Raw genomic sequence first — 60,948 nt, 5'->3', positions numbered from 1 at the left:
GTACTTAAATTAAGGAAAGGTTGGGCTAACAACTTCTTCATTTCAGATATGCACTTGCATAAAATTCTCAATCTTTTGGCAATGTAATAGACATTTTATAGTGAGATTATGGAAATTAGGTAACAATTTAGTTATTGATTACGAATTATAGAGAGTTATGCCTCTTGGAATGTAACTGAAATAAAAAAAAATGCATTGTTAGCCAAAGGGCTCTCATGTGTTCAAAACTAACTAGATATTTATGAAACTTGAATCATAGGTTTAAATCATCAATGGCACCGACAAGATAATAAAAACCAGTGCTAATCAGTTATATTTTCAGAGAGTGATGCCCTATGAAAATATAAAGTATATTAAAAACAGCATTGAAAGCATTTTAAAGTGTACAATTTTTGCCATACTATTATCAAACTTATATGAAAGGTTTATTTCATTATCGTCTTAGAAAATTTTAAAAGCAGTGTTGATTAAATACTTGAAAAGTTATGCCCCTTGGAAATAAGAAATACTTGTTTAGATAATTTTAATGTTTTCAATTCCTGTAGATTATTCCTTGACATGGACACACGAAAAAGTTTTGCTTAGCATTTGTTGCTGTAATACATATTTATTCGTTCATCATTTTGTCCATTAATAAGGTCATTAGTTTTCTCGTTTGAATCGTTTAAGATTTGTCATTTCCGGGCCTTTCATAGCTGACTGTGCTTTAGACTTTGTTCAATGCTGATTGTCAAACTGTGACCTATATGTGTTAGTTTATGTGTCATTTAGTATCTTGTGTAGAGTTGTATCACTGGCAATACATCGCATTTCCTTATTTTTATATCAGAACACAATCATAAAAAAACAAAAAAAAGGAAAAATCAAGCACAAGAAATTCTGGCTTTGTTTGTACATCTGGTGATTTAACAAAGATTGCCGCCATAGCTTAAAAACATGGGATAAATGCAGTTTTTGGCTAATATTTCAAAACCCTACTGCAGTAAAATCAAAACTGACATGGGTAAATAAAGGCAACATTAGTATACCGCTCTTCAAAATTCATAAATCGATAGAGAATTAACAAATCCAGGTTACAAACTTAAACTGTGGTAAACGTATCAAATATAAGAGAACTACGACACAATAGAAATACAACATTAAAATGTAACACACACAAAAACGAACTTTAATAAAACAATGGCTATTTTCCTGACTTGGTACAGGGCATATTATGAAAAAATGGTGGATTGACCCTGGTTTTGTGGCATGCCAAACCTCCTGCTTTAATGGCAATGTTATTTAAAACATTAAAATTACAACATTACATGACAGGAATGTAATACAAATAAATGGGAGAAAATATAGGACAGAGAAACAAAAGAATTATAGCCAACAAAAGTTACCAGGTTAAAAAATTAACGACTTATGGGTGAAATAATAAAAAGTACAAATTTTTTAACGAATATTTCAACAGCGGTATACTACTGTTGCCTTTATATATAACATACTTTGTAAACATTTTTTTTATCAGAACACATATAACTTTTAAATTGGCAATATTTTAATACCTGTGTAATAAAAACTAAGTTGTAGAAAATGTGTATTTTATTTTTTGAATTGAAGTACATGCGTATGACTAACAATGTAATGCATCCCTTACCTTGCTTATCAATTGATAGATCGCGTCATCGGTTTTACCAGAACATCAATCGTATCATAAATGTATACGAACATTGACGAAATATAACAAGAATTTTCAAGTATTTTAGCTAAGTAAGTTTATTTATTTTACTAAAAAGCATATAAATTTATATTGTAAACTTTACTACTAAGTTAAATGTTAATACAAAAAATTTTGAGATATAGGCGTTGAGCCATTTTTATCAGATATAATTATGTCGGAGGCTATTTATAACCTGCAGTTATATAACCTAATACACTGTACATTATCAACTTACACCAACCACTATTCTATTTTAATGTTATATAAACATGATAAATGGCCATTTATGTATACTGATTTACAACCCAATCGCAGTATATACCAGTGTTACATCTTGCCGAACACACAGAATGTCTAGCCAATTCCAAAGACAATGCATGTTCTACGTGCGTTTCATCTATCATGTCCATCATTTTGTGGGCATGACAAGCCGTTTTTAAAATTATTTAATTTCAAGAAATCTTAGATACAAAATAAGATATCTAATAAATAAAATAAAATATTTTGTTTTCAAGATGGGATACATTATTTAATTGAAGATGATAATATATCTTATTAACCTTACAAGATCTCTTATTCTTATTCACTCAAATATATAAATATTTTTAAAACTTAATAAGATATCTTATACAGTTTATTAGATATCTTTGATTTTTAAAGATATCTTTTAAAGTATATAAGATATCTTATTTACAATATTAGATATCCGATAAGCTTCTTTAAGATATCTCATTATTTGGTTATTCGATATATACGATATATATTTTGATATATGATTATAGATTATTACTTACATGGCATTTTCCATATGGCCCTGGTATTAGCCATAGACTCCCATATCAAGCCAGAGGGCTTTAGCCCGAGGGCTTGATATGGGTCGTGGGCTGATACCATGGACCATATGAAAAATGACATGTAATAATCTATTTATCATATATTTTTAAGCAAAAGAAAATAGATAGCTTACATCAAATTATGTTTGATTTTTTCTTCAAAAATCAAAAAGATGTTTAACGAAAAAAAAATAATGTATCACTGTGAGTTAAAAAAAAGTTCGTATCACAGTACAGTAGATAAACAACGTTTTGTGAAAAGTTTCAGAAATAATTAACAATAAATATATTAATTCTAAGAATTGCAAACATTAAAAAACTTTAAAGTGTTACATTACAAATGTTAAAAATGCTTAAGAAGAATCCTATATCGCTACTCATTCCAGTGTGGCTTCATATATTTTCTAAATTCTTTATGACGTCAAAATTTTACGAACACTTTTGTCCATGGATTTATGAGTTTTGAACAGCGGTATACTACTGTTGCCTTTATTTTTTGTGATTTCCTCTTTGATTTCTACCTTTTTCTCCTACAGCAGATTCGTAACTTTCTCAATTTCTTTTCATTGTGTTCAACTTGTTTACAAATAGTCTTTGATTAACAGGTAACCGGAAGTTAAACTCGGGGGCTTGATATCGATTTCGAGGGCTGATATCGATATCGGCCCCGAGGGCTGATAACCAACATTGACTTCCGGCTATTATTGGCCATGCAAAAACGTACATATCAGTACAAAATATGTGATAATATATCTTATCACATGTTTGTTACGAATACGTCGGGTTTTGCATATGTAATAACCTCAAAATTGCCCGGGGCAAACAGCAGGTTATTGGTTATTGTGTCCTGATTCCAAATAACGTGACGTCATTGCATCCTCAATGACACGTTTGTGATATAATGTTTAAGATTTTATCTTTTACGTTTCAGTAAATTGTTTTAGTTGACTCTTTTTTCTTTTTTCTTCAGAACTTAAGTATGTGATAAAAAGATTATCACATGTCTTTTCCATATTAGCCCGGGTATCATCCCTCGACCCATATCGACCCTCGGCTTAAGCCTCGAGGCCGATATGGGTCTCGGGATGATACCAGGGCAAAGATGGTAAAGGGAATGTTATGAACTATACTTATTTGATTTATAGACATCTTATAAAGTTTGAAAGATAGTTCTTTGAGATTACTTATTTGATTTAAAAAAAATCCCAAACAGATATCTTATTTACTATTTAAACTATCTGAATAATGATATAATTTATATGTAAGATATTTTTTTAAAATATATAGTTATCTTATAAAACAAGATATATATCTTATTTAGTATATTTGATATCTTTTTCAATAAAAACATATCTTATTAAGTTTTTAAGATATCGTTAAAAAGATATTAGGTTTAGTTTATAAAAAAAACCCAGAATATCTGTTTTACTAAAATAAATATATAACTTATTTAAGGAAGCACAATACAAAGATTTGTTTTACTTACAATCACTAACCTTTGTTATTTATGAATGTCGAACAGCGGTATACTACAGTTGCCTTTATTTACAACTTTAATTTTGAGTATACTTTGCAATGTTTTTGCAAACGTGTTTGTAACAGTTATTCTTCTATAGCTAGAAAAAGTAAAATCACAAAAATACTGATCTTAGGAATATTATAACATTCAAATATGTTTAAATTATAGTATGCACATGTACAACATGTACAATAAAGGAAGTAAACTCGTCCATCCTATACATTTAAGTGTTCAGTTGACATTCCATTTCCATCTGGTGCCTTTTCTGCTTTATGTTTTATATGTTTGTAATGCTCTAACACAATCAATACAACCTTCTTAACCAACGTTGACAATGACTCTTCAGATGATAATATTCATTTAATTAAGGACAAACTGGGCAAAATAAAACGTCTTGCACTTTTACTCACTAACGAAAATAGAGTTTCAGGAATAGACATAGAAACGACGTAGACGCAAAATCTCAGTACAATTTGATACCAGCAGTCGCATGTAGATAAAATGGTGACCATCGCATTCACTAAAACGAGTTAAAAAGATAAAAAGGTTTAGAAATTGCAACAAAGTAATGAACATAGATAACATTCACCCCAGAGTGCTGGATAAAATGGCAATTAAATAATTATATTCTACTATTGTCAACGGTTAACCGTTCGAACGACCGAATACTGAATATCAAAAACGCTAACCGGTTGACCAGATTTGTTTTTGAATTCTAATAGATTTGATATACATTTGTATTGAAATCTTTAAGTAGTTGTGTTTTCTTTAAAAATTGTCGTCGTGGTAATTAATTTGACTGATCAATTGTCCAGTATATTGATTGGTATTGTTAATGATTCAAAAATATGAAATTAATTAGAACGTGTCTCTCAGATCGGGACAAGATCTTAAGGAAACATAATTAGTTTTTTTACAGTAATTTTTAATCAGTTATACGATTAAATTTTACGATTTACTTCATTATTTCATTATTTCATTTTTGTTTTTATATTGTATAGACCTACATCCGAATGTGCAATCCCCTTCGTGCAAGTACTTTAAGCTAAATGCTAACTCAAAAACTGTAAAAAGCAAACCAACGTGGATGTAATCAATGTAGACTTGATGGTACGAATATCAGGATTAATCAATTTTAATTGAAACACCTCACATTATTTTTGGAGACAACAAGACAAAATGGAAGAATCATCGGTTTTAGACATATTCAATTCTACGAGATCAAGAGTTTTTTTTTTCAATTTGAAGCTAGTACAAACGCCATAGTTGTTACCGTGTATTTGATTATTAAAAGTCAAACTTCGACATGAATCTTCACAGACAAGCCTTGTAAAACCAACGGTCAAACTTCAATTCATCGTATTATAAAAAACGTAATTGTATGACTTAAGGTCAAGTTACAGTAAATGGGCTATGTCACAGATTTCAGTAACATTTGGCATACAACTCTGACTCGATGAACTTCAATTGAAAATCGAACAAAATATTGCGTTTATCTCAATTATCATTTGAAATATTACTGATTGAATTCTTACAAAATGGGTGAACATTTGTATAGAAAGCACATAAAATCGGCGAAAACCCTTCTAAAATTTGTCTTAAAATCGCCAAATCTCTAATTCTACTCCATAGATTTTTCTTAAAAAACTATATGTTGTTGATACATAAATTTCCGTTATAATGATGCAACATAAAGATAGGGTCACCAACTTCGTTCTTACGGTATACATCATTCAAAGTTGCGTTCTTTGTGAAAAAGTCCAATAAAACGTCGAAATTATCGTAACGTTATCGCGTTGCAGGCCGAAAAACGTTGATTTTTGACGTTTTTCACTACCAACGAGGTAACAAATTAAAAACGAAGTCGGTGACCCTATGATTATTTTATATCATTAAAACAGAAATTTATGTGTCAACAATATATAGTTTTTTAAGAAAAATCTATGGAGTCGAATTAGAGATTTGACGATTTTAAGACAAATTTTAGAGATTTTTCGACGATTTTATGTGCTTTCTATACAAATATTCACCCATATTAAAAGAAATCAATCTGCAATTTTTCAGATAATAAAAGAGATAAATGTATTATTTTTTCGATTTTCAATTGTAGTTCAACGAGCCAAGGTTGTATACAAATTGTTAGCAAAATCTGCGACATAGCCCATTTACTGTTCCTTGACCTTAAATGGAATGTAGTCACATTGACACTCATACCAGATCTTCTTATATCGATGTGTAGGGTACTAATGATAAGGCCTTCAAACTTTAATTCAAACTATCGGCTAACCGGTTAATCGGTCGAACGATTATATGAGTAACCGGTTAGGCAAACGTGTACGATTTGACAACACTAGTTCTACTGAAAAGAGAAAGATAATTAACATCGCTTTTCGCTCGAGATTCCAAGTGTTGATTTGGGAATAGAAATATGGTCACCCCTTGACTTCTCCCGTTTGTACAGTAAAACTCTATTCAATTCTACAGTCCATACTCTGCACGGAACGTATTAATACATAACTATGTCCATTCAGAATAGACAAGTTAACGCTGATGTCCCGATGAAGGAAGGGTGTCATGCACGCTACACGTAAAATAACTCTTTTACCGGTTCGTTGGTGGCATGATTTAATTCAGCATTTCTGCCCCAATCCAATATACTCTCATTTTCCAAAAGTTATCTCCCTGAATATTAGCATGCTCTTTTATTTACGTTAAGCAACATATTAAACCAAAACATTAATCAATCTATTAATCAAATAATCACTCAAGACCTTCATTAAAAACAGTTGTCATGATTTTTTTATTATTTTTTTGATTGTCCGTTTATCTAATACAGTATGAGTATACTGATCATGACCGTCATTGAAAGATCAATATGAGTCTTCATTTTACTGAAAATTATTTTTTTACTTTCAAGATTTCAAGATTCAAGATTCTTTATTTCTTAAACACCATAAAGATACAATGGTACAAAGAAGTTCATCAAAAGTCATATAACATAACACAAACACACATGACAAGATGAGATGAAAATATCAAATAATACATGATAAACAGTATAGTAAAGAAGAGTGGTGATTAACCAGGAAGACTCACTTGAAAAGTTATAACCCTGATAAATTTGCACAGCTTTTTCAACTTATTTTTAATTTTTAACTGAAATAGTTTTTCAAATTTTAGTATGTTACATCTGTGCAAGAAAAAAGTATCCAAATATTGTGCTCGAAAATTTGCCAAAGAACTACACTGCAAAGTGTAATGAAATTCATCACCAATCTCGTTACAATGACATAAGTTACAATATCTAAGGTTTCGCTCAATCTTATTCCATCTACCAGTTTCAATGGGTAACTTATGGTTACCCGTACGAAATCTACAATATGTTATTCTATCTTTATCATTTAAAATATTCAGATATTCCTCAAATTCAAAATTTTGTTTATACAATTTGTAGGCCAAACCTTTTGGCGAACAGTCAATATCAGCTCTCCATTTCTGTTGAAACTGATCAAATAACTTTTGTTTTAAACTAATACCCAACCACTTAGAATTAAAATTTCCTTGTGACAACCATATATTGCTGTATCCACATTTATCTAATATATCTTTAATGCATTTCAACCAATCTGACCTAAATTGGTTGTCCGAATTTTTCAAGAACACGTATTTGTATAGTATTTTAGCAATCCTGTTATCATCCCCATTAACCATTTTTGACCAAAAATTAACCATACGCAGCTGTATATATAAAGACATGGGATAAATACCAAGTTCACCATAAATCATAAAATTGGGTGTCGACTTCTTAAGGTTTAATAATAATTTACAAAATTTTAGGTGCACTTTTTCTATAATATCAGTATTACTGAAACCCCAAATCTCACACCCATACAGGAGAATTGGCTTCACAATTTTATCAAAAAGATCATATTGTGATTTCACTGACAAGTTGTGCAACCTCCCCTTTTTCAATACTTCATACATTGCTTTATTTGCTTTTCTAACTAAAATCTTCTTAGCACTCATAAAGCTACCTGTTCTTGAAAAATTCAACCCAAGATATGTCAATTCATTGACTATCTCCAATGCATTTCCGTCATATATAAAGTTAATATTTTGGGGTAATCTACCACCAGAAAAAATTATAATCTTAGTTTTACTTGTGTTAACTTTTAATTTCCAGGTACTGCAATATTCAAAGAACATATCTAATTGCAACTGTAGATCGGATGCATTATCCGAAAATAACACTGTATCATCTGCGTATAATAACACAAACAGTTTTAAGTAGATATCAAACTCATTCTCTATTTCATCAGTAATGCAATTTAAACCACATACATTTTTTTCTTCAATAAACTGTTGAAGGTCGTTCAAATACAATGAAAATAAAAAAGGAGACATATTTTCACCCTGTCTTACACCGATATTGCATGAAAAGTATTCTGACATTTCACCATTATACATAATACGAGATTTAATACCAGTGTACATATTAAAAATTACATTATACATTTTACCGTTAATATCATTCACAAGTAATTTATGCCAAAGACCCTTTCTCCAAACAGTATCAAAGGCTTTAGCAAAATCTACGAATGCACAGAATAGTTTCTTTTTCTTATTTTTCATGATACTAATAAGCATGTAGATAACAAATAAATTATCTGTAGTAGAATAACCTTCTCTGAAACCAGCTTGATTCTGACATAGTAAACAAAAATCATCAGAAAATTTATTCAAACGTGAATTCAAAATAGAAGTAAATAATTTCCCAAAGCAGCTTATAACTGTTATAGGTCTAAAATTGCTAGGATCATGTTTGTTACCTTTATTTTTAAATAAAGGTATAATATTTCCAGAAAGCCAATTTTCAGGGATAGTTCCACTGTCAAATATAATATTAAAAAGTTTCACAAACACCTGTGACATAACACTAAAAGAGTGTTTTAAATATTCATTTACAATCATATCATCACCAGAGGATTTATTATTTTTTAACTTTCTCAAAGATTTTTCAATTTCCTCTTCTGTAATAGGTGAATTTAATGTAACATTTAAATCTTTTACATTGTTCAAATTTTCTAAAACAATCTCTTCATCTTCAGAATTTCCTAAATTTAAGTTCTTAAAATAATCAAACAAAATATTAATAGGTACACATGGATTGTTTCCCCTTTTACCACCGTTCAAAATCTTCCAGTATTCTTTCGGGTTAATCGATCTTAAGTTTTCTATCTTGTGTCTAATTTTCTTTCTATGTTTACGAATGCTCTTATCCATTACTCGCTTATAACTCTTTTCTAGTTTCTTTGTTTCATTCACTCTGTCGTCAGTATTGTTTCGCTTAAGTTTTCGTCTACTAGACCGAAACTTTTTTCTAGCTTCCTTACATTCGCTATCGAACCATGGTTTTGATTTTTTTATATTTTGTGTATGCTTACGTCTTTTAGTAAATGTGCCGAAAGTAGACTTTGCGGTGACTTTACTTTGAGGTGGCACATGCTGCAGAAAATCGAAAAACGAGCATCTGCTTACTTCTTTCATGCTAATCAAGTATACTAATGGCAATGTTTTCACAAGAAGAGGAAAACTATGTACGAATAAATTGTTTGCTGACGGGAATTTCACCAAATGCAGTGCGTACATATTTTGACAAAGAATTTCACCCTTCCTGCCTTTACGCTTCAATTAAACAGGAATACACCAAGCTGAATGATCTGAAAAAGCAAAGAGTTATAAATGTAGCTCAGTGGAATCTTCTTTATCCCAGAGGAGGCAGTAAGTTTTGTTTTTTAAATATCTATGATAAAACCAAGAAGTAGTTTATATTTGACTCTATATATCTATACGGAGCTTATTATTTGTCGAAACGATAGTTCTTTTCTTTTGAGGAAGGTACCCTGGCGAAAGCAAGTTTCACTTATCTAAAAATCATTTAAGCTTACTTTTGAAAGTTTGCTGTTTTCTTGACATATTTCCACATATTTGATTAACATTGCAAAAATGCTTTTTATTGGAATACACAATTTAAAAACATCATTCAAACGAAATAACAAAATGTAGTTGTAACATTGTGTATTTCAGGTAGCATCATTTACCAATTTATTCCGAATTATTTTTTTCCTACGATCAAACTAGATTTGATTTCTTTTCTATCACTTTTTTTTCAAAGATACTCCAAGTTCCAAACAGTTTGATGTAACATTAATGATTACCTTAATCAGACATCTTACCAAAATTAGTCATCCAGGACGTGGATATGAAGTGCTTCCTCAACCAACGGATACAACAACTGGTGATGATTTGGCAAGAATTAAATATTACAGAAATCATATAGCACACTTAGACAATGCTACATTGGACAGCTCATTTTTTAACCAGGCATGGGACGACATTTCTAACGTATGTGTATCTATTTAACAAACTATAAAGGAAACAAAAACTATAACAAATCTTAAAAGAAGTTTATTCAATTAAAATATTTATGTACATCCAAATGTTGATTATGTACTTTTTTACCCTTCATGTGTCTGTACCATTACTGCTACAATACTATTAGAACGTTATTACTATCCTATATTGTTTTACAGGCTGTAGGCAGATTGGGAGGTAAAGTATTGCTTGATGAGTGCAAAAGTTTAAGAACTAAAACTCTTGATCAATCGAACCACGAGATAATTAAGGAAATCAACCAGGCAAGAAAGGAGATGCAAGAAACAAAACGTGACGTTGTCACTTTGAAAATGTCCTTCGATTCGCTGAAGATAAACTATACCGATCTCAATCATGACCATAATGAACTAATTGAGGACTATGGTACTTTACGAAACGACCACGAGAGAACGAATAATACAGTTGTTGAATTAAGACAGACATATGCTGATACACTGCCACGGGGTTTAAGAGGTAATTCTGTTTGCAAATCTTGCACACTGATAGCATATATTTTTCTAAAAATATGAAATCGATCCAATGCACACAACTCATGCTTCGAGTACAACTCTAATTATGTAAAACCAAAGACTTTAAATTGATACAATTCATTTATAGAAATTGAAACTCATTAAACATAACCATGATGACGTAGCTATTACTTTTCGAAATGTAAACAGATATATTGTATAAGCAACTATATGCCTTCATGGTAATGTCATATGTTCTTAGATACAATTCATTTATAGAAATTGAAACTCATTAAACATAACCATGATGACGTAGCTATTACTTTTCGAAATGTAAACAGATATATTGTATAAGCAACTATATGCCTTCATGGTAATGTCATATGTTCTTAGATACTATACTCAATAGGTCAGTTAAATTTTGTGTAAGGAATGATTGTAAGATGTCCATGTCTATGTCGCATGATTGTTATTGTCTGGACCTTAGATTTGTATGATTTATTTTTCAAATCAATTTTTCATGGTGATGTCGCTTTCTAATATACATTGAATAACAAGTCACATGTATTTGGTAAAAGGATAAAAGAAAGATGTACCATAGTTTAAAAAAAAAATCAACCACCAAATGTTCTTACGAATTTCATCGTTCTTAGAAATGGCCTAGGAGCAGATATTATTGTTTACAATTATAGGCCTGGTACCTTTGATAACTATTTTTAGTTCTATACATTAACGTTCAGAAATTGTATAGCCGACTATTCTATATAAATCCGTTATACAGGTACTAAAATGGGTAGATTGACAAATCAGTGGTCGGGTATTTCTTTTTATTTTACAAGTGGTTATGAACCTTTTTGAAGCATATCTTCTGTAAATTCGAAGACTCACCACGATATTTTATATGTTGTTTTAGCGCTGTCCGTTCGGACCAAAAATTTTGTTGAATCTTCCAAGAACTTATATACTATAGTTTTGTATGTTAAGTGCATACGATATAGTTTCAGGGGAATTAATAACGTTGCAAACATAAAATGTTATTTTCGCGACGTCAAACTGTGACATATCGGGAAAAGATGAATTTTTCGACTGATTTTTATCATTCAAACTGATTTAATTTGAAAACGAGTGCATGGACCCCTTTTTTTTAAAACGACATTTTGTTGCATTTTGCAGGGAGATTATGTGGACCAAATTTTATTAAACTGTAAATAGTGCAATTTTTAAAATTTTGATAAATGTACAGCAAAAAATGACGGTTGTATTTCTCAATTCATGACCATTTGATAAATATGAGTTATTTCTGAATAAAAAATGCATACAGTTTTAGGATACTTATAAAATACAGAAATTACAAATTATTTAAGGAATAACAATTTATTTTTATCTTTTAAAACAAAAACAGTCCTAATTTTTTTTCGAAAGGGAAAATACGACCACAAATCAGAATTTTGAGCAAATATACAAAATTTCGACCTTATTTAAATCAAAAAGTAGCGCATGCAGGTATATTATTTTTATTACATATTTGATTTAATCAGGTAAAACATAGCCTGCATGCAAATATTCATCCAACTTTAAATACGGGACTAACTCTGTATCGCATGCCCTTAACATAACAGTTATGCAGACGTCTCTCTAAACGACTTCATATAATGTGCTCAATTTTAGTAGGATAGTCCACCATGGTAATATACAGACTTTGTTTACGTTTGGTTCTGCTCCTCTGATTTTTGCAGAAATTACTAGCTTTGAAAATGTCATGTTATAATAGTTAAACGGAATATCATTCTCAAATTTACCCACTTCTAAAACACTTTTAAAATGGCTTTAATCATTATTTGCGAGTGCGGTCATTCGTTGTTTACTAACTTTATTTTATTTTTCAGCAAAAACAAAGCGTACGTTAGAAAATTGGGTGGAAGATGCTAAGATGCACGTAGAAACGCAGAAGGACAAACACATTTTCGAATGTATAACAAGACATCAGTGTGTTCTAGTAACGGGTAGTTTTGGTATAGGAAAGACTTCAACCATAAAAAACGTAGCTCTTCGAATGAATGAAAGTGGTTACGACGTTATTCCGGTCATAGATGATCCGAGAGATATCTTGAATTTTTACAATCCTAATCAAGGAACATTATTTGTAATTGACGATTTTTGTGGTAAATATACATTGAAATCTAGTCAGTTCGAAAGATGGAAAAATTTTACAGATGATATATTATCCATAATAGAGGGCGGAAATTGCAAGATTATTGTATCATGCAGATTACAAGTGTACAATGATTCAAAGTTCAAAACATTATCTGTTTTTAAAAATTGTATATGTAACCTCATGTCGGACAATCTGTCCTTGACACACACGGAGAAAAGTGAAATTACTTTCTTATTTTTGAGATCTGATTCGTCTAAGATTTGTAAATTGCAGAACATTTTCAATTGTTTCCCACTTTTGTGTAAACAATTTCATGATAATCCAACATCGGACATCACACAGGTCTTCACGAATCCTTCGCCGATCCTTGAAACCGAAATTAATCAATTACAGAAAGGACGAATATATGGCAAATATTGTGCTTTAGCTCTCTGTGTCAAATTTGAGAATAGTTTACACGAGAATGTATTGACAGGCGATATAGATAAGAAGACCAGAAGCCTTTTTAAGAACATGTGCGAGAAATGCAATTTAGATAGAGGAACATCCAGGCTATTACTGAAAGATGAGTTGGATTCATTAATTGATACATTCTTAATAAATGATCATGGATGTTATCGTTTCAAGCATGAACAATATTTTGAATTCTTTCGGTGTTATTTTAGTCAGATATAAGTAAGATTATTACAATGACAACAGTTCAGACAGCTATCCCAACGATATGTATTTATTTGAATGGTTTTTGTAAGACTAAAAGTCATAATAAACGAGTGACCGGTGAAAAATAATGTTATTGTAATTCTTGAACCAATGCATACAAACATCATATAATTAGTCTTCTGTGCATGATTTTATCAATCTTTTTGCCTAAATGTCGTATAATCGTCAATTTTTTTCAATCGGTCACAAGCCGAAGTTTAACGATTGTTACCTGTTTGTCAACAATAAACAAAATAGGTATGGATATTGAGCACGTGTTTAACATTTACCAGATAATAGTTTATTTTAAGGACATCCGTATTGCGATCACCGGATTTTTACGAGATGTGTCACACCGAGGAAGCAATTAAAATAAAGTAAACTTCTTCTAAACATGAACATATCAAAGAATTTTCTGCAGGAAGAAGTATATGTACATAAGTTTTATAACGAAAACTATCCATTGAGTTATAAAAAAACATATGCATATTTTTTTTTAATTTGAGGTTTCTTATGACTTTAACTGATTTTAAAAACTCGACTATTTATAGGCAAGACAATACTTGGTCATGTTTTATTAAGATTTAAGCCCAAGGCGTAGAAAAAACCCGAATATAAGAATTTGACAGCAGGTAAATTGAAACAATCAACATAGTAATCACCATGCAAATTCGAATACATATTTATGTATAGTAGGCGTTCGATTCATAACTTTTTTTAACTATTTTGATCTGAGCGTCACTGATGAGTCTTATGTAGACGAAACGCGCGTCTGGCGTGTAAAATTATAATCCTGGTACTTTTGATAACTATAATCATACAAATCCCGAATTTTGACTGAATTTTGAATCGCATCATTCAGTCATACGGATTCAATTCCATATGAATGCAACCCATTTTATTTGAACCCAAGAATTATCTCTGCCCCATAATTAAACAACACTATATTTACGCATTGTTCGTGTTCTTAGTGCAAACTGTTGTTTTAAAGAATCAAAAACGATGTTTACCTTAAGCTGGGGTCACACATTCACGATTTTTACTACCGTTCTTGACAGGACCATTCCCGATTAAAATTTATTAAAAGTCTGATCAAGATCCTGTGAATCGTGGATGGAAATTCAAACTTAAATTAAAATTTGTAAAAAAAATAATTTGATCACGACAACAATCAGATAGTGTTCAGGAAGCACCGATATTCAACCGTTTCTAAGCGAATAAGTCCCGATAATCCCGTTCTAAATCCGCTTCTAATCCGATTTGTATTTTTCGCCAGGTAAAATTCGACCGAGTCTGTCTCGACTGCGTCTCGACTCTACCGAATGTAACCCGACTGAGATCTGACAGTGACCAGACAGTGAACCGACGCTGACGGAAGTTATTTGTTCGAAAACTGTCGGCATGTTCGGGATGATCAGGTACTGTCGGAACGTAATCCTATCACGGTCCGCTCTATCGCATTGCAAACGGCTTTGTCTGGTCTCAGTCGTATTGTATTCTGTAGTTGTCGGGACTCTGACGTGGGTATCATTGACGAATTTCGTATTAATAACGGGACTGTTCTGGAACGGTTTCGGCAAAAAACGGTTCGCAATCGACAAGATCTGGATGCAATCTGGACTCAATCGGCAGAAAAACAGCTATGAAAAATTACTCCGGATCATTCCCGTTCTACAGGACACCGTCCAGAATACACAAGACATTGTTAGGAATTCGATCCGATACAGCAGAATCTGTCACGACATAGCCACGATTGTAATCCGATTAGACAAAATCGGCTGAGTTGCCCCGAATGTTACGGGACGCACCTAACTGTCGGGATGCTTTGCCGAACTATTCGGACCCTTCCCGATCCGTAAGAATCTGTTACGAACTAAAACGAATGCGTTCAGACATTCCAGATAATTGAGGATACCAATCCGACTTTTTCACTTTTCGTATCGTATTGCTGTCTGATCTCAAACGGGAGCAATGATCGGCAATGTGTGAACCCCGCATTAAATATTTTAAATAGATTACGTTAATTAATAGAAATATGTGACAGTGCATTATCATCCTAACATTATAATCTGTACTAAAATGATAATTTATGAGGTTTGGTAAATGTTGTAATTGTTTTGAATTTTTGAAATTGATAGTTTCATTGTGCAAATTGCATCATTTTGAGGCATTATCGAATTCACGTGGAGTTATATTTCTTTTATTTCACTAGACAATTTCTCTCGAAGTATTTAAACAGAATTGAGAATGGAAACGCGGAACCCGATCAAAGAGTTGATGAATTGGCTCTTATTGTTATAAGAAAATGGGACATGATTGCCAATGAAAATACTCTCTACAAGAGAACAAAATGGCACAGAAATTAACAAATATAGGTCACAGTACGACCTCCAACAATGAGCAAAGCACATACCGCATAGTCAGCCATAAAAGGCCCCGAAATGACAATGTAAAACAATTCAAACGAGAAAACTAACGGCCTTATATATATATATAATATATTGTTACACGTTTTGGTTTAGATTTCCTTATAAAAAAAACCATAGTAAAATGTAACGGATGCAAAATAAACTCAGACTTGATCTCTACGACCTTCTATTTAGGATGTTAAGTATTACCCGAAACCAGACACATACTTTTACTTGACCGACATTTTGTAACCGGAATTTAAAATCTAAATATATATCGAAGATGAATAATAATTTTAAAGAGAATCGGGTTACAATGCACTCAAAGCAATATATTGTATCCTTATTCTGTTATCATTGTTATAAATGACACGCAGACAGCAAGTGTCTTTTTTGACCAAGAGGACGATAATGTTCTTGTGAAAACACATGGAATTTCGTCTTTAGTCATATAAATCTAAATAAATGTATTGACAAAAATACCAAACTTAAAGGTGAAGTCATAAACGGAGGCAGTCCATATAACCGGACAAAACTAAACGTTTGTGCATATCAACAAATAAAACATCTGGAAATCTGCTGTCATATTCCAAACATTTGCCGACCACAATAACGGTTGTTTATAGTTTCGTTATATTGACAAAACTTAGTGTCCAACCAAAAATAGACATTTTTATACGACCGCAAAAATTGAAAATGTTTTGGTCGTATATTGGTATCACGTTGGCGTCATCGTTTGCGTCGTCGTCGTCCGTCGTTGTCATCGTCGTCCGAATACTTTTAGTTTTCGAACTCTAACTTTAGTAAAAGTGAATAGAAATCTATGACACAAGGTTTATGACCACAAAAGGAAGGTTGGGATTGATTTTGGGAGTTTTGGTTCCAACAGTTTAGGAATAATCGGCGAAAAAGGGCCCAAATAAGCATTATTCTTGGTGTTTGCACAATAACTTTAGTATAAGTAAATAGAAATCAATGATTTAAAGACAAAGTCTATAACCACAAAAGGAAGATTGGGATTGATTTTCGGAGTTGAGGTCCGAACACTTTAGGAATTAGGGACTTAAAAGGGGCCCAAATAAGCATTTTATATTCATAAACGGAAGGTTGGGATTGCTTATGGGTGTTTTGGTCCCAACAGTTTAGGAAAAAGGGGCCCAAAGGGTCCCTATTTAAACTTTGTTTGATTTCATCAAAAATTGAATAATTGGGGTTCTTTGATATGCCTAATCTAAATGTGTATGAAGATTCTTAATTTTTGGTCCCGTTTTTAAATTGGTCTACATTAAAGTCCAAAGGGTCCAAAATTAAACTAAGTTTTATTTTAACAAAAATTGAATTCTTTTATATGCTGAATCTAAATATGTACTTAGATTTTTGATTATGGGCCCAGTTTTCAAATTGGTCAAAATCAGGATCCAAAATTATTATATATTACTAGAACATACCCGTGATATCGCGGGTCCGCGACTGAATTAAAGTATATAATTATGTGCAAGCCTTATTTTAGTATTAGTATTGTCATCTGATAAAGTCATGCCGATTATAAGAATACACAGTTTTCTCTGTTTTCAAATCTTTCTGTTTGAACCCGTCGAACTGGAGCTGGAATGGAGTATTTTTTAATCAACAGCATTGTCCTATATTAGTTATAAATAAAGTTGAATTCTTTGATTCGCTGTGTTATGTCATTCCCGCTAACAAATTGAAAACTGTACCTATGCGCCTTATTTTAAGTCCAGATTTTTAGTATTCGTATTGTTATCTTAAAATTACTAAATTACTGATTAAGATACTACAGTTGGTAACAATTTGACAATTTAGTAGTGTCAATCCTGTGATTATGACCCGTGTATATAGCATATTAATCCTGAATACACCGTTTGGTGGTGCGCCTGTCAAGTGCGGAACGTACAGATAAGGTAATAGGTGAATATACTATTGGTATCGGTATCGGACTCGACCCGGAACTTCTTAATTATAATTATTGGCAATATTAATTACGTGGAAAACAAAAGGGCCTTGAGTGGTGTAATTTTTAATCTACACCTTTGTACTATATAAGTTATATATAAAGTTGAATTCTTTGATTCGTCGTTTTTACGTGATGACGGCTGACAAATTGGACCTCGTAATTTTAGTATTATAGAAGTATTGTGCAATAGCAAAAAAATTTCAATTGCACAGTATTCAGCAATAGCAAGAAATCTTCAATTGTACAGTATTGTGCAATAGTAAGAAATCTTCAGTTGTGACTGTTTATTTAACGCATCATGTAAATATAACGGAATTTGATGAGACTGTTATTAAAGTGAGAGGGTTAGCGCTATAGAACCAGGTTTAATCCCCCATTTTCTACATTTGAAAATGCCTGTACCAAGTCAGGAATATGACAGTTCTTGTCCATTCGTTTTTGATGCGTTTTGTTATATGATTTTGCCATGTGATTATGGACTTTCCTAATTGATTTTCCTCTGAGTTCAGTATTTTTGTGATTTTACTTTTTTTTTGCACAGTATTGTGCAATAGCAAAAATTTTCGGTTGCACAGTATTGCGCAATAGCAAGAAATATCTAATTGCACAATATTGTGCAATAGCAAGAACTTTTCAATTGGAGTTATCTTTCTTTGTCCAGAATAGTAGTTGAATCAACTTAAATCATTGTTTAATACAATATACAATGTATATTCACTTTTATTTCCAACTGATGAATTAAAACACTTTTTACCATTCAGTGATAACAAGCACTTTTTTTTTTACATTTTAATATTTTATTATTAGTTATTGTTGCAAATTAGAAATTCGAATTGAGGTCAGTTTTGGAATAAGGGAAAGAAATTAGGGGGGGGGGGGTTCAATTTTTCTCATTTCAGATTTTCTAAATAAAAAGCAAATTTAATTTTTTTGAGAGGATTAATATTCAACAGCATAGCGAATTGCTCAAATGCAAAACAAAAATTTGAAGTTCATTAGACCACATTCATTCTATGTCAGAAACCTATGCTGTGTCAACTATTTAATCGCAATCAAAATTTAGAGCTGAATCCAGCTTGTATGTTGTGTCTATACTTGCCCTAACCGTTCAGGGTTCAACCTATGTCGTATAAAGTTGTGCCCTGCGGGAGCATCTGGTTTATAATGAGAATAGGAACATAATCTACACATATTTAAAGAATATGTTACATTTAATTTTGATTAATATAAAATAAAAAAAATAATTGTAAAATGTCATCTGCAACTTTAAACAAAAGCTTTTTTAGGTAGCACAATACAAAGATTTTATAACTCCTACTCCCAAGTTTTAAAATACTGTAACTTTCTTAATATTGCTTGAAAATTTAAAAAAGTGGTAGTTTTGAATAGCTAACAGATTACTCTTTCAAATTAATGCAATATTAGTATTATGCAACAATTATGCAACCAATTATGATGTTAACTGTGTCTAAAATATTTTTAACCAAATTTCCACTTTCAAATGAAATAATCTTCTGCATAGGTATCCATAGAGGATTGATTTTATTATATGTTGTTCCTATGGCAATTATCTACAAAAGAGTGTCTCAGATGTGAGATAGAATGTATAAATTTTTTTTTACACATAATTTAACATTATCTTCTTTTATGTGGTTGGGATGTCCACACTAATTAGAGATTTATGAGAGAAGGGAATACCATAGAGACAATCTGAGACACCCTTTTGAAGCCCAAGATGAGCCGATTAAGATTTCTTTAAATTTTTTTACATAGTTAACGAGATGATAGAGCTAAATTCATTCAAGTGAACTTACCCAGATTTTGCCACTAATTACATAATAATTGATTACATAATGATTGCATAATAAAAATATTGCATTCATTTAAAAGATTAATCTTTTATCTATCTGTATATACCTCTTTTGTTATTTTCTATTCATTCATAAGAAAGTTACAGCATTTCAAAGGTTAGTGATGGGAAGTAAACGAATCTTTGTATTGTGCTACCTTAATGAAGATATTTGTTAAAGCCAAGAATAAACACGTTTTAGAGTATTTTAACCATTGTGCAAATATTTCATGTTTACCCCTTACATAGACCTTATCTGTATATCATCCTATTCTACTGAAATTAGGATGAATCATCAGTAAAAATTGTAAGGTAGATCACAGCACACTATTATTTTATATTTCATTGATCATGTTTTGGAGGATTATACGATAAACAAAAAAGGTAAACAAGTTTCTTATCATTATCTGACGGTATTCAAATATAATCCTAGTCAAGTAAATGAACAATGAAATGACATGAAAAGATTGCTAGAAGTTTCGGAAGAAATATAAGTAATATTTTTTAATAATTGACGGCATGCAGATAAAAAAGTTAAATTCAAGTTTCATCATTACTTATTATATATCAATGCGTGTCAGATGTTTTATTAAATATCATACAAACAATCATATATTCCTTGGCAGAACAAATGCTCTCTTTTAAATCTGTAACATATCAATGAGACATTTGTGTGTAGTTATAACGATACTACAAAGTTATTCTACTTTATTTTAAGTGGTTTCTATACGACCGCAAAAATTGAAATTTTTTTCGTCGTATATTGCTATCACGTTGGCGTCGTCGTCTGCGTCGTCGTCGTCGGCGTCGTCGTCTGCGTCGTCGTCGTCGGCGTCGTCGTCGTCGCCGTCGTCGTCGTCGCCGTCGTCGTCCGAATACTTTTAGTTTTCGCACTCTAACTTTAGTAAAAGTGAATAGAAATCTATGAAATTTTAACACAAGGTTTATGACCACAAAAGGAAGGTTGGGATTGATTTTGTGAGTTTTGATCCCAACATTTTAGGAATTAGGGGCCAAAAAGGGCCAAAATAAGCATTTTCTTGGTTTTCGCACAATAACTTTAGTTTAAGTAAATAGAAATCAATGAAATTTGAACACAAGTTTATGACCAAAAAAGGAAGGTTGTTATTGATTTTGGGAGTTTAGGTCCGAACAGTTTAGGAATAAGGGGCCCAAAGGGTCCAAGATTAAACTTTGATTGATTTCATCAAAAATTGAATAATTGGGGTTCTTTGATATGCCGAATCTAACTGTGTATGTAGATTCTTAATTTTTGGTCCCGTTTTCAAATTGGTCTACATGAAGGTCCAAAGGGTCCAAAATTAAACTTAGTTTGATTTTGACAAAAATTGAAACCTTGGGATTCTTTGATATGCTGAATCTAAAAATGTACTTAGATTTTTGATTATTGGTCCAGTTTTCAAGTTAGTCCAAATTGGGGTCCAAAATTAAACTTTGTTTGATTTCATCAAAAATTGAAGAAATGGGGTTCTTTGATATGCCAAATCTAACTATGTATGTAGATTCTTAATTTTTGGCCCTGTTTTCAAATTGGTCTACATTAAGGTCCAAAGGGTCCAAAATTAAACTAAGTTTGATTTTAACAAAAATTGAATTCTTGGGATTCTTTGATATGCTGAATCCAAACATGTACCTAGATTTTTGATTATGGGCCCAGTTTTCAAGTGGGTCCAAATCAGGATTCAAGATTATTATATTAAGTATTGTGCAATAGCAAGCAATTTTCAATTGCACAGTACTCAGAAATAACCAGAAATCTTCAATTGCACAGTATTGTGTAATAGCAAGAAATCTTCAATTGCACAGTATTGTGCAATAGCAAGTATTTTCAATTGCACAGTATTGCGCAATAGCAAGAAATATCTAATTGCACAATTTCAATTGGAGTTATCTTTCTTTGTCCAGAATAGTAGTTGAATCAACTTAAATCATTGTTTTATACAATATACAATGTATATTCACTTTTACTACCAACTGCTAAATTAAAACAATCTTTACCATTCAGTGATAACAAGCACTTTTTTTTACATTTTAATATTTTATGATGTATTTAAATGAGTAATTATTGTTGCAAACTCCATTAGAAATTTGAATTGAGATCGGTGGTTTTGGAATAAAGGAAAAGGGGATGTGAAAAAAAAAGGGGGGGGGGGGTTCCATTTTTCTGATTTGAAATTTCATAAATAAAAAGAAAATTTCTTCAAACATTTTTTTGAGAGGATTAATATTCAACAGCATAGTGAATTGCTCAAAGGCAAAACAAAAGTTTTAATTTTATTAGACCACATTCATTCTGTGTCAGAAACCTATGCTGTGTCAACTATTTAATCACAATTCAAATTTAGAGCTGAATCAAGCTTGAATGTTGTGTCCGTACTTGCCCCAACTGTTCAGGGTTCAACCTCTGCGGTCGTATAAAGCTGCGCCCTGCGGAGCATCTTGTTTTTTATATGGTGAGCGGGTCAACATTGTTTATTTAATGGACTATATGAGAATATGTATGGAATATGTATGGAGTTTGAAAGTGATATTGAAAGCATACACACATGATGTCATTTTGTTTTAGCAAGTTTTATTTTAATGTGAACAAACAGGAAACGGAAGTTCAAAGATCGTTTACAAATAATTGTTCATCGCTTTTAGTTATAAGTCAATGTAGGAATGTTAGCATCTGCATTTTAAAAACAAAAGAGGTAAATTAAGGGAATAACAAACGTTGTTGTCTATATCTTGACTGTTGATAATTTTGGGTCGTCAATCCTCTTCAATTTGTACTTGTTTGGCTTTATAACTATTTTGATTCTAATATAGGCGAAACGCGCGTCTGGCGTACTTAATTATAATCCTGGTATCTTTGATAACTATTTATAATAATAAAGTTATCTTCATAACCACGAAAAGAGAATGTATAAGATATATTATGAAGAGGATTTTCACCTGTTTACAGGTAGACAGTAGACTGTTTTCAAATATGATTAATTTGAAAATGGTACAAACATTACACTTAAATTGATGCTGTAAATTATCTCATGATTTAAAATCAAAATGTATAAACTACAAAAAAGAAAACAAAAATGCTTATAAAAGGCATTGAACTTTAAGTTTAAATAGTGAAACAAATGTTTTGACCTTTAAAGTCATAAGAAAACTCAAATTAAAAAAAAATAGGCATATGTTTTTTTATAACTAAATGGATAGTTTCTATTATACAACTTATGTACATATACTTTTTTCTGAGGAAAATTCTTTAATGTGTCCACATTTAGAAGAAGTTTACTTATTTTAAATTGCTTCCTTCGTCGACATATTTTCCGTATGCATAGTGACCTGAGCGTAACCCTCCTCGTAAAAATCCGGTGATCGCTATACGCATGGATCTGTCATTAAAGTAAACAATTATCTGATTGTACATGTTAAACACGTGCTCAATACCCATGCTTTTTGTTATTTGTTTACTATACGGTGACAATCGGTTAACTTCGACTTCAAAACACGGCATTTAATGAGCAGCCATATTTGTTAAATCATAACAGACAGAGAGAAAAATAATTGACGATTATACGATATTTTTGCGTAAAAAAATGAGAAAATCCTGCACAAAGGACTAAGTTTATAATATATACATGCATTGGTTCAAGAATTGAATACACATTATTTTTCACCACTCACTCCTTTCTTATGACTTTAATATATTTATCAGAAGAATAACAAGAAATGACAGATAGAACATGTCCTTTTGTGTCAACCTTTACAACCGAAGTTATTGTTCTGTTTATTGTTATTAATCAACCAATTTAGATAAAATGGCACGAGAAAACTAGACGAACCCCGCCACATAAGGTTTGTCAATATCCCAAGTCAGGAGCCTGTAATTCAATGGTTGTTTTTTGTTGCGGTATGTTATATTTGTTTTTCGTTGATAGTTTTGTACATAAATCAGGAGGTCAGTTTTCTCGTTTGAATTGTTTTTTAAAAGAGGCACGTCTAAAGTTCTCTAGTACTTGATGGACTTCATAGATCATTACAAACCCTTAAAGAAATTTATGTATATCATTTTCGCCTTCATCCATCCGTATAACTAAACTTATTGCCTTTCCACACATTAAGTAATTGTCGTATTCCGTGTACTAAATATGTACTGTCAGAGAAAATACTTTCATTACCAGGACTGTTAATTATTCAATAAAGTCGAGAAGTCGACTCGTCCCAGAAAAAGTTGATTAGATTTTTTTTGGTTAAAAAACAAATTCTTTGCACTCTGTGTCGACCCTTAGAAATGGTGAAAAGGCATCAGAGAGTGCTTATCATCACACGTTTGATTATAATTAGATATGTTTTTACGATTTACAAATACTGTTGTTTTAGTAAACAGTTTTCTATAGATGATTGTTGATTAGTTAATTAGTTTTTTGTCAGTTTACATAATAAGTGCATGCAGTAATAACCTATTTATTATGGAATGAAATTTCTTGGAATACTATTTATTCCTTTGTAATTCTTCTGAGGGGTTTACGTTTCTTTAAGACAACGACCCATCATGCGTAAAATTGTTATAATTTTGTGTTTCCAATTTGATTTATTGGAGTATAGCTTGGTAAAACTAATGAGTTCTCGATTAGAAAATCGTCACCGAATTGACATCCTAGTTTTTATTGTACATCTGGCTATGTTTGAATTGTATTACACTTCTTCTATCAAAAAAATATGTTTTTTTTCAATAATAACTAGTTGTGGAAAAGTTGGTCAAATGAGACCTTATCAAGCATCTAGCACATTACTTGAAATCACAATGGATTGCACATGCGCACACTAATCAAGCAGCTGATGTTAGTGTACAGCTCATGTACCACAGTTTTGACCAGTCCGTCAGTCTGTCTGTTACATTGTCAGTCTTGGTTATGTCACTATAATTTCGTAAAACTTCCATTGTAACTTCTCTGAAACAACGCAACAACTGTTTGTCACTGAACGACTGAACGGCTTTCAACAATAAGCATAACCAAAACCGAATTGTCAGCTGTAACCCGAAATAACAAATCTTAAACAATTTAAACAAGACAGTAATTGGCCTGATTTATGTACAAAACATATGATATACAGCAACAAATGACAAACACTGAATAACAGGCTCTTTACCTGGGACAGACACATACAGAATATTGTGGCCGGGTTTAAACATATTTGCTTGGTCCGTTTCATTATTTTCTTTCTGTGTTATAATCCTGGTGAAGTTTTCAGACTGCCTATCATTTCCTTTTGTTGATTAAATCATAACATAATGCATGATACCAATTTAAAAAAGTATGTATATCCTGTGTAGAATAGACGCACCGAATTGTAGTTCATGTACTTTTGTGAAAATCAATATGTCTGAAGTGTTTTCCGGATAGACACTATCTGCTGACACTTAAAACGTATCAAATTAATGAATATTTTATATACGATGATCTACATGACATAAAACCCCTAACCTGGTAGTAAAGTGTACAACATGTACGCATACTTTTAAGATAATATTACTTTGCGCCTGTCCCAACTCTGGAACCTCTAGCCTTTGTTAGTCTTGTGTGTGTGGTTTTTTTTTAAATTGTGGTTTCTTTTATATGTTTTGGATTCTAATATGACGTCATTATTAATCTTTGTAAACAAAGCCGTGTTCTAATGAGCACAAACTATGTTTGACACATGCGCACAAATTTACTGTTTATATTAAAGTTATTTCCATCGTTATCCTATAAAATATATACATTCAAGTAGCTTACATAAACTTTTATAATTCCTTCATGTCATGCCCTATGCTCATTTTAACATGGGTAGGCATTATATTTGACAACATTTTACACCTCGCTAACGCTCAGTGTAAAATATCGACAAATATAATGCCTACCCATTTTAAAATGAGCATAGAGCATGACATGAATGAATTATTTCTTAAGTTTACAATGACGTTCATTTCGCTGAACACGTATACACTATTGTTCAGGGCCCTGAAAAAACCCGCCTTCGGGTGTTGGAGTTTTCCGGTGCGTTGAAGACTAAGTGGTGGCATTGAATTGTGTTGTTGTCTATTTGACACATTTCCCGTTTCCATTCTATTTATAAAAAGTTTAGTGTTACAATCTATAATATAAGCGCAAGCAGAAAATGGCCAAACACGTAACGTTCATTGGTTTCTGGTAGCCGACAAATGACAAATTGATGTTAACAAAACGATAAAAAAGGTGTTCAGAGGTCCCAAATGAGCTATTTCATAAAAAACGTTTTTTTTATCGGTTTGGAAACTATAAACACCCAATTGAAACACTTTGTAGATTAGCAGTTACTTAGTTGTACCAATTCTACATTTAATGGCTTTAATAGTTTTTGGAGAAGAGAATTGTATCTTTTATTTCTTACAGGAATTTCAGGACTGAATGAATACAAACATTGTATATACCCTCTTATCTCTACTCTGAAGTGCTGTAGACGAATGACCATTGTTTAAAAATGACAAATATGTCTGAAGAAGAAGACAACTACGTCAGAATGGGTTTGTTGCTGACGGGAGTCTCACCAAGAGCTGTTCGTTCACTATTTGATGAACAATTCCATCCTCCTGATTTGAATTTAATGTTAAAGAGAGGATATAATAAACTGTTAGAACTTAAATCAAAGAAGAAAATTAATGAGTCTCATTGGAGTCTTCTCTTTCCTGAATGTGGCAAAAATAGTAAGTTTCTTTATAAAGAAATGTTGCATATAAAAACACAAGCCCTAGTCTTGATCTATCTTAGAAAGACAGAGAACCGAAGCCTTGTTTCTCTATGTGATGAATGCTAACTCAATGAACATTATTTATAACTTAACAAATTTGCTGATTTTTCAATTTTCTATTAATTGTATATACTTTAACTGAGTTGTTTAAACAATTCAAGTCTAAATGGCCGAAACTGTCAAGTGAGTGTCAAAAAGGGACAAAAAAAAATCCAGGAATGTTCTTGTTTCCGGACAAGTACTTCAGTATAAGTCAATGGATCCTAATGGAATTGTACCACGAGGTGTCATACCAACAACGGAAGGTAGCGATTGTTTTAGGTGGTTAGAATAAAAGGGACCAGTAACCAAACTTTTCTACAACTTTGTATAAATTGCTTATTTCTTGACCAAATTTAGTTGTTTTTTTGCCATGACTTATATTCTTTATTTATATGAATAGGTGAATCACGAAACTTTGACATAACATTGATGATAACTCTATTAGGACATCTTACTTCTATTGAAATATCGACTGATGGAAAATTACCTTCAGCAACGGACAAAACACATGGTGCAGACATAGCAAGGATAAAATATTACAGGAATTATTTTGCCTATTTAGAAGATGTTAAGATGAACAACACTGTCTTTAAAGATGTTTGGGAGGATACATGTAATGTAAGTTTGGACTTATGCCATGAAAGTCAAAACAAACACCGAAAAACTGAAAGTAAAGAAAAAAAAAACCACTGTCATTTTAGGGAGCTCCTCCAAGAAACCTGTTTAACTCAAATAAAAAAATACCGAACTCCACGGTTGAATTAAGATGGAAGATAGTCCATTACAGGCCCTAAATGTTAACAACATTTTCAAAATTTTACCTGAGGCGCGTTTCTGGATTTACGTTTATCCGGAACAATCAAAGTCAAATATGTGAAAGCCACGGAAGAAAAAAAAATCAACCCGTGCATTTTTTTTTACGGGCAATTAGTCTTAAAGGGCCATAAAATAATAGCCAAATGTTTTCAACTGACACTGTATTTCAAGGATAATTTTGTATCTTTTCAACGTCCAGGTTTTACTTTATTTTCACAATATTCTATATAGTTATTTTAATTCCTGGCTTGTTACAATACCATTCAGAAAGCCAAGCTTCTCCGGGTGTTTGCTTTAAACATTCCACCAATTACCCTTCTCTGACGTATTGTTTTATTTTAAGCCAACAAGTTTTTGTCCTGAAAAACAAATGTCTTGTTATTGTCGGAAATCCAGCAACTACTTCTATAGATCTTTGACCTAGCGTGGGTCGAATTTAAAACCTTCCGAACTCGTGGCGATCACGCTATGAAGTACTATATTATAGATGCAATGATTGTAATATATCCCATTGCAATATGTAACGCTATCGACAGGAGTGTAATGCATAAATTGATGTTAGACGAATAAATCTTTTTATTACGTTCTATGCTGAATGAATGCTATTGTTAGCTTGAAAAAGTATATTGTTCTAGAACTATTCGATCAACCCACTTATAAAGATATAATACGTCCTTGGTAAATCATTAGAATTATCTAATACAAAATTTTGAACCTTATCAATGTACTTGAAATGAATTTTAGTAACACTTTTGAAAGCAAGTTGGAAATGTGAACAGTGTTTTGTTTTTGCATAAAGGGTAAAATCGTTTTTAATAACGTTTGTTGTTATACCTACGACATGATTTCCATATTTGATACATGTCTCTAGGTCTTCTGTTATTCTAGTTTGTTGGTTATCTGTCCCTCTGGTATCTTTCGCCCCTCTTTTGGTACTGTATCATATATATTTGCTATTCATTGTGCTCTGAAAAATCCCCTTACATTTTTAGACAGTATTGCCCTTCATATGCAGACCATCTTAACTGTCGTTTTAGAGATATTGCAGTAATAATATTTTTAGCGGGGGCCTATATTTCTGAATCGATTAGGTACACCACCTGCAATTTTCAGAAATTTAAAGTTTGATATGGTTATATGTTTGACTTAATACCAAAAATATTTCAAGTATCAAATACCATTAATGGAAAACAAAGATAAAAGCAGCTTGAATTTTTTATGTTTTATCGTGACCTTGTAAGTTTTATAATACCTATTTATGCAATTGATATTCACAATAAATTCACAACAATTCACATGGACTTAGCAAAATGGGGTCATATGACATATCAAAATGAACGTCTGAATGAGCTCTATCACAAATGACAATTTAAAATCCAATTTCTAACCCTAAAGAGAACGTGGGTTATTAAGTATAAGAAACTAAAACTTTTAAGATGATAAAGTTATATCATATCAACTAGTTGTTCATAAAGCTTTAGTCCAAACAATAAAATGTCTTAGAAGTAAAGTTTGGTGCATATCAAATGAAAGGTGGTAGTGTATATATTTCAAATATCAGATTCTGGTATCTCTTAAATGAGTTGGATGGGGTTATTAAAGGTAAATAAATCAAACTTTCCAGAAGAAGGTGTTGCCGCATATCAAATGAAATTTGTCCACATAACAAATATCATACTTCCGATCTGATCTCTAAGTTGTAGCTGGACAGGATCATTAAGTGCAAAAAGCGTATGACATGAAAGATCACAAAGAGTACATAACAAATACATTCAAAAACAACCGAGATACTAGTTTCTCGATGTCTTATTTCCGTTAAGACGAGGAGGATATAATGAGTTCAAAGATATCGTAAATTATCTATATTTATTGTAGGCAGTTTATAGATTAGGAGGTGACTCGCTTTACAGAGAATGTGAATTTTTAAAAAGTAAAATCCTTGATCAAGATAATCAACAAATTATAGTGGACATGAAGCAGACGATTAATGAAGTACAAGAAATAAGACTCAAAGCGGACAACTTACGACTAGCAAAGGACTTCTTGAAAACACTGACAGATTCCCTACATGAAAAACATGAATCTTTGATACAAATCCATGGAAACTTAAGGAAAGAACATGAAACTGTGAGTCAGGACGTTCTACGTTTAAATAAGGCTTTTGAAGATGCAGTGCCGTGGAATAGGAGAGGTAGGTTTATATTAGGGGTTAGATATTCTTCTATTTGTTTAATGTTAACAAAATCAAGATAATGTTAAGCATTATTTAAAATTTATATGGACGTATTGCTGTGTCCTTGTTTGCTCCATATATTAGTTTACTCTTTTGAAACGAATTCAGATCAAACATAAAAATAAGGAGATGTGGTACGATTGCAAGTGAAGAGAATGTAAGCAGTTTATGCCTCCATATGGTATAAATTTGCTTTTACATGGAATAATTGTCAACATATACAAAAAACAACACCCAAAGATCCAGTAGAAATATCAGGCATGTAAGCTTGTTTGTCAAATGGGTGTTACGTCTAAATCATCGGTTACGCACGAATTAAAAAAGATTAAGGGCAAAATCAATATCGATTGATCATTGATGACCAAAAATTCAAAAAAGATATGAAATAAGTGTATTTGGCATAAAGGCTTAGTGAGTTGAGGCGGTAAATTGTAGAATAGAAATTGTTTTGTATAAGAAGAATGCCCTAAATAGATATACAAATGAAGTATCTTACTATTGACGAATGCATGTGTTTTTTTTCATAATTCGACAAACGTTCTAGTTTTCACAATTAACCGCCCGTTGCACTTAAGTATATCATTTATGTGTTCTGTTCTTTTCGGTCAGGTTAATAATTTGAATTGACAAAATCTTTCAAAGAGTGTTATTAGGGTACTTAGTCTAGTTATACATTCGCCTCGAAGTAGAAGTGCACTGTTTAACCATATCTGACCGTCAGTATTTCCGTCTGTACAATAAAATGTCTGTCACATTGATCTCAAAAGCAACAGACCACAGGTTAAACAATCTTTATCTTCCTATTTTCAAATTACTTATATATTCGAACTCAATATGGACATGTATGAAATATTTGTAGGTTTTTTTCCCCTCATGAACTGCATATCATAGACCTTAAATTTGTTATCAGACTTCAATTGGACATGCTATAACATATAATGTGGCTGAAGCTCTATCAATCCTTGACTTCCTATTTACCGAATATTTGTATAAGTACTGTAATTAACAAATTAGTCGTGTATGCAATTTTTGACACATTGAGGGACCTTCAAATAACATCTTCAATAATAAATCTGTCATCAGGCATCCAGTTTTTTCATCGAATTATTTACAGTATCATAAGTAAGCAGTAACAGAATATATTTATTCCAGATACATGTACCAAAAGGTTATTTAATATTTCATTTGATACGCCATTCTTAACCCAAACGAACAGTTCGATAACACCAAGTCCTCTTTAGTTTGTAAATTTGTATATTTTTATTACCAATTTGAAACATTTGTAAAAAATTAAAAAAATACGACATGCACACGACTTCTAACTTAACTCTTTATCAATTGTAACGATTTGATTTTTTTTAAAGAGTGTATACATCATCATTGTTATTTTTTTTAGTACAAATTGAAAATAAAATAAAAGCGTGGAAGAAAGGTGATGAGATGCATATTGAAACTCGTGCTGATAAACATATTGTTGAACTTCTTTCCAACGAAAGCTGTGTTACAGTTATTGCAAGTTCTGGTGTTGGAAAGACATCTGCTATCAGACATATAGCGTTGCTTATGGCAGAAAAAGATTATGATGTTCTACCTGTCTCAGATCCGTATGAAATAATAAACTTCTACAACAAAAGTAGTAAGTCACTATTTGTGATTGACGATATTTGTGGCACATTTTCCTTAGACAATGAACGGTTGGAAAGATGGAGTGTGATATTAAAAGATATTAAAATACTTTTAGATGAGGGCAACTGTAAGATAATCGCAGCATGTAGACTCCAGATTTTTAATGACGCTAAATTCGAAAGAATGTCTGTGTTTAAGTTAAGTGTTTGCAACTTGATGTCCGATGAAACCATGTTGACAGGAAGGGAAAAACAAGATATAGCCGAACTATATTTGAAAGCAGATGCATCAAAAATATGCGAATTGCATGACGCATTTGATTTTTTCCCTCTTCTTTGTCGCTTATATCACGAGAATAAATCAACAAACATTATAGATTTTTTCGAGAATCCATTTCAGGTATACGAATCGGAATTAGACAGAATGTTCTTAAATGGTAATTACACAAAATATTGTGCTCTGGCTCTTTGTGTTTTGTTTAATAACAAATTACCTCAATTGTATTTAAGTACTGATGTGGATAAAAAAGTAAAACATATTTTCAAGAATACATTCGAGGAATGCAAGCTTAGTAGGGGCACACCAATATTGTTTGTCAAAGACGAGTTAGATTCACTTATAGATACATTTGTTAAAAAGGACGAAACATTTTATCGTATTTTGCATGATAAGTTATTTGATTTCCTTGCATGCTATTTTGGAAAAAAAATGATAAAATGTTTAATTAGAAATGCAAACAAGTATTTAATTGCAGAAAGATTTTCATTTGAAGATCAAGAAGAATTAGATGAATTTCTTATTGCAATTCCGCCGGATTGCGAAATGATGTATTTAGAAAGACTATTTGAGGACTGGACAAATGGTGAGGTATCATGTGTACTACATAACAAAAACATGAAATCACTGGACTTTAGACATACCTTTTTAACCTATCTTCAGGGTTTAAATCCAACGTTACAGAACAAATTAGCACATACATATAATACAGGCTATTTCGATACTGTATTGATAAACTGTTGCTGGACCGGGGACATTAACTTTGTGAAATGGTGCATTAGTCAAAACACAGATGTAAATGAGTGTAATAATGATGGCGTATTTCCTTCAATTGTAGCTTGTTATATTGGTAGTACTGAAATATTAAGATTATTGCTAAATTTAAACGCAGATATTAATAATTGTACAACAAAATTTGGTACATCAGCTTTATATACTGCATGTATGCACGGTCATACAGAAATAGTAAAAATGCTAGTAGATAATAACGTAGACGTCAATAAATGCGACAAAACCGGAATGTCCCCTCTGTACAGAGCCTGTCATGATGGGCATATCGAAATTGTCAACATTTTAATGGAACAAAATATAGATATAAATAAATGTAGAGAAAATGGCACTTCAGCCTTGTTTACAGCCTGTGAAATTGGACATGTTGAAATTGTTAAGATGTTGCTTGACAAAAATGCTGATATTAACAATTATTGTAATATTGACAATCAAACTGTGTTAGGCATGGCTATTCAAAAAGGTCATGTTGAAATCGTGGAATTGTTAGTAAATAATAATGCAGACGTTAATACATGTTACAACGATAACACTTCCCTTTTTCTCGCTGCGTGTCAGTATGGGTGTGACAAAATCATAAAGATTTTGATAGATCATCAGGTAGATATAAACAAATGCAATGATGCGCATATATCACCTCTATATTTATCATGTCAGAATGGGTTTGCAAACATCGTATCGATTTTGATAGAACATCAAGTAGATATAAACAAATGCATTGATGGAAATATATCACCTCTATTCATAGCATGTCAGAACGGATACGGCAACATAGTCAATAAACTTCTTACAAGCAAATCGGATGTAAACATATGCAAACCGAGTGGTGAATCGCCTTTGCTAGTCGCCATCGAAATGGGCCATTCCAAGATTGTAGATATGCTGCTGAAAAACAATGCGAAAGTAAACAAATGTATGAATACTGGTACTTCGCCACTTTTATTGGCTTGCCAAGAAGGACAGTTTGCGGTCGTAAAACTACTATTGGACAACGAAGCCAATATTCACAAACAAAACAATATCGGATCGTCTCCTCTTGTTGTAGCTTGTGAAAAAGGACACACAGATATAGTTTATTTATTGCTAAAAAACAATTCAGATATAGACCTGTGTATGCATGATGGCACGTCTCCTCTATTTATGGCTTCCCAGCAAGGACATATTGAAATTGTTCAACTTTTACTTGAGAAGAGAGTAAATCTTCATAAGTGCAGAGATGATGGACAATCTCCACTTTTTATAGCATGCCAGCATGGGAACACGGAAATAGTGAATATCCTATTAGATAAAACGGCAGACGTTAACAAATGTCAGAGCGATGGTGATTCACCACTTTATACAGCTTGCAAATTTTGCCATGACGACATTGTGGTTTCTTTACTTCAGCATAATGCTGATATAAATCTAACAAACAATATAGGCGGCTCACCTCTTTTTATAGCCTGCCAAAAAGGATACACAAGTGTCGTTACCATATTGCTTCTGTACAATGCAGACCCTGAAATGTGCACAAATGCGGGGGCATCGCCACTTTTAATTGCTAGCTCAAAAGGACATACAAATATTGTTAAAATGTTACTTGAAGTCAAGGCAGATACAAATAAATGCGCAGGCGAAGGAATTTCTCCTCTATTCATAGCATGTAAAGAGGGTCATGAGGACACAGTGAAAATCTTAGCAGAAAGTAATGCAGACATAAATATGTGTTCTCAAAACGATATGACGCCTTTATATCTATCCTGTCAAAAGGGGTATTTTAATATAGTTAAATTATTATTGAATAAACATGCTAACGTTAACATCGCCATGGCTAACGGCTCAACACCACTATTTGCGTCGTGTAGAGAAGGTAACGTAAAAGTTGTGGAAGAATTGTTAAAAAATGGAGCGGCGATGAACAGTAACATGTATGGAATTTCGCCCTTAGATATCGCTCTTTATAAAGGACATTCGAATATATTGCACTTGCTTAACAAATACGTGACCGTTTTTAATAGTTTGGATATCAATAACATTACCAATACTGGATATTTTCCTCTTTATTTAGCGTGTGCATACAACGATATAGAAAGTGTAAAAATAATACTCAACAAAAAGGCAGATGTTAACCTTTGCATCTGTGATGGCACAACGGCTTTGCATGCAGCATGTTTTAATGGTAACATTGAAATGGTTGAGGAATTATTGAAGAAAGGGGCTGATTTGAAAAGAAATTTTGATGGTGTCTCCCCATTAGATATTGTGCGAAGTAAAGGTTATAATGATATGCTGCATTTAATCAATATGTACATTACTATCCTTTATGAAAGAATTGTGTAATACATTGTAAATATGATATATACAAACTCTGTTTATCGGGTTCCGATGTGAAGCTAAGAAACTGATCGATTTATCAGTATAAACCACAGACTGAAACGATGATATTATATGTAGGCCTGATTATGTTTTATCATGTTATACATGTTATATACAATCCTTCTTTCATAGAATTCAGCAGTAAAAGTAAAACAGTTTTTTTTTATGAATTGTATGAATATGACATAAATTTATCTGGTATGCTGGGTTAACTTGTTAATTTATAAACAATCAAAATCGTGCTACCTTTTCTAGAGGTGGTGTGAATACGGTGTGAATAAATTCTGAAAAAAACCCTCATTGTACACATGTCTTTTTTCCGTGCACATTCTTAGAACTCTGTTACCTTTAACATATTGTCTCTAAGAGTACATAAAATTTTCGAAACCGAACATAATAAAGGATGCCACAAACAGTATCAAGTTTCTTTTAAATTGATAACATTTATATGTAGTCACATTCCAGCAGCGCCTACATTCAGACTATATATCTCCCAATTGATGCGATATTTCCGGTCTTGTTTTTCCTATCATGATATTCTCGATTAAGAATTGCTGCTCACAAGAAAGTTTTTAACCAAGAGTTCCAAATGGTGAAATATTTACGGACGCCATCACAAGTTGGTTGACCTTATGGAATATCTGTTTCACTGATGATATCATAAACTACATTAACGTTTCCTTTTCACGAAAGTAACCTACCGAATTACACTATATACCGGCGTGTTATGACATGTCCAACACGACGAATGTCACATGTGGAACAGGATCTGCTTACCCTGCCGGAGCAACCGAAATCATTTTCAGTTTTTGTGGGATTCGTGTTGCTTAGTCTTTAGTTTTCTATGTCGGTCTTATGTACTATTATTTGTCGTTTGCCTTTTTCTTTTTCGCCATGGCGTTGTCAGTTGATTTTCGATCTTTGAGTTTGACTGTCTCTCTGGTATCTTTCGCCTGTCTTGTAAGAAATGAATAATGAGGGTCGGTTGAAATTTATATTTACGCAAATAGAAATACTATTCGTTTTAAGTTTGTGAACATTCCATTTCTCTGTAGCAACATTCTAACAGCACTGACATATGGATAACATCTCCATCAGTTGATACGATATTCCAGGGTTTGTGTTTCCATCATAATTCATCATGTTTCAATTTTCCTTTTTTCGATATTCATTAAAATTTTGAAAAATATTCTAAAAATAAAAAATCGTATAAGGAAATGGAAACCGAATAAGGAAATAGAAACCGAATAAGGAAATAGAAACCGAATAAGGAAATGAAAATCAAATAAGGAAATAGAAACCGAATAAGGAAACGGAAAAAAAAGAAACTCGAGAAAACAATTTTAGGAAAAATCTTTTCGAGAACAAAAAGTTTTCGAAAATTTTGCGAAATAAAAATCAGTTTGGACTTACAATATATTTCCAAAATTTGAATATCGAAAAGGAAAAAGGAAACAACTTTTGTCTGGTTTAGAATTCCTTGATATTCGAATGCTGCTGTCTTGGAAGTTAATATTTTAAAAGTAAAAGCACAAAAACACCAAACTCCTAGAAAATTCAGAAGGGAAAGCCCCTAATCAAAAGTTAAAATCAAACATTCAAACACATCAAACGAATGGATAACATCTGTAATATATCTGTATGAGTACAGGCTTTTTTTTTAAAGATTGTTTAGTGATACTGGCCTTTTACAAGCTGAACCTCTCACTTGTATGACAGTTGCATCAAATTTCTTTATATTGACAACAGTGTGTGAACAAAATAAACAATCATATTAGATAAAAATGTCAAACATAGGGGAACAGCAGACAACATTGTGTTATAATGTTACAGTGAATCATTTTCAAAAACAACTAATATATATATAAAAAAAAAAGCACACATAAGGCATATACACAAATAGATATAGGAAGATGGGGTGTGAGTGTAAATGAGACAACTCTCCATTCAAATAACAATTTAAAAAGTAACCCAGTATAGGTTTAAGTACGGCCTTCAAGATTTTCTTGATAGAGGGTTGCTGCTCATAAGGAAGCTATTAAACCAAGAGTTCCAAATGATGAAGTTGAAATTATCCCTTCGTAAATTTTACGGACGCCATCACGAATTAGTTGACCGTTATGGAATAACCGTTTCACAATTGGTATGTCCCTTACTTCGTAACTACAATTACCTTCCCTTGCATGAATGTGACCAACCAAATTAGACTATTTACCGGATTTGTTATCACATAAGCAACACGACGGGTGCCACATGTGAAACAGGATCTGCTTACCCTTCCGGAGCACCTGAGATCACCCCTAGTTTTTGGTGGGGTTCGTGTTGTTTATTCTTTAGTTTTTTGGTTGTGTCATGTGAACTATTGTTTGTCTGTTTGTCTTTTTCCTTTTTAGCCATGGCGTTGTCAGTTTGTTTTAGATTTATGAGTTTGACTGTCGCTTTGGTATCTTTCGTCCCTCTTTTATCAAATAACAATAACACAATGGCGGGATGTATAAGTACATAGTCACGTCTTATGTATATTACCAAACACATATTTTAAAAACAGTAAAAGTAATACTAATATTCACAAAGATATGTGAAAGAATACTCTAACAAATTATAAAGATGATAAACAACGTCAGTTCCCGGAATATATACATTAAGACCATATTGTATTAACTTTGAAGTTTGTACGGAATATTTTTCAAGAAGGTATTGGTACCATCCAATGAATTCGTTTACAAAAATGTTTAAAAAAGGGTAATGTCGACGTCATCGCTTTATAAAGAAGCCATCTTGATTTTATGCGTGCATGTGATCACGAATATCTTAAACTGTCGAAGCCCCACTGTCGCTGGATTTTCACTGCAGCAAATGAACCTGTCAAAGACTGATAACCGGCAATGATCACCCTGACTGTGCCATTAGTGGAGCTTCTAAGTTTTCTGCAGCTTGCTTGGGTAAAAATAGTTTTTTGTATAGTTTTATTTTGTCATTTTTTTTCGATTTTCTTATTGGACATGGAATTATTTGTTTTTCTTCAACTAATGTTTTATTGATCCTGATATGTTACACCCGTCCTCTCTTTGACAGTAAAAATGATATCATCATAACACAGAAAGAAAAAAAACATAAATGATGTAAGAGTACGCAAGAATTGAAAGCAAGTCAGAAATCTTCGTTTCCTCATAAACTCAGAACTGCATGTGTCCTTTTTGTAATTGGTTTTGATGACTGATATTTGGCACATTAATCGATGTTTTTAGGCATATCCTGGGAATAGACGTCACGAAGGGAAAAGTACCAATTGACACAAAAAATAGAAAGACATCTACCGAAATTAAAAATTACGGCCTTCAAGAATAAGAAAACCCGTACCGCATAGTCTGGTATAAAAGGCTTCGAAACGACACATGTAAAAAAATTCAAACGAGAAAACTAACTGCCTCATTCAAACGAACACAGTAAAACGTCAATCTCTCAATTACTAGTAGTTGACTCGGTACTTGGACATACAGAATATAAAGGATAATTCCGATTGATACATTACAAGGTCATATGTCAACCCATTGTAAAAAAAACTATGACTTTAGCATGAACAAAGTTGGAAAAATAATAAATTAACATTAAAGTTAAGCTTTTCCGGGAAAATATCTCCTATAAGATTCCATTGTATTGTTTCCAACTAGATCTAACATGTCTTCATTACAAGGTGGCACACATTTTTATCTAGTGTTTTTTTATCTATGAAAGTGTCAGAACAGATAATTTAACAATGAAACGTCAAAATTGTCAACATGACTTTGCCTATTGAACTTGATCTAAAACTAATTTTTTGAACTAAGGGCGTAAAGATTTTCTTTCATTTACAGGCCATTGATGTCCGATCGGATCATGAATGTTTTTGTACGTATACGTATATTAACGAGAGCATGTTTAGAAAATTGATTGCACGATTTCACTCATACGTTTGTCATAATTACGAGCTTTGGAGCGATTTCTACGTCATTGATTTTCATTTCTCAATCCAGATGAACACGTCAAACAGACTGCACGTGATTTATACCTCTAACGGCAGAATATTTTCTTGATTCCTTTGACAGGTAAACTATTGCCTAATCGCTGAACACAAGTCTTCATTCATTGCATACAAAAATGATGGTGGTGTTAAAGTTTTTGTTTAAAACAAAATGTTTAAAGAATTATTTTCAGAAATAAAAACAGTTTATTTATAAAAAAAAGGATTATAAAAAAGAAGATGTGGTATGATTGCCAATGAGACAACTGTCCACAAGAGACCAAAAATGACACAGGCATTAACAACTATAGGTCATCGTACGGCCTTCAACAATGAACAAAGCCTTTACCGCATTTATTATGGTAAAATAGAGGATAGAAAGGGGTAGAGGGATTGCTGAGGTCCTTTGACGAAGATAACGATAATTTGCCTGAACATATCATGATTAATTAATTACTTCATTTATTCATTTCTGTGGCATGGAACCCCAATAACGCGTGCCATTTCGACAAAAACTCTCCAATTGAAGTAATATAAAACTGGTAAAATAATGTTTATTTTTGTTCTTGAAACAATGCATGTTAATATCATAAACATTGTCGTCAGTGCATAATTTTTATAATTTATCGTATAATAGTCAAAAACCATTCTCTCGGTCTGTTATGATGCGAAAATATGGCAGATAATTATTTGTCGTGTTTTGAAGCCGTTATTTACCGATTGTTATAACTTTAGTAAGCAATCAACAAAGAAGCATGGATAATGAGCACGTTTATAACAGTCATAATGAGATAAATTATTTCAATAACAGAACTATACGTATTGCGGTCACCGGACTTATACGTGACAGGTCACGCCGAGCTCACTGCAAACGAAAAGCATATCGGCGAATTGTTTACTGGAAGCAATAGTTATCAAAGGTACTACACAGCTACTTTTGCATAGGTACTATTTCTGTACCAAAAATTTGTTGTACTGGAAATCTACTTTTAATATTCAGTACTATTTTGTTACTTTAAAATTATAGTAATATTTAGGTACCTGTATGTAACAGTACTTGATTTGTACTATTTGAAATTTAAGTATTAAATATTTTTGAATACAACGTTACATTTTCAGCATTTTGAAAGCATGTCTATTTCAAATCTCTTAAAATTACGATGTTCAAACATGAAATATTGTGATCGCTTTTGGTATTATTTCTGTATCAATTTAAGCCTTTTTTTCAACAGAAGAGTGGAAAGACCTAACTATCCTGGTGATTTATTTAAACATGCGTTTTCTATATTATTGCGAAAAAAAATTATATGAAACGTTTTTCTTAACGTATATAAAAGCGAACAATTATAGGTAGGGTTTTTTGTTTTTTATTTCAATAATTGTATCATGAATATTCACTTTTATCGTTATTTATCCTTCTTTCGCGATAAAACACACACGCCTGAACCTTCTTGAGCATAAAACCTATCATGACACGTTATTTTCATAAATCTATAATTCTGTGCAAAAGTAGATTTATTTTATCATAATAACGACAGACACTGTATAGTATTGCTAATTATGTGATGTAACAGACAGTAAAGCAACCTTTTTTATGCTTGGTGAACAAGTATTTAACTTTGTGATTTTCACATCTGTTAGCATTATTCATGTCTGCACATTTATAAACAAAATCGTGAGAGAAACTAATCCAATCAAATCTTGTGCTATGCGCTATTTATTCAATATCGACAGTCAATTTTAAATGATTAAAACGCTTGTCGAGCCTCGCGTTTTATATTTGAAAATTAAACTGTCTTGAGTGGATAAATATCGTTTAACAATCGATGTAGTGATAGATAAATATAGGAAGATGTGTTGTTAGTGCCAATGTATGAGACAACTCTCCACCCAAATAACAGTTTATAAAAGTAAACCATTATGGGTTTTCCTTCAACACGGAGCCTTAGCTCACACCGAACAACAAGCTATAAAGGGCCCCTCAAATAGTGTAAAACAATTCAATCGGGAAAACTATTTATATATACTATCTATATACACAGCATTTAAAAACTCAAAATGTTGATATTGTCTGATTGTTTGTCCTCAAATATATAACAATCATGATAAAGCAAATACTGTCTTAATCACTGAAATACGAGATCTTTGTTATGACGTTGTTACTTCCACACGTAGTCAAAGAAAAACAGCAAGATTATCATGATTGACTTCAACTTCTGTAATGAAAAATCAGCATATGTTCATTTTGTAACCAGGGGGAAGGAAGTTTTTCTTTTCATTTCTTGTGATTTTCGTCACGTACTTAGTAATTTCCAATCTCCCCTGTTTCTGTTAAAATTAGAAGTAATCTAAAACATGACGATTATTTTATATATTGTATATTGGATTCCGATTTCAAAGGGCGTATACTACATTATTCAAGGTGTGGTAGAGAATAAAGGATAATGTAGCTATCAAAACGTGAAGAAATATAAAGGTACCAGATAAAAAAGCGAACGAAAAGAAAATACATAAAATTCAAAAGTCTCTTTCATGTTTTGAAGACATGGCTAAATTAGCAATTCAACGTTTTCTTCAGAAGACAAAGATGGTATAATTTGGCATTTCATTTTTAAAAGTATTTGATTTTGAGTGCTTTTCAACTGTGTAATGAACTTGTTCTACCTGAGCAACATTGACGTTTGTCAAGAAAACTTATTAAGAAATCCGAAGTTATGAATATTTTCAATGTACTGATAAATAAATAAATTTGGTGTATTAAATATTTTCTGATAGGTAAAAATTATGAGTTTGTCAATTTTAATGGCGACACGCCCACTCTGACGTTGTGTATTCATACGCCAACATGTGTGTACGTTGTTTTTGTTAATATAAATAATATAAAAAGTTCTTTGAGCCTTATTTTTGATAGAAATTTATAATGAATGGCAATAACTCATTAAATAATTAAATTTAGTGTTACAGTACTGCTAATATAAAAAGAGAGTTCCGGACAGCATTATATTGTTTCTATGATGTAGAACAATTTTTACATGTAAACACATTGAAAGAGATAATTTCTTCCAAAGACAGAAAAAAAATGCATTTGAGCAATCGTCAAAAGACTTTATTCCTATATACTTTATAATACAAATTGCATCGTGCAATCTATCATTCTTCGAAAAGGAGGCTGTACAACACAACTTATTTAATCAGTAGGATTACAATTTAACGTATCAAATACAAGTAAAAAGAAAAAAATATTACTAGTAATACAAAATCTTCTTGAAATAACCCTACTTGTACCATACGATATGGTTTTCTCTTCATTGAATGCCGTGCTTTTGCCTATAATTCCTTACATCCACTTTATTTGAAATATGGGGTAGAGTTATCTTATTGACAATCATACCTCATATCCTATTGCTTAATTGTCCATGAAATGGCAAATATGTATAAATTATTTTTGATATAATAAATTAAAAAAATCTTTAAATATCTTTTTTTATTATCCTTCAGGTTTTTGTATGAAATAATCTATATTCATTTAATTACTTGGAAGACTATTTAATAAATTTTGGAAAACATTGGTTATTATCAAATGCATAAAAAGTCAATAGTACAAAAGGGATCCCAGTTTTCATATGAAATCCAACTAAAAACATCACCCAGTCCCTCTTATGACTATATGTATACGTCACAATTGTATTTTTCTTTTTAACCAAAACGATAACTCTTCCATTATTTTGACTGCGTTTGAAAAGATTGAGCCCATTGTTCGTTATAAATATGAAAGGAAATCTTTCCTAGTTAACAAAAGTATTAAATTTATGAGTAAATAACAGTAACATTCCAACTACATGTATGAATAAAATGAGATGTGCAGTATGTATCATTGAGAGAGAAACCCAATACCAAAAATACATCTAAGTGGCATGCATTTGATGTAGAAGAGTTTGAACTTTACTTGTAATAGTTAATCAAATAACAATATAAAAAACAGACAAAGAAATGCATTGTGAAAAATGTTCTGATGATTATAACTAAGATTTAAAACATTATGTTCAAACCCCGCAACAATATTGATTTATCCCCCTGGAATGTTTTGCTTAAATTTACGCATCAGAAGAATAATGCAAAAGTGCACTTCTGTTAGATCATTTTATCAATCATTTCATGTACTAAGCAAGAATTACAAAACGGTACATTCATTTACAAAATTGTCCATTGACTTCAACGCAAAGCTTGTTACTTAAATCACACTGATGTTTTTTTACCTTAATTAACAAATAACGAATTGAAAAAATCATTTATTAAATTACAAATGTTAGCCCAATCTCTTGAAATAAACAAAACAAAGGGTATTATTCTTTTTGTGATATTCACATGACATTGCTAACAAATGGTAGATTCGCACTTAATTCCCTCGAACAGCATATGAACCCTGTAGTATAAAAACAATTAAGTGAATTCAGCATTCATTTATTTTTTTTAATAAAATTAGGAATGACAGGGAACGTTTCAAATAGACAACAACTCGACCAAAAACTTCGATTCTATCCTGAAAACTCTCCTTCAAAATGGACGGTCTTTGATGACATTTATCAATGAACTACATTTAACCTTTCAAGATAGTATGTTAATTTCTTTATACAGGGTTTAATTAAGCTTCCAGCTATCGTTTAACAAAATAATGATATAAACTCTAGTATGCAGTTTGGATCGTCATTAAGCAAACAATTGTCTGATTTAGAAAAAGACATATTTAATTATCTATTCATACAAAGCCATGTATTATATATGGAAATAACATTTCAATGAACTCCAAAAACACTTAGAAAAGCATTAGTATAATAATAAATGTACTTGCATTTCTTTTCAACTTCATGAGCGGTTTAGATTTCTGAAAGCACATAAAAGATTAATCTCGACAGGTAAGTAAATTGATGATCACGACTAACTCACACCATAGGTATATAAGGTTTGCAAGGAGAACGAAACATCAGCATAACGATGGGGTTAAAGATGCTAACACTATTGTTTGCAATTATTTTGTTGACCTTCACAGACCTTTCCGAGTTTAGTGAAGGTCAAATCGTCAACGATGAAGCTTCGAAACTTCCATGGAATAATACACCGGTCTTTTTGAGAAACGGCATTGAATCAACAACATTGATTTTAACAAAACGATATAACTATTCACAAAATAGTTCATTATTGATAACAACAGCTGCCTCTAATGCCATCAGACCAACAGACAAACCTAGAGAGATGTTTGATGCCTACACCTCTAATGCGATCAGATCAACAAATGAACATAGAGAAGTGTTTGATGCCAACACCTCTAATGTCATCAGATCAACAGACGAAAATAGAGAGGTGTTTGATACGTACATCTCTAATGCCATCAGATCAACAGATAAACCTAGAGAGGTGTTTGATACCTACAACTCTAATGCCATAAGATCAACAGACGAACCTAGAGAGGTGTTTGATACGTACACCTCTAATGCCATCAGATCAACAGGCAAACCTAGAGAGGTGTTTAATGTCTACAACTCTAATGCTATCTCACAACATGTGTCTTTATTGAGGAACTTCTTCAAGATAACTACTGATGCATATAAGAGCCGGATGCCGAATACGACTGTTAGTGGGCAACTCTATTTGTTATCGAACCAATCAAACAACTCTTCAATGTTTTATATTTCACAATCACAAACAACAGAATATTCGTTGATAAAAAATAGCGTAAGTTCAAAGGCTGTTTCTGACCTTAACGAACTTAACGACATTTATCCCTTATGTAATTTTGAAACTTGCGGAGTCGGTACACACTCTTCTACTCGATTTTGCCGCTGTGATGAAAACTGTACGCGCTACAACGATTGCTGTATAGATGCTGGTTTCAAGAACAATCTTAATCGCGAAGATGATCTTTTATTTGAGTGCAGTCCAGTAAATAATATGCGTTACAACAAGACAGGTATTTACATCATCAAAACGTGTCCCGCAGACATGTTAAACTCAACTATTGAAGTGAAGTGTCAGAATAGTGATATACCTGCAGTAGGGCCGTGGGTTGTAAGTGAGACCAACATTGTATTTCAAAACCGCTTTTGTGCTGAATGCAATGGCATAAATGCATACACTCCTTTCCTTTATTTATGGTCTAATGTACCATCCGGTTATATCCATGATTTAATAAACTTAACGATAGCTGGTCAAATACAATCTACGTTTTATACTAGGTACATTATTAAGGAGCTTGTTCCGCCAGAGGGAGTAATCGTCAGACAATGCCTTGTATTGACCGAACCAACATTAAACTACACACGTGACTGCTTAGAAAATACAATTAACCCTGTTTATATTGACAAAGATACTTACTATAGAAACAGATTCTGTATTTCACCGAGTCGTTGGTTTCAATGTTTGGTCAATACTCAGTTTATGGGAATAGATAACAATTTGTATGGCATGTTTCCACTTTCAATCATGTTTCCATTCACAAAGATGACAATGCGCTGTCCAAAAATGGTAAGTATTCTTTTAGTTTTTATCAAAATAAATCACATTAATCGTAAATGTTCAATCAAAGCATCAAATATCATCAAATCTTATATTTCATAAGGGACTGTGCAGTATTTATCTGACGGTGGGGCCGATGTACAGCAAAAATTAAAAAAAACTTTATTCCCCGCCAATATTTATTTTAAAAAAGTTCTTGCCCCGCTTCAATTAATGAAATAAAAAGTCCTTGTTCCACTGAAAAAAAAGGAAATACATATATGCAAACATTATATTTTTTTAAACTAAAATGCACAACATTCAATAATACATGTATATCGAGGTTGATATTTCAACTCAAATGCATATAATTCAATATTATAAAGATTCTATTTTATTCAAGAAAGTCAACTTAAGAGCGCTGTGATTGAATGTAAAAGCACGAAAGATACCAGAGGGACAGTCAAACTCATAAATCTAAAACAAACTGACAACGCCATGGCTAAAAATGAAAAAAAAAACCCAACAAACAAACAAACAACAGCACACACGACACAACATAAAAAACTAAAGAATAAACAACACGAACCCCACCAAAAAACTAGGGGTGATCTCAGGTGCTCTGGAAGGGTAAGTAGATCCTGCTCCACATGCGGCACCCGTCGTGTTGCTTATGTGATAACAAATCCGGTAAATAGTCTGATTCGGTAGGTCACATTCATGAAAGGGAAGGGGATTGTAGTTACGACGTAAGGAACATATCCGATATTATTTGTGAAACGTGTATTCCATAACAGTCAACCAACTCGTGATGGCGCCCGTAAAATTTACGAACGAATGATTTCAACTTCACCATTTGGAACTCTTGGTTTAATAGCTTCCTTGTGAGCAGCAACCCTCTATCAAGAAAATCATGATAGGAAATGCAAGCACGGGTACAATATAGTTTTGTGTATTTTTCTATGAATAACTGTGTATATTTACAATATAAATTTTGAAACCTATTGAAATAATTTCTAGAGAATTATTTGAAAAGACCTCCAAAATTTCACAAATTTGGTGTAAAATGACAGTGGGCATCAGACCAGTTATATATATATATATGTTAGACTATTTTGAAGCTTTTGATAAGTACATGTGATTTTAATCACAAAGAATAAAAAATATTCACTAAGACCAAACTGTGTGTGAGAAAAGAGCTGATTCATCATTATAAGTCAAATTGATGGGTACTGATATAAAACTTTATGCTAGGAGTTCAATATTAACTATATTGTATAAAATACACCAAACTATATTAGTTCTTTTGTATTTCTTTTCACCTTTCGCAATATAGAGTTCAATTGGAGTCGCGACAAATGTTTTTAACTGAGATATTTGCCTTAATTGCTATGTAATTCCCTAAATGTATCACTTGTGTATTTCTGTAGCTATAATCTATTAAAATTGGAAATGTTTTGGTTAAGTTTTTACTGTCTATATGGCAATATTTAGTCACCTAGAAGCATTTTCAGTGTTAAAATTGTCCATCTAAGAAAAAAAGAGACCCACTTGAGGCCAAATTTAGGTAGAATTTATATTCTCCTGTGTAAATAATTGTTCACATTCTGGGCAATTCATGCAGAAAATATTTCCATAGTGCTTGCTTTTATAGTTTGTATCTTTTATTATATCAGGCATATATAATTTTTCATTTTCTACTGTTTGCAAGGACTTTTGTTGGAAATTAATACTTACAAGGGTCATAATTTAGTTTTTCATAGATTAAGTTTTAATTCTTTTAATGTTTAAGAATTTTGTTTTATTATGTTAGATTTATTTAAAATACAATTGAATTTGTTTTATGTTTAAGAATTTATTTACCATATGTTATGTCATATGTTTAATTTACAAATATAAAAAAAAGAAGATGTGGTATGATTGCCAATGAGACAACTGTCCACAAGAGGCCAAAATGACACAGACATTATTGGTCACCGTACGGCTTTCAACAATGAGCAAAACCCATACCGCATAGTCAACTATAAAAGGCCCCGATAAGGCAACATAAAACAATTCAAACGAGAAAATTTAAAAAAATGAAACATTGTTTATAGTTTTCCAGATATTTTATTTATATAGACAATACTTAATAATAATGTACTATAAGCAATTTAATATTTTTTTAAAGTGCCAAACATTTATTTTTCTTATTTTAGTTTTAAAATTCTTTCTACATACAATAAATATATATGTTATACATTCTGTTGATCAGATTTAAAAAAAAAAAAAAAAAAAAATGATTATTAAAAGCATAAACACATAAAAATATATTGAAGCACTGTATTAGGTTATTTTGTTTTATATTCAAGTGTGTGTATGTTCTATCAAGTTACTTTTTCCTAAATAAATCACAAATATATATTTTGATAAGAATATTTAGACCTTAAAGTTTAAACATGTTGTATTCAGATAGTTTTAATCTGTTATTCTCTGATTTAATTTTTTTATGCAAACACGAAGGGTTTTTAAAAAAGTGTGCGTCCCGCCAAATGTTTTTTACAAAACTTAGCGGCCCGCTCATTAATTGCATGAAAAAAAATATTTGCCCCGTCCATATTTGCACCGGCCCCACCCTCAGATAAATATTGCAGAATCCCTAACAAATCAGGATCTTCATATTTAGAACGCAGAGCAATTATCGTATTAACCAGTACTGATTTAATATCCAAGATGCGCATTTTCACAATTAATACCACTTTAGTGATGTTCCAGATCGAAATACTTGAAAATTGACAACTTAGAAAACAAAACAAAAATATTAAGTTTAGCCAAATTCGGAACAAGAATATGAGTTTTGCTTGAGGAGAATAGTTTCCTAAATTGAAACAATTTACAAATGTTATAACAGAAGTATCAATCCAGTGTAAAAATAAAAACTTTCATTGCATTCAGATATACACATTTTAACAGCCAGCTTTAAGTGTCACATAAAGGAAAATAGATTTTCGACAGTAATGATTGTTACCCTATTGACGCATAACCGACCGTTTTCTTTGATTTTCAACATGTTTCAGTAGTTTCAAAATATATGAACAGTTAAACATGTTAAATGATTTTGTTAATCTTCTTCATTTTTTTTTTATATCGCTACGATTATGGAAATTAGTGCGGTGACAGAAATGTAAAAAGTCGTCTAGATCGCGAGTTTAATCTCCCCAAATAACACACGGCTAAAAATGGTCTTAACTTAAAGACACATATGTCTTCTTTAGTTTTTGCCCTGTCGTCAGATTTTTGTACGGTCACATTTTTCTAAAAAGTCGTTTTTATGACTGGTAGTATATTGGAGAGTTTCAACCCCCCTTTTTCAAAATGAAAAAATGTGTATGTTTGCTTACATTTAATTGAAATAGTTTTCCCTGAAGCTATTCTTATATGTCAAAATATTCTATTCGGTATTTTATTTCCTTCTAATCAATAAAATTTGCGAAGTTTTGACTATTCAAGATTGAGGTAATTTTAATTGCAAATTCAGACTCAAACTTTAGTTTCTTCTTCATAGTATTAAAAAAAATATCCCATAATATTTTAAGCATACTGTATTTTATAAAACTAATAAGTGATAAAAATTTCGGAACCAGAATATGAAAAAAACCTTAAGAAATCAATGGAAAAAGAATGGAGTAAAAATCTTCAATTTCAACACGGAACTCAATCACTTGCCTTCCGTCACATTTTGTGTATTAGTCAATAATTTGCTCTCAAATGATATATGAAATAACTACCTTTTTCGCTAATATATACACATATTTTCAATTTAAGTGCACTGATATATGCCACATAATTTGTTTGTATATGTTTATATTCTATGTTTTTTCGTTATAAAACATCAAATATACTTTGTCAGAAAAGTCTTATTGTAAAATAATTGACGGATAGTTTCAGTAAATATTCCGTGATATGCCAAGTCCTTTGCAACTTGCTCCATTAAGTCCAAAGAAAAGACAAAAGTCTTTAAATTTTATGCAGTGCATAATATGTCAAAAAAAAACTCGATTGAAATTTTGAGTCAATTTACCAGTTTAGGGAAGTCGATTAGTGTATCTGCATTGCATAAAAGATTGGATGAGGTGAACATCAAGATGTTACATGCCATATCTGTTAATTTGAAGAACTCAGTCCAGGCAGTTTATCATCGTTCATACTACAAAACTTAAACAAGTTAAAATATGTCTTCCCCCTTTTAGAAGCTTCTAGTCTGAAATTTAATGACGACATACAATTATCTGACTGTTAATTGTCCCTCAGTTTCGGGTATTTGCACACGTTCTAGAATGCAATCGTTCATCTGGGGCGCTTGTATATTTTGTTGCAACAAAACATTTTAGAAAGATAAAAAATTATTCAAGTTTGAATCAGATGAGCGTATTAAAAATGTTTCATCCGTGTCAGATAAAGTTAAAGTTGAAATAGTTTCCCGTCCATCTTTTAAACTTCAAGCACTCTGTCATTTTGGTTGCATTACAAATTATGTGTTAAAAACGAAATTAAAAAAATCCAAACCCGTGGAAGCACATATCTCAGAACACGATACTACTTTTACTAATTTCATACTAACTATTGACAACGATTTATTGGTCATTCCACATGACACCGTTAATTGATAAATATAGATCATTTCTTCCGGCTGATTCTAATTTAAAACATTCTACATGAAAAATGCAGTCTAAACTCATTCATTTCTATAGAAATTCAGTTGTCAAACAACTTTAACAAGTTCAAGGCAAATATAACGTAATATTTAGTAGCAAAATAACTATTTATGATGCCATATAAGCTTCTTGTCAATTGAAAACTGACCTCACAATCTCAATGTCAACTGTAAAAGACACAAATAACGGACAGATATTTCATTCCGCTGCAAGTTTACTTAGAAAAGACATCGACACTCTAAAGAGACTACCCAACTTCTGATGAATTGTCTCTTTCTTCTTAATTCAGTCAATGCCTTCGTAGTTATTGCAATTCATTCTATGGTTACTCAATGAAACTGCATACAGCCAAGATTTTTCTCCGGAAATGGCACCAGAGAAATTGTGGAAATGCAATTGTTGAGGCAATCGTTTTTGTTTTACTCCTTTTCATTTAGGATTGGCTTTACAAATGTACCATGAGTTTGATTCAAAACACCTTGTTGAAACATTGAGTGCCAAAGGATTTTATGCTTCTTAAAGTAAAGTGCGACGCTATCTAATGTGTTGCCAACCATGAAATTAAGCGAATTCCAGATAGTGTGTACGTCTCGTATAATGTTTCCCCAGCATCTTTGCAGACACGCATATGGATGTCATCACACCTTCCTAACCCCTCTTTTAGATCTCTGTTAAATCTTGGATGAATGGATAGCCTAGGGAAGGTTTGAAGCTGGTATTTTTTTAGGAACAAATGTCTTTGGACTTCCTACAATATCTTGTCTGTACTTGTAAAGAAAAACTCAAAATAACGTGTTCGCTTTCAGCAGAACCTTTCATTTGCTGGCCTGTTGCCATGAGTGAAATGTGTAGAAATATTCAAACACGTGACGGTTGATGAAAATGAAGATGATGGAGATAACGGTTGATTTGGTATAAAGCTTGTTGCACTGGTACACATGGTTCAAGCCCCGAGGTTAGGGAGTGTTGGCGTGCCCTTAAAAAAGTTAAACCCCGTCACTATCTGTATGTGTCTGTTTCAAGTCACGAGAAGGTACTGCAGTGTTTGTCGTTTGTTTCTCTATACTATATTTGTTTGTTTCTTATTTATTTTGTACATTAATCATGTTAATCAGGCCGTTAGATTTTTGTTTGTTTTACATTATTCATTTCGGGAATTAAAGACTATGCAGTATGATTTTTACTCACTGTTGAAGCCCGTACGGGACCTATAATTGTGTTATGTCTCATTTGGTCTCATTTGGAGAGTTGTCTCATTTGCAATCATATGACATCTTCTTTTTTTATATGGAATACTTTTGAAGTTTGTAGTACGTTGCAAGGGAAAAAAAGGGGGATATAGTTACAAAACCTATAATGTAATAGATATTAACCAGAGTTAAATACACAATTACAAAAGATAATACTATGGTAGCAGTAATAATTGTGAAAAAAACCCCAAAAGCAACGAGTAGTCAATAAAAAAACCTGAAGTATTCGCAAATTCAATATGAGGTCATATTTGACTGTAGTGTTCCATGGCTTTGGTTTGATACCTCACCCACTATGACAGTTTAAAAAATAATTTTAAAATATTTTCCTGCATGACACTTGATTTTTACCTGAAATTGATATTTTTCATAAGGTTAAGGTGCTCTAAACATTTGATAGGTTGAAAACTTGATTTTTGAAGTTTTATTTATAAAACGTCGTTTTAGGAATTTTTCTGATAAAAAAGTCTCAATGATTAAGGTTTATGTATAATAACAAACATTACTAAAGACAAAACAGTATCATTTGTATTTAGGTAGAGTTTAGAAATAGAAAAAAATGCCAAAATTGAAACCCTCCCAAATTTTCACAGATTTTTACATATGACCTTTGACCTCAATTTAAAAAAAATGTTACCATATCAAGTCCTGACGACAGGTATATTATTATAGTACACGATTTCCTCTTTCCAATAATATATTATGTAGGTGTGTGTTCTGTGGGGAGATTAAATTCTAAAAAATCTGCCTTCAGTCACCGCACTAAATGCACAACATAGATATACAAGTATATGCTTATGAATGAAATATGTTTAAGTTTTATAACATGTAATAGACTCCCGGAAATGAGACTACCCTTATAATCTACAACAGTATCTGACCTATTGTAGATGTTTAACATTTGAGTTACCTTTTTATTGAGACTTGTTCCTTTTAAACGCGAGACCCTTTAACCATTTTTCTCTTTAAACGCAAATTTCCTGTTACAAATGTTTTATACTGTCGACACTTACAACAAAGGGTACCTGTCAATATCTATCAAATTCATGTCACCGATTTGACTTAAATTATTATATATGATCCATAACACACTGAGACATATATCCAAATTAAAACAAGCAGTATGAAATAAACAATTAACAGTACATGGAATCGATGATATGTATCGTCTGTATTTATGTCTATACGTCATTAAATCAACCATAGAGACGACCTCAAAAGTCTGCCGACGGTCATATGATCCGATATAAACATAAATATGATTATAAATAGATAGCGACTACGTACAATATGATTTGTTTTAGTTCGGTTTGATATCATTTTGTAGTTTGAAAATATGTTTGTTTGTTTTTCTTATACTTATGTAAGAATGTAAGTAGAATCAGTCAACCAAATTTTTCATCCTTGTTTCACTTTCAATTTAACGTTGTTTTCCTTTTTTTTAGCTGAACACATGCGTACCCATCTCTTTTTAAAGGATTAAAGTAAAGTTCACATGAGTACGGATATAATTAGGTCGAACTATTCACTTGGAAGTAAATAATTCTTCAACGATGGTTTTCTTACTTATTTCGACAAAATTGAACAAAATTTATTTCTAAAAACAACTTATTATTTACCTAGGTCACTTTCATGAATGATTGAACAAAAGAAAACTGATATTTCATTTAATTTTAATATCTTGTAGCTAATGCCCTTTATGCAAACTTATGTAATTTGTAATCGCACTATCAAAACTAATAGTGAAAAATAAACAGTTTTTGTTAAGTTGTCAATATAAGAAGTCACTAGGATAAACAAAATTCAACGTTACACATACGTGTACATACATACACAGCACCATGCTTAGCTCAATATCTGCACATATCCCACAAAATATTCATTCTGGATTAATTCTAATTACCATGTGGAAAATAATAGTTCATTTTCGCATATTTAACTATCATTCTTCTAGACGAGCGACATGGTTTCAAACAGACGATGAGTTAACGATTGCAATGCAATTTTGGAACATACAGCTATATCATATACCATTTGAAATATTTTTATCTGGATTTTTTGTTGTATCCGGTCATCAAAAATTTGTAGGATACAATTTTCTTTAAATCAAGGTCAAATGCCAATAATGAACATTACTAGAGTTTGCACAATTAAACAAAATGTCCTTTTATGGTTCTTGTATAACAATGTGTTTCTAACAATCATATGCACATAACATGACAAAAATAAGACTAGTTAAACATGTTTATAAGAGCTAAACCCTGCGCTACCCTGGGGGAGTAATGATCATTATAAAAAAAGCTTGACCAGGTGCAATATAAAACCATGCATCGAAAGGAACATGATAATTCTTAGAAATGTTATGTCTAACCCAACCAAGGTTATCAAGTTTTCGAAATAAATGCTTATAAAATATTGCGATTATGTCTCCCCATACTCTTGTATATCCATGTGTGATTGGGTCTTTCATTGTATTGACATACATTCGTAAACAAATATATTGAAAACATTTTTAAATTTCTATATGTAGAACTGTTGTTATTCTTTTTCTTTTCTTTTCTTTTTTCTTTTTTTTTTTTTTATAGATCAGCGGTTTTTGTATCGAAGATGTATTTTACGAGAATTTATTTGTACGAAAGGAGTTTTCATTAGTATCACAGAGTAAAATTGTCAAGACATTAGAAACAAAGATACTGCTAGTAATGGCATGGGCCCTAAGTTTATATCGCGAATGGACTGATGCCTTAGTAAGTGTTCCCACAGACAAATCCGTTTTAATTACTAAAATGCGCTTGGATGGACATATTAAAAAGAAATTAAACGCTTACGACCTGTTAGAATTTGAACAGAAAACATTAAATTGTGAATGGAAAATAGAAATTCAATCGCCCGAGGAACAAGTTCACATTGCTGATATACAGAATCGAGTTTACGATAACATCAGCTATACCGATAAAAATATACATTTTTTAGATAGATCAATTGAAAAGGTAATGGATGAATTCAACATTAGTATCGGACAGAATTTATCAAAAGTGATATGTGATAAATACATTTTAAGATGCGAAATAAAAGAAGAAGATTCAAAACTGATGGTCAAAGAAGTAAGATGCGCTCACGATGTTATACAGAGTCAACTTACATTCTATGTAGACAGCAAGAGTGTCATAACATATACTGGTATTGGACTTTCTATTATTGCCTTAATTGTATCAGTTGTTGTTCATAGACGGTTAGGTTTGTATAAAACTATTCCTGGTTCAAATATTGAAAATATGTCCTTTTCTTTGTTGATCGCTGACATTTTATTCATAGTCGGCGTTGGCGCCAATGACCATCAACTTATCTGCTACAGTGTGGGTGTTATTTTGCATTACCTTTGGTTGTTAGTATTTTCATTTAAAACTATTTCATTGGTTTATATGTGTCACAACCTTAGAAGAATGACAGTTAATAGAGCACATTCTGCTGGTAAAACAGTTAACACGAAAGCATGTCTGACTATGTTTGGTCTTGTTTTACCATTAGCGTTTATCATACCTGCAGTTTCACTTGATAGGTTGACACAATTTAACCTTGATTACAATGGTTCTATTTGCTTTCCCACAGCATTTCCTGCTAACTTAATATTTGTATCGGTGCCGATAGGTTTGGCGGTTTTTACCAATGTTGCTTGTCTTATTGTTATAGCCGTTATAATCACAAAACAATCATTAGAGACCAGGCATATACGGAAATCAAGTTCTTTTCAACATGTTTTTGTGTTTGCTAGAATCAGTGCTGTGACAGGTATTTTCTGGATATGCGGAATTTTAGGTAGTATTATTCAAACTGAACTGATGGAATACATATTTATAACCTGTGGTAGTTTACAAGGGCTGATGGTTGCCATTGCAAATTTGACAACAAGGCAAGTCCGACGTTCGTATTGGAAACAAAGTGTATAGATATGTTTCCGCTCCTTGTGTAAAAATCCTATTGTTTGTATTAAAAAAATGAACACAATGAGATAATGAGATGTGAGGTATACACCAATGAGACGGAATTCAGACGACAAAAAAACGCAACCCAAATAAATAAAGCAACACCAACGTCTTATGCAAATAAACTCATCAAAGATACCAGGACTAAATTTTGTATATACGCCAGACGCGCGTTCGTTTACAAAAGACTCATCAGTAACGCTCAAATCCAAAAAAGAGACAGGTGTCGAAAATGTTTTAACTTATTAATTTTCAAAAAGTGAATAAAAGCTGTAAATAAAAGAACCAAAAGACCGATCACCACTCAGATATAAAAATAAACACAGGGCAATATAAAATGATACAAGTCAGCTGTGACACGGTTCTGATGTAGACAGCGTGTTTGTGGGAAAAAAACACAATTATGAAAGGTTTAACGGATTTTACTAATTTGGCAGTTACTGTGGATTCATTCATTTTCGTGGGTATCAATCTTTATGGGTTGAGAAAAACTTTAATTTTCTTGGATATTTGATATAATGTTTTTTTCCAATATTTTCATACAAAGCCTGTAGACTATTTGCATTCATGGTACAGCTGTACCCACGAAACACACGGAATTTGGTATCAACGAATAATAATGAATTCACAGTATATAGAAAAACGAAATGAAACTGTAGTAATAGCGACAAGCAATAATTGGACAAAGTGTCCAGAAGTAAGATTGATATAATATATTACTTTATATAGTTGTTACAGTCGCTTCAATCCTTGCCCTTCTACATAAAGCCTTAAGGTATGTATAGTATTTACAGAAAAATGTTAAATAACTTTAGGAAAAACCTTAAGTATTTTCTATAGAATAGACTGCAACATATCATAGACTAGCAACATCCACATAACTATAGCGAATCCAAAAATAATTTGATATACGCCTGTAAGTTAATTACAGTTATATTCAATGCTAGTCATTTAGCTTTTCAACTGTCTCGGTTCTTGTAAAAGCTTGGCTTTCAAATATTTTGGATTTAGCATTCCTAATTAAGGTAAATCTATAAAAGAGCTGAAGACACATTAAAGTGTTGTTTACCTTTGCTAAACACAATCGTGACCTTATGTTGAATGTTAAATTTGATAGGTTACACATTGCATTATCCGTATACACTATGATATGGGCAAAGGAAGTTACTATTTCCCTAATGTTTTATGCATAGTTATCAAAGGTACCAGGATTATATTAAAGTACTATGATAAAGACATAGAAAGTTGTAAGTAATTTTAATGACATTAGAAAGGAATCAACGATTTAAGAATTAATATTTCATTTGTATCTGTGGAGAGTTTTTCAGTGGTTATTATACCATATCCTCTTTTTCATGTGAAAGAGCAACTAACCTAACACGTTTCCCTATTATCTTAGAATTTAGCCATATACAATATATTTAAATCACTATTACATGCGCATAGAAAATATAATGTAACAAGTTTCCCTTACTTTATATGGTCTGTTATATAGGCATACATATACAAGACATTAAATCATGCCCTATGATAGTTATCAAAGGCGCTAGAATTATAATCTAATACGCCAGACGCGCGTTTCATTTACATAAGTCATTAGTGACGCTCATATCAAAATATTTATGAAATCAAACAAGCACAAAGATGAAGAGCATATAACATGGGCATAGAGTTTAACCCGTTTCTAACATAATACATCTTTTATGCTCTGTGATATAGGCGTAGGCAGTTACAAGAAACGTAACTGTTTTTTTTTTATTAAAGGCATACAAATAATCAATATTTTTCGACTTTTATATACCATATGACATGTAATTGTAGAGTGGTCTGCGGTAGTTGTACTGTCAACAATTTGAAATTGAGTTTGTCAAGAAAATAAGAAAATCATTTTTTGTTTTGTTTAATGTTATGAATATTCATTGTGGTTGGTATTATATATGTTCAAATTGTATGATAAGTTTCTAGGTAATGTTGTTTAGAATATTCCTTCTATATAATAACAAGATTTTGGTCAAATCAAATTGATTGTAATTCCTACTTACATATTTATTGTAGTGTTATTATTATTATTTCGTTAAATGTAAATTATAGTCAATGTATTCTGATTTGTTTAAAAATAAAAATGTTGTCGATAGAATTGATTTTATGCCAGGACATTGTGTACACAAACTTTGTACTGAAAAGTAAAATAATAAAAATACCAAACATCAGAAGAAAATTTATCATATGACAAAATTAAAATCTCAAACACATCAAACAAATGATAGGAAAGCCATTTTCCTGACTTGGTACAGGCATTTTCTTATGTCGACAATTGTGGATTAACCTGGTTTTATAGCTAGGTAAATACCTCTCTTGTTTGAATGTTGTATAAACTTCCATTAAATCAAAAATAAGACATAACAGGTACAAATCTCAATAATTGGGGTTTATCAGTCAATTTTTAGTTATAATCTATAACAATAACTTGTCTTAGTATATACCAAGCCTATCAAACTTATTTCTACCTGGGAATAATGTGGCATTCTTTAAAAATCTACTTCACAATGAATAAAAGAGGGACGAAAGATACCAAAGGGACAGTCAAACTCATAAATCTAAAACAAACTGACAACGCCATGGCTAAAAATGAAAAAGACAAACAGAAAAACAATAGCACACATGACACAACATAGAAAACTAAAGAATAAACAACACGAACCCCACCAAAAACTAGGGGTGATCTCAGGTGCTCCGGAAGGGTAAGCAGATCCTGCTCCACATGTGGCACCCGTCGTGTTGCTTATGTGATTACAAATCCGGTAAATAGTCTAATTCGGTAGGTCAAATCCATGAAAAGGAAGGAGAATGTAGTCACGACGTTAGGAACATATCCGATATCATTTGTGAAACGGTTATTTCATAACGGTCACCCAACTCGTGATGGCGTCCGTAAAATTTACGAAGGGATGATTTCAACTTCACCATTTGGAACTCTTGCTTTAATAGCTTACTTGTGAGCAGTAACCCTCTATAGACAACCAATATCTCGCAAAGTACAGCATTCATATACTTTATTCAAACTAACTCACAACATGTTGTACTCGGCTACATTATGCATGTGCGTGTCCCAGCCAGAAGCATAATATTCAGTAGTTGTGTTTTAAAGCAAAAGTTAAGTTTTATACGTTGGCAAAATGTATATTATGTATAGTTTTTGTTTCAAAAGTAATAAGTCAACATGTTAGTTTTACAGCTAGATATACAGACGGTGTACACGTTACTAATAAAAAGCACTTTAATGCGACAAGAAGATAATGAATATATTGTACCATCTCGAGACTATGTCCGTCAAAATATCATAGGAACAACATTAACTTCACCTCTTGAATATATAAAAAAGAAGATGTTGTATGATTGCCAATGAGACAACTATCCACAAAAGACCAAAATGACACAAACATTAACAATTATAGGTCACCGTACGGCCTTCAACAATTAGCAAAGCCCATACCGCATATAGTCAGCTATAAAAGGCCCCGATAAGACAACGATAACGCCCTTATTTATGTAAAAAAATTAACGAAAAACAAATATGTAACACATAAACAAACGAAAACCACTGAATTACAGGCTCCTGACTTGGGACATGCACATACATAAATAATAGTAATAATTTCAAAAAGATATACTTAAACAAAATAACTCATTTGTAGAAAATTATCATATCACGTTTTAAGATAGTTGTGTTTCCTTGAGAAAACTTAATAAAGAACAGTTTAAATCAGAAATATGAAAGGATGTCAAATCACTTGACAGGCTACACATGTTTTCATTATCACATTCATTTCTTAAAAAATGTATAGACAGAAATAATACATCAACATTTCTTTTTTTTAAAACATCAGGGTAAACAAAACTTATAAGGTTATTAAAGTGGAAAATTAATTACCTTGTAGGAACTTAAGCTCCAACGCTTTTCAGAACACCATACACAAATAAGTTACTTTCCATGTACCACAATATTTGAAACCATGTTTGCAACCAGATTTACTATAGGCTTTGGATAAAGCTACTTGCCTTGTTTGCGATTTTGGACGCCGTTACATCACTTCCTACCTGTATCAGAAAAGATATTATAGATTTAAGAGAAAACGAAGTGAACAAATGACTCAGTTTTTGAATTTTTGAAAGGTAAATAAATGTACATATTATTGCATTGTCTTTTAACTCACCTGTAATTGAAAATTAACTATTTGCCTAGTGTTTGTATGAATGAGTTTGGTTCATTGTAATAGATCTAGTTCTTATCTTGGTAACTAGCACAAAATTCTATTAATAGAAATACCTTGTAAATCTAAAGATAATATTTAGTATCCTTTGGAAGAATTCATTTTAGATCGTCTTTGTAATCAGTACTCTTAACATTCTTCGTTAACCGTTAATTATAATATGCCAATAGATTATTCCAGTTATCAGAAAAAAGTGCTACAAAATCGAAAAAACACAATGAAAATTAAATGCAGCATCCACTCAAAATTGATTTGAAATGGACAAAAATATAATAATGGCCCATTTTAAAGGTAAATATTTGAATTGACATGTTGCTCACGGAAATAAAGTATTGATCTCGAATAAAAGGATGTCACTAACCAGTTAAGAAAGACGGGATATAAACAGGTTGAACAAATTCGTAATCATCAGAGACGCAAGCCTCCTATAACGGTCATTAAAATCCCAATAGCAACAATACAACTGTTGGTGAGTGACTCAACCTGTACCTTACCCAAATAGTGACTGAGAAATAGAAATACTGTCAATATGTTTGTCTTCCGACCAGCAGTAAAACCCTTGACGATGTTGGACATCCATTGACTGTCGGGTGAACAAGTGAGCAGCGACTTCAGATAGAAAGGGGACGTCAAATCTTATGCTCGCGTTAAGGGAGTGTCATGCATTCTGTACGTTAAGGACCGTTTTCTGTACTTTAAAGACTTTTGCAGGGTCCATATGTGTACTGTTGAAATGCAACTCCTATCCAGTATACTCACAGTTTCAGTATACGAATTGTCCCGGCCTTCATCACATACTGCCTCCATTACAAGACCGACGTATGTATCATTATCATTAATAATATGCTCTCCTCCTGAATAGTTATCAAAGGTACCAGGATTATAATTTAGTACGTAAGACACATCAGTGACGCTGAAATCGAAATACTTATAAAGCCAAACAAGTACAAAGTTCAAGAGCATTGAGGATAAAAAATTCCTCAAAGTTGTGCCAAATATGGCTAAGGTAATCTACAATGTATGCCTGGAATAAGAAAATCCTAAGAAATAAGAAAAGTTCAAAGTTTAGTAAACAGGAAATTTATAAAATTGACCACATGATTGATATTTATGTCAACACCGACATATTGACTACTGGCCGGGCTAGTGATACCCTCAGTGACGAAACGTCCACCAGCAGTGGCATCGACCCAGTGGTTGAAATAGTTATCAAAAGTACCAGGATTATAATTTAGTACGCCAGACGCGCGTTTCGTCTTCATAAGACTCATCAGTGACGCTCAAATTGAAATATTTATAAAG

General features: G+C 31.9%; 2 protein-coding genes across 2 annotated transcripts; both read left to right on the top strand.

The window, feature by feature from the left end:
* The first annotated feature begins 1,697 nt into the window (after positions 1-1,697).
* LOC134688380 (uncharacterized) lies at positions 1,698-14,088 on the top strand. Its single transcript, XM_063549062.1, has 5 exons — positions 1,698-1,755; positions 9,553-9,838; positions 10,233-10,462; positions 10,651-10,966; positions 12,849-14,088. Exons 2-5 carry the CDS (start codon positions 9,622-9,624, stop codon positions 13,790-13,792), a joined length of 1,707 nt encoding a protein of 568 aa, XP_063405132.1. The 5' UTR covers positions 1,698-1,755; positions 9,553-9,621; the 3' UTR covers positions 13,793-14,088.
* A 6,177-nt stretch (positions 14,089-20,265) lies between these two features.
* LOC134688379 (ankyrin-1-like) lies at positions 20,266-35,165 on the top strand. Its single transcript, XM_063549061.1, has 5 exons — positions 20,266-20,432; positions 26,468-26,778; positions 27,265-27,482; positions 29,556-29,871; positions 31,310-35,165. Exons 2-5 carry the CDS (start codon positions 26,556-26,558, stop codon positions 34,921-34,923), a joined length of 4,371 nt encoding a protein of 1,456 aa, XP_063405131.1. The 5' UTR covers positions 20,266-20,432; positions 26,468-26,555; the 3' UTR covers positions 34,924-35,165.
* The last annotated feature ends 25,783 nt before the right edge of the window (positions 35,166-60,948 follow it).

This window comes from Mytilus trossulus, chromosome 10 (assembly GCF_036588685.1).
Source record: "Mytilus trossulus isolate FHL-02 chromosome 10, PNRI_Mtr1.1.1.hap1, whole genome shotgun sequence".
Classification (NCBI taxonomy): Eukaryota; Metazoa; Mollusca; class Bivalvia; order Mytilida; family Mytilidae; genus Mytilus; species Mytilus trossulus.
Note: the sequence above shows the minus strand (reverse complement) of the source record. Positions and strands in the feature narration are given on the sequence as shown.

Coding starts and splice junctions, on each gene's coding strand:
- LOC134688380 (XM_063549062.1), top strand. CDS start 9,622: ATGGCAATGTTTTCACAAGAAGAGGAAAACTATGTACGAATAAATTGT. Junction 10,463..10,650: donor CATGGGACGACATTTCTAAC/GTATGTGTATCT, acceptor ATTGTTTTACAG/GCTGTAGGCAGATTGGGAGG. Junction 10,967..12,848: donor ACTGCCACGGGGTTTAAGAG/GTAATTCTGTTT, acceptor TTTATTTTTCAG/CAAAAACAAAGCGTACGTTA.
- LOC134688379 (XM_063549061.1), top strand. CDS start 26,556: ATGACAAATATGTCTGAAGAAGAAGACAACTACGTCAGAATGGGTTTG. Junction 27,483..29,555: donor TTTGGGAGGATACATGTAAT/GTAAGTTTGGAC, acceptor TATTTATTGTAG/GCAGTTTATAGATTAGGAGG. Junction 29,872..31,309: donor AGTGCCGTGGAATAGGAGAG/GTAGGTTTATAT, acceptor TATTTTTTTTAG/TACAAATTGAAAATAAAATA.